The following is a 72,089-nucleotide window of genomic DNA, read 5'->3' on the forward strand; positions in this document are numbered from 1 at the left end:
TCAAGCTGTATATGAATTTGCTATTATTTGTGGTTGATTGTCTCACACCTACATGTCCTGATGATGGATGTTCCTTCATTGTGCTGGAAGTAAACATTCTACTCCTTTTTAAGTTTTATAGTCAGCAAATGAACTAAAAAAAATTATTGTAAGAGCTTTGTGATCATTGATACTTCAAGGTGAGTAGTAAGTGAGGCAGAATAAAGTGAGTAATTCACCTGCCAGAATTTCCAGTACCCTACTGTGCTATGACTTCTCTTGAAGTTTTTTTTTTTTTTTTTTTTTCAGACTTTTTCATAGAGTACTGCATGGAAATGTCTTCTGCATTACCATTAATGGTCTAAAGTGTAGTCTTCAGGTGTCTCAATGCATTGGAATGATTGGATACTTGTTTTAAAATACTGGTATTGACTACATTCACCCTGCCCCAAACTGCACAAAATCTACTGCTTCAGTATCTAATGGGAATGCCTGGAAAACTATTTCAAATTATGTCTTTTTGTTTTCTCTCTCACCCCTTCTTCCCTTAGCCTTTCAATTACATTTGTATTTTGATATATTTTCTTTCCCTCACCTCCTACCTTACCCTATTAAGAACTTCTGATCTAAAAAAACAGAGCTCTTTGTCAGAAAAATAATGTTGATTACTTTAGAGAGAATTGTCTTACACCCAATTTTGTTGAGTTAGGGTTGATGATGTAATGTGAAAAATACCTATATTTTAAAATATTTGCACACATTCTGAGGGGTGAAAAATAAAGGTATGATGAATCAAGGTATTTCTCTTAGAGGGACATCATGTACAGAATGAATTTTGAGCAGATTTTTGAGAAAGGAGTAACAGGTAATGTTGAGGCAGAGGAAGGCATCTTGTGTATTGGCAGAGGATGAAACAGACAAATCAAGGGTGAGGAATCACAAATGTTCAGGATAGAAATAATGTTGGAAAAAAGTATTTACTTGTTATTTGCCAAGTTTCCACAAAGGACAAATTATGACAAACAGCTCCTACTTTCACTCACTCTTTCCCAAGGTCAGAGAGCTGACTGCATGAAGAGACTAGGTCTAGGATCAGTCAACCTCTCTCTCTCTCCCGCCCCTCTCTTAGCCCCGTCCTGCCACAGAGCAGGTCCTTGCCTCCTCTTCCTCAGGTGCTTCCCCTACCCTGCCTGGGACTGGCAGTCAGCTCAAAAGAAAGGCAAGGATAAACCATATTCTGTCATCTAGCTTTATCAAGGATAAGGCTGATACTTTACCTTCATCCTTTTGATTTTTCTGTAACTATTTATCATCACATTTGATCTGATCAGTTAAAAGAAAGGCATTATTATGACTTTTAAATCTCAATGCATGGAGAATTGCTTGTTTAGGTCTTCTGCCCATTTTTGGGTTGGGTTGTTTGTTTTTTTCTTATTATGTCATATGAGCTGCTTATATATTCTGGAGATCAAGCCTTTGCCTGTTTCATCATTTGCAAAAATTTTCTCCCATTCCGTAGGTTGTTGTTTTGTTTTACTTATGTGCAGAAGCTTGTAAGTTTAATTAGGTCCTGTTTGTTTATTCTTGCTTTTGTTTCTATTGCTTGGGTAGACTGCCCTAGGAGAACATCTTTGAGATGTATGTCAGATAATGTTTTGCCTGTGTCTTGACATTTATTATTATATCATCTGTTATTCCTTAATTGTTGTGTGCATGCTTGGTTAATTTCTACACTGATGAAAGCAGGGCTGGTGACTCATGCCGCATAGCCCCTCCTTCCCCAGAGTGCCTAGCACAGTACCAGACATGTTATGAAAGTTTAGTATATATTTGACAATCTAAAACAAGTCCCTTTCAGTGACTACCCCAAAAGACTGAGATGTGGGGTGCTGTGAAGTTCCAGAGACTCACCTTTAAGTCTCACACATTAGGAAAAAAGCTCTTCCTGAGAAGGAACTGTGCTCTCCGTTATCACTGTCTTAATGATTAAGAACTAAGGGCCCACAGACGCAGAGCCTGGCAGTAAGCACTTGGGGAGTTCGGAAGTCCATTTTCAAACATAGTTCACATATATTTTTCAATGAAAACGTAAACAGACAACTCGGACTTGCTTTATGCTTTGATTGCTGATAATCAGGTTCATTGGTTACTTTTGCTTGAACAGAGTCATGTATGTTGAGAAAGCCCTGCTTGTTCATCCAAAAAATAGACTTTAACATTTAGTAGCATAAAATTCAAAAGTATTGCTTTTAGGTCTACTTTTTAGACGTGCTCTGCCTTAATTTAAAAAATTGTTACTGTTTTATCTTTCTCTTATCTCTACATCTACATTATAAAAATCTTTCAGAGTAGGCACCATATATTCTTTTTTCAAACAAGTAGTGTTTATGATTTTAATTTTACTCTTATAAAAATAAAATTTATAGTCAATAGAACTACATATATTTCAGGTGTGCAATTTGATGAGTTTTGATGTACGCTTACAGCAGAAAACTATGACTGTAATCAAGATACTAAACATTTCTAACACCTCCAGAATTTCTATGTGCCTTTGTATGTCATGCCTCACTTCATTCCTTATATCATGTAATCACTGATCTATTTCCATATTATAGATAAATTTACATTTTATAGACTTTCATAAAATGTAAACACACAGTACATCTCTTTTTATTGCCTAGATTGTTTCATTCAATATAATAATTCTGTGAGTCATTCCATATTGATGCGTTTAGTAGGTGGTACCTTTTGGCTGTTGAGTATCATTCCATTAGATGGTCATACCATATTTTGTTTGTGCACTGCTGATGGACATTTGGGTTATTTCCACTTTTAGAATATTACAAAGGAAGCTGCTATGAATATTTATAAACATGTTTTCATATGGAATTGGGTTATAGATGGTGTATATTTAAATTTTTAAAAATCTGCTGAACTGTCTTCCAAAGCATTTGCACCATTTTACATTCCCACCAGCAGTTTATGGGGACACATCACCGCTAACACTTCGTATTACCAGTCTTCCTAATTCTAACTATTTCCAAAGGTTTTTAGTGGTATATCATTGTTTTAAATTTTTCTCTTAGTGTTAAATGATGATGAACATTTTTTCCTATGTGCTTATTATCCAGTTGTGTATCTTCTTTTGTGAAATTTCTGTTAGATCTCTTCCCCTTAAGCTGGAAAGTTGTTAGAGTTCTTTATATATTCTAGATTTGAGTCCTTTACCTGATGTAATTTTTAAATATGTACGTTTAGCTTCTTCAGGGGGAATTTTAGATCACTGAGAGTGTGTTGTATTTTTCTGGTTCTTTGTATGTTGAGTAATTTTGGATTCCATTATGAACATTCTGAAAGTTGTGTTGTATAAACTCTGAGTTCCATTATATTCCTCTGAGAAATTTTGTTGATGTTTTCTCTTTTTAACCATTAATTAATCAGGCACGACAGAAGCTATAACTCTTTTATTGCTTTTTGTGGGTAGTAATCTAAATCTTAGTTAAATTATTTAAGCCTTTGTTATATTGCTTTGACTGTGTCCTACACATGCATGGTTAAGGTGTCATCTGAACCTTTTTTTAGTTTTTGTATGTAGAATTCGGGGATTTATTCCTCCAGCTTTCTCCTTCTAGGATTCTCTTCTCACTCTCCAGTGGTGGATATTGCTATCCAAACTTTCTCCTTGGTTCTTCCTGCAAGAAAGATGACGGGACTTCTCTTTAACTGCAGCCCAGCTTTGGGGCAAAGCCATAGGAAAACACAAAATTCAGCCCCATGCTTGTTGTTGCTCCAAATTTCTACTTCCTTCCATAGTCTGCCTGCTTTTGTTCACCCTTCAAAGTCCTCAGGTTTGTATTTTTTCCCCAGCAACTATAGTTGTTAAGAGTGGGAGGATTGGTCTGTAAGGGCCATACCTCCAAACCAGAAGTGGAAATCCACCATATCTTCTATTATCTCTTTTATTTCTTGCTCCAGTCTCTTTAGAGCCAGAGTAGGGGGTTAGCAATCAGGTCACCATTTTTCTTTCTGTTTCTTCATGAATGTACATAACTAAGACAAATGAGACACATACAGGAGACAAACAGAAGTTGGGAGGTTGGGGATGTGGTTGGGGGAGAGATCAGAAGTATCAAAGTTTTCCTAAACATCACAGAATAATTATTTTGGGTCTTAAGTGGGTTGCCAATTTATGGACTATATCCGATTTTTTTTTCTTGGTTTGTTTATAATACCTACCGTTGTTGAGTATCTACTGTGAGTCAGGTGTTGTGCTTGGTGCTTTACATATATTATTTTGATCCATTTGTCTACAACAACTGAAGATTTTTTTCAACTCTATTTCCTTATGTTAGAGAATGGGTCTCAGAAAGGTTAAATACGTTGTTCAATGTCACATACTTTAGAAGTAGTAGTGCTGAGGACACAAATCCTTTTCTTTCTGTCACCAAAGCCCTGTCCCTTCCCCCCATGACCCTACTTCTCAAGCTCGAATCTATTCTAGTGTCTTTGCCTCTCTATATCATTTTGACATGGCGTCATTTTCTTTTGTTGATTTAGGGGGCTGTTGATCCCCCCAAAGGGGTTACCATCTGTGCAACATATGTCCAGATCTAAACAAAAATTGGGGACTAAAATACAATTCTTCATTTGTATTACAAAGGGAAAGCCAGTCTCATTTCCCTTTTTAATCAACACAAGTCTTCAATAAATGCTTGTTGAAATGAATTGAGTCCTTGGGAAAGTGTTTAGGGAGATCAAGTGAATCACTGAAGTAACCATGACAGTTGAAAATCATATACAACTTAAGATCTATTAGCACGTTCACTTGTACCTTAACACATACATTGTAACAACTTGAAACTAATTAGCAGCTTGTTCTCTCTCTTGTATGATCAATGGTTCGCTTTTCACTTACAAGTTTTTTTTCTTGCTCAGCTTCCCGAAAGGAAAGAGATGAGGACTAATGGATAAACATACCAAAATCAGGGAAGTTTTATGCATTCTAAAGAATTTTCTTAACATTTCTTAACATCGTTCGGAGTTAAAAACATAGGGGTTTATGTCCATGAATTCTTTTTCAAGATCTAACCCTGATGTTGAAATATGGCCTCTGTACCCCTACTTACTGACATGAGAACAGAGTTTTGGATGAAGTAGAAAAGCCAGCTTTATTTCTTTGCCAGGCAAAGGAGGCCATAGGGAGCTAATGCCTCTAAAACTGTGAGCTTGCTGGGGAGAGAAGGCAGAGGATTTTATAGTCAAAGTTCAAGAGTTCAAAGGGCAGAGCTAGTTTCCTTAGAGATTGCATTCAGGGTAACAAATTGTTGCAGAGCTATTGTTGTTTTGCAGATGCGGCAATCCCTTTCCCTCTACTGGATATGAAGTTCACCTCCGGCTTTGGAACTCCTTTAATACTCTTGTACCTAGAACAAAGGATACATAGGAACAGGGTCTGTGGAAAAGAGCTCTAGAGAAGAATTTGTGCAGTTTAAAGTCAGGCTGATAAATCTTTTTAGCCTTTTAAGCAGGCAGAGGCCTGGGACCTCCTGTTGCAGTTTGAGACCTGCACTTTAAACAGCAGGATACAAAGAAACCACAAAGGGCCAAAAATAATTACAGACATTAACAGCTGGGACAAGTTAAAAACAACAAGATGCATGAAACACCCAACTGCTGTTTCTGAGGTGTCAATGTCAAGAGCAGGGCACTGGGGGCAAAGGTAAGGCACTGAGCAGGATCCCTGCATGCAGCCCCTCGAGGGGGTTGGGTGGACCACCCAAGCCTCCCTTCTCTGCAGCCCAATCCTGGTCAGTAAGAGCATGAGGAAAACCCTTTAAACCATTATACAATTAAGTGGTTACAAACACCATTACAGATATCAGATGGTCACCTATGACAATAGGGTCCTGGTTGGTTACACTAAACTTATCATTCTGTCGTGTCTGTGGACTTGGTTATTTCTGAAAAGGCTAGGGTTTTTTCTCCCTATGACTCATTCAGTGTTCATTTAGCAAATATTTACTGAGCACCTTATATGTTCCAGACACTGTTCTGAGCGCTGGAGCTAAGGCAGTAAAGAAAATAAACATCATTGCCCACATGAGCTTACCTTCTAGTCAGGGAGACAGACAATAAACTAATACATTAATAAAATACTGAACAAAAAAGTAAAATATATACCATGTCAATGATTGTAAGGCCTATGGAGAAAAATAAGTCAGAGAAAGGAGATAGACAATGCTATTTAATTAAGATGGTCATGAAGGCACCACATGGTAGATAATCTCTGAGTCAAGGCCTGAAGGAGATGAGGGATCAGGCTATGGGGTATCTGAATAAAAACACTCCAGAGGGCTTGGGAGTCATCCGCAGCTTGTCATCTCTCTCACATTACTAATGGTTTGAGGGCCCTGAGCAGGGAGGCACTGAGGAAGGAGCTGCCTGGCACATTCAAGGCCCAGCATGTAGGCTGGTGGGGCCAGCACACGCCAGCAAGGGGGTGGGGGCAGGTGGAGTGAGATTGCTGTATCACGTAGAGCACTTGTTCTGAGTAAGACCCAGGGGTGGAGGGTAGGTTTGAGCAGAGGAGGGAAATGATCTGACTTTTATTTTATCAGGATTTGTCTGAACAGAGTAGGACACCCAGATCAGAGGGGAGAACAAACAAACACTAGAGACAATTAAAATAATTCAGAGGTAGGATCCTGAAAGATTGGACCAGGGTAGTGACAGGGGAAAAGCTGAGAAGTGGTCACACTATGGATATGTTTTACAGGGACAGCTGAAAGATTTTGCTGAGAGGAATGAGAAAAAGAGAAGTCAGAGATGCATCCAAAATTGTGGTCTGAGCACCAGAAACAATATAATTGTCATTAAGTGAGATAGGAAAGGCCTTGAGAAGAGTATATTATGAAAGAATAAGAGTATAGTTTTTACATGTAAAGCGTAAAATGTCCATCAGATACCCAAGTAGTAGGCAGTTGAACAGAAGAATCCAGAGTTGGGCTAGAGATGGAATTGTGAGAGTTTTCAGAATGTAAATAATATTTAATACCATGAGTATGGTTAAGATTGCCATTGATTTCTGGACTGCTGTAAAATTAAGAGATCCAGGAGGTGAGGAAGGGCACTAAGAAAGTATGGCCAGTGAAGTAGGAGGCAGATGAGGAGAAGAGAGTGTCCTGAAAACCAAATTAAAGAAGTGGGCAATCAATAGGTCAAATATGGTGACAAACAACAGTATGGAGGTTGCTGAAGATCATGATCACATTAAAACGGTTCAGTTAGAGTGAAGGAACCAAAAGACCGAGTGTGAAATATTTTAGAGATAATTAGAAGAGTGCAACTGTAGCTGGTGAGTATAAAAAATGCTTTCCAGGAATTTTCCTCTTAAAGAGAGGCAGAGAAATAGCAGGTAGCTAGAGGCAGCTGGAGGGGCAAGAGAATTTTTATTTATGTAGTAAGATGGGAGAAATTACAACATATTTGTATGCTGCTGGAAATAATCCCACAAAGAGGGAGAAGTGATGGTGCAGGAGTGAGTGAGGAAAATTACTGACAAAAGGAGCAAGAAGGGATGGAGTCTGGTGCACAGGTGGAGGAGCTGGCCTTGGATAAGAGGATGGACAGTTCACCCAGAACAGAGGGGAGGGAAGTCTGTCTGAGTGTCTTGGCAGCAATACAGGTGCATGGGGAATTTTCCTTCTAATTGCCAGCACTTTCAGTTGTTAAAAGGAAGATTAAGCAATTTAAAACCATGTTGGCACATAATATAAAGGCATAGTAAATATTATTGATTTTACTGGGAGAAATCAAAGCTGAAAGGAGTTGGCTTCTCAGGTCTTTCATTTTTCAAGATGAGGAAACCATGGGCAAGAAATTAACAGCTAGTTGCTGCCAGATTTATTGCATCTCATAATCCTGTTCTTAGCTCACTACATTCTGTTAGTTGGTTATTTTAAAAGTTACCATCTCCATTGGTAAAGATACTTTAAATGGAGTATCTGTCTGTGAAAAAAAAATGTATTTCAATAAACAGTACGTATACCAAGTAAGATATAATAACAGGAAATCATAAATTGCAGTCTTCCATTATTATTTTATCCAACCATCACAACAACCATGAGTTATGCATTATTGTTAACAATTTTGCAGTTAAGAAAATTGAGATCTCAAAGTACTTAAGTAACTTGGCTAAGATTATACAGCCATTGGTGGCAGAACCAGATCTGAAATCCAGCTTTTCTGACTAAAATCCAATATATTCTCTAATATATTTTGTTATTTCTAATAATGAAATCTCTAATCATGCTCCCGAGTTATCCAAAAGCTTCAGTTATTATTTTCAATATCTTGTTTTAAGGTCAGAAAACATGTAAGTCAAATGCAGTTAAAAATGAATGTTTTAACATGTTAGGGAGTAAATTTCCATTGTCTGAAGGTATCACTCATCCAGAACTACCTTTTTCCCAATGATAGACAAGATGTCCAAACACAAAAGAGAACTGATGATTAGAAGGCAACAGATGAAAATAAAACTTTTTTGGGGTGAATTCAACTTAAAACTCAAACAAGCTAGTTTAAGAGTCACTGATCCTCTGAGGTATGGAAACATTTTTAAATATTTCTTAGACCTTGAGATCACTGGTGGAAAGAAAAGCTGGTAATTTGAGAGATGTGATTTAAGAGAAGATCCTGACTCATGGAACTTGCCACCCACCCAATAAGCCAAAAAATCCAAATATTTTAGAATCAAAATTTTTGCATTAGTTTTGTTCTTGATACTCATGAACCAACTAATGTGAGCAAAAGCTATACTGAAGCTAGTTTTCTCAGGACAGCAGAAGTAGAAAGTTGATTGGATAACATTGCCTGCTTCCTCTCAGTTAACCTTGGGACACAAGCTATTATCCTCAGGTCAGTTTATCTCAATCTGGGCGCTAGACTCTTCCTCTGAATCTCTTCATACAATTTTTGTTGTCTCCTGGGTCAATCCGTTATCTCTCTGATTGAGACTGAGGTTTTGCCATCTCATTGGTAGGAATGCGTCTCTTATCTGCTTTCTTGTCTTGGGCTTCTAGCAACTTTTCACTGTGGTGAAATTTTTTTTTCAAGAAATAATAACAATAATGACAATTTATGGAGTGTATACCAGATGGTAGTCATTGTGCAAAACACTTTAAAAAATGTTTGTACTCGTTTTACTCTGCCGATGACCTTCTATAAGTACTATTTTCATCCCATTTATTACACATATGAGTAATCTGAGGTTTAAAGACATAGAGTAATTTGCCCAGGGCCCTACAGCTAGTAAACCCTTTTTGTGTAACACTGGGCACTGTTTCATGGTAGGAGGACCTAGGGAAAGTCTTGAAACTGTCTCTGTTTTTGTGAGAGAGGCCTCAGGGAGACAGGTGGAAAGTGAGAGGTAACAAGTCGACAGTACAGTCTTTTTAGTAGATGAACGTCTCTTTCTAGCTGGAAATCTCTGTAGTCCTCAGAAGGAGAATTGTTATGGGGCCACCAACTGGTCTGAGTTTTCCTTGTATGGCCCCATCTACAAGCTGAGAATCACTGTTGTAATTGAGTGGGTACTTCAATCTGGTGTTGGTATTATAGTCAGTGCCTTCATGGAAATGAAGGCTAGATGAGAGAAGTCAAGAGCCAAAGTGATTTGGGTTCCATTATCATGTTACATAGTTTGCTTTCCTATCTCCTGAAAGTATCCAGTTAATTTGCAGGGACGTGAGCAGCAACATCCTGCTGTTTTTCTGTTTCAAATTGAAAACATTGGGTTGGTTTCCCTAACTCTGCATGTCCCTGCTCGCTCAGACTGGGATCCACTGAGCCTTGCCCTTGGTTCCCATTCAGATGTACTGTTTCTGGCCTCCTTTGTCCTTTCTTATTTCTTGGCACTGCAACCCTGTCTTACATTTGCTTACCACATCTCCGAGTTTTTTCCAAGGGATCCCTATCTTACAAGGATTTTCTGGTTGGTTTGCCTATGCGGGTGCATCTCAACCCTTAATCACTTCACTTTGGCCTGCCTTCCCATCTGTCCAGGGCCGTAGTGGGTGGGTCTGATTTCAGCATTTGTCTACTTTTTCTTCCTCGACTCTCTTGTTTTGAATACAGGGTCATGTTTCGTTTCTGCAGCCTGATCATTCATTCATTCCCTCTTCACTTATTTAAATTAACAAATGCTTGTTGACTGCTTTCAAGGTGCCGGGTCTTCTGTTACCTCCTAGGCATGTATTAGTGAATAAAAAAGGTAAGATTCTTTCTAGCATTGAGGAATTCCTTTATTGGCGTTTCTTCCTAAAAATCCCTGACTTCCATAGAATTTCAATCAGGTAGCATCTAAGTGAAAAATATATCGTGGTGCATTTCAAACTTTAATAGAGAATCTTAAGGAATCAAAATTTCCTTACAAGCTAGTTTCTATAAAAAGTCAACTAAATAGAAAAGTCAACTAAATAGGAATTAAAGGGAAAGGTTAAAGCTAGTTAAATAAATGCATTTTTAAGTCTATTATATTATTTTTTTCAGGTCTAAATATGACGAAAGTTGCAAATTTTCATAATTGCTTTGCATAGAGTACAAAACTGAGGAAACTGTTTCAATCCAACTTCTACCACCATCCAGTGGTTATTCCATGTCACATAATTTAAGATGTTTTCTTGTTTTTTTTTTTCTTATTTTTGGAGAGGGGTTATTTTTCATATGGCTGAAAACATAATCACGTCTGCCTTTTTTCATTCGCTAGGGAGATAAATTATGTATATGCTGAGGATAATTTAAAAAATTCACAGTTCTCCTTTCCCTCAATCACAGTCATTGTTGGAATACCTGCCATTGTAGGTGTATGACAGTGTCTTCCTGGACACAGCAATCAAGAGAGAGCATTAATGTGTTAGGGGCTTTTTTAGGAATTAAACATCTCTAGTTCAGACTGTGAAGTTGAAGTAAATAGACTACATGGAAATCGATAGCATATGCATGATTTTTTTTTTTTGTAAAATGTGTGATGTTTAGGATCCAGAGAATATAAGCAAAAGCCCTGTAGTTGTGCTTCTGAAAAGTGAGAAAAAGCAAATAGGAGACCATTTGGAGATAGAACACACAAACCCACCACCAAAACTAAGCAGCTGTAGCACCTTTTTTTTTTCAAGAACATATTAACGAGGAAAAAATCTTAAATACTGTGTTGTTAAAACATGCACAGACATGCATGCATGTGCACACACACACTAAAAAGTTAGTGCCGCTTGGGTAAATAATAATTTGATTTTTAAAAGACCCCTAGTCATGGCACTGTGCAATTACGATTTTAATAAGTAACTACAAACTTTAATTAACTAGCTGTAAAATGCAGACTGTCCTACATAAGCATTATTTGTTAAATACAACTTCAGAATGAAACTAGCCAACTTAATTCTAGTAATAAAGTTAATACATAAGAGATTCATTGAGTGTTGTCTTTTTCTACATTTTATTAATGGTTTGTGTAAAACTCAGCCACATAAAATGTAGAACTGCTTCAAAGTTACAGGCTATACCTCTAATTGAATCAAAAGAAAACAAATATCTACAAAAGGCACAAACTCTGGGAAACAATATGCACAATTTAAATATGGTTTCTTGGTGTGTGTTTTGGTCTTATATTTTCTTCTTTATGTTCACCCTGACTTCTGTTTATTTTAGAAGTCCAGAATTTATACTCTGGGGATAGTATTCATAGAGTGGTGAATCTGAATTTAATGACTTAATACTTAAGAAATTTTTTTTCTTTAGAATGTAATCTATGTATTAATACTTTGGCATAACTCATTATAATGCCACATTTAGTATGGTGCCAAGAATACAGTAGGTATTCAATAAATACCTGTGAAATGCAAACTGATCTTGTCACCATCCAAATGATGATTGTCCTATGTTTCCTCCCCCTTTGCACATCTATGAAATGAAGCCTATCCTTATTGTATCTACGATGCCCTATAGGATACTCAAAACTCAGTGCATCCAAAGAGAAATTCATCCTCTTTCACCCATTCATCTGTGGTTCATGTCATCAACATCTATCTAATCATGCAAGTCAGAAACCGTGAAGTTGTCCTGTTTTGCTCTTTTTCAGCAACTCCTGTCCATCCGTATCTGTCGAATCTGGCACTGCTTTTCCACATTCATGGCCATTGCCTTAGTTTAGTGCACCATATCTTTATCTGCCACAGCATGCTCCTAAATGGTCTCCTTGACTTTCTCCCCCACTCCCCGCCCATTCCCAGTCATTCTGTACCTTGTTCTAGAGTTATTTTCCTAAAATATGATTTTCATCCCTTCCCATTTGGAAATTTTCTCAAGTATCAGATGGAGCCTAAACTCTTTAGCATAACAGTTGAGAAACTCCACCATCTCCAGTATTCTGTCTGTTTCACTCCCATATGTAGCCACTTTCTCTGACACTTCCTTCAAGCTCACTGAAATTCTTGAAGTCCCAGAAACATGCTATAAACTCTATGCATCTATTCTTTTGCTTATAATATTTTCTCTGCCTGGTGAATTGCTGTATTTTTTTTCAAGCCTAGGTTTAAAAGTTACCTTCTCTGAAGATTTTTCTTCTCCACCGAAATAGGGATAAATGTTCTAGGTTATCTGCGTTTTAAATTATTACTCGAAATCCTATACTGTTATTTGTTTAGATGTCTGTATCACCTACTAGATAGTAAATGTGGCTCTAAAGAGGCTTTGCGTAATTCCCACTTCCAGGTATTTGTGCCCTGGTGGCCTCAACTTAATGCCTCACTTCTAATGAATGAAGTGCGGCACATGTAATAGGATGACCCTTCTGAGGTTTGGTGATCCAGAGCTGTGGTTTCTGTCTGGGGTGCTGAGCCTGTCTTGCTGTCTCTCTTGCTTGCTCTGAGGGAAGCCAGCTGCCATGTTGTGAGTTGCCCTACGGAGAAGCCCTTGTGACGTGGAACTGAGCATGGCCCCTGGCATTCAGTCAGTGAGGAAGTGGGTCAGTGAGGCCAATAGCCTGTGAGGAACTGGATCCTGTCAACAACCATGTGAGGGAGCTTGAAGGAAAATTCTTTACCAGTGGTAAAAAAAAACAGTGCACTCTCTTTGTTATCAAGGAATCCACTGCATCACACTGTCCTTTGAGAATGATTTTTTGAGGTCTCCTATCATGTGCTAACCAGGCACTAAGCCAGATGTAATTCAAAAAATCGAAGTCCTTTCTTCTTCTTCGTGTCTTTCTCTCCAGAGCTACTTCCTGTCTGCTTATGGGCATGCTCAGGTCTCCCCTGTCGTATATAAATAAAAATGAAAACCCCCAAAACCCTGTCCTCAATACTGATACTTTTTAAAACTGCTATCCTCTCTCTTTTCGGTGCATGATGGGTCCTTAGAACAAAAAAAAAAGCCAGTACGACTTGGACACAGTAATAAAGGGAATAGTACACGAGGAGGGGCCAGAGGAGAAGACTTAGTAAAATTCATACAGAGCATGACAAGTCACGAAACAAAACTTGGTTTTATACCAAGTGTGATGGGAAGGCCGCGTCATCAGTGGTAACTAAACAGCAGTTTTATCCATTAGGCGCTACGGCCTTAGTGTCTAGACTAGTATATAAGCTTGTCAATAGCTTTTTTAAGATCTGGGAAAAAAATTCATAAAATACTTAAAAGCCTTTCAAAAATTTTTAAAGAAGCTATATTTAACATGTCGCATGGGTATATTTTTATACGTTTGAAATGATATGGGTCTACGGCCATACCACCCTGAACGTGCCCGATCTTGTCTGAAATGATATGGGGTGGTAGGCCCTAAATGCTAGAAACTAAGAAGGTCTCACCGTAGCCATGGACCTGCTTGCAAACATCTAAAAACAGCAAAGTGTCTCAGGGGACGAGAATGAATCAAAAGATGAATAATATCTATGTATATTACTATCTGTAAATAATACCCTGTGGTTCTCTAAGATAGTAAAAATGCATGCATATATATAATATTGGATATTAAATATCAGACATTATATATATTTCAAGCAGCTGTTTTTTAATTTCTATACAAGATGTATAGAATCAAGACTTCAGCTCTACTATATACGTCACTAGTATATAATCCTGCCCCTTGAGTAAGGATCAACTTTATTTTCAATGTCATAATAAGATGTACCTGGCAGTTCTTAAAACTAGACCCAGCAAATATTTACTTGATATTTTCCTTGACAACTGTCTGAGAATTTATTTTCTAGCTGACTAGCAGACTCGGCTACTTTTCCCTTTGTTAATTTTTATACCATGTTGATTAGATACACACAAAAACACACACTCATATGCACAGACACACACAAACATACATATAAACACACAATTATAAAGATCAGGCATCTCACATCTCCACGGAAAATTAAAGTGAGATTTTTGCTTTTTCTTTATGTTCCAACATAACCTGGAACCCTGCCAGCCACACCAGAATTGGATACCATCTGTGAAATTAATTTAAATTTCACTAAGTTTAATTTTCTTGCCTCTAAATCAGCCATGGCATCCTTCCAAATTTATTTTTCTAAGTTTAGACTTTAATTTTACTCTGAGATCCTTCTCCTGAGTGTATTTTGATCCCTTTCACTAGGGAACCGTACATTTTACCATTAACCATTTATATTTCCTATCTTCCCGATATTTGAGTTAGTAGTTTGTGTCTATGACTAAGCCTTAATATAGTTAAGAAGGAATAATGTTTTTCAGCTCAGCAAAGAATCAAGGAAATAATTCCCAAGTCATTAAAAAAAATAACTTCAGTTGCTGTTTTTTACATATGTTCACCCTGATTTGGAAGTTGTACATGGCAGGGAAGATGATGAAGGGTGAGGATAAAACCCAAAGCAGCCTTTCTTAGTCTTTTTACCCTAGAAGAACCTTTTACATAATTTTTGGGTCTCAGAGAATCCCTGCATAAAATTATTATATTTACAGCTCTCAGTACATTAGTGGGATCAGTAAGTTGTACATATAGTAATCCAGTAATAACCTTCAATGCTTTTTTGAGTGTAGAAAGATATCTTTCTGTAGATCACTTTATTTGGTCAACTTCTGAGATACTCTTTTTGTATGATTCTCCCTTCTCACACTCTAATAATAGTCAGTAGTGAAGGTGCAGTAAACATCAGTTCTTTTGATTTTTAAATTCTTGCTTGATTTTTTTAAAACCTCATCCAGGTAAGCTTAAAAGTCATCACTACTTTCTACCACACAGTTGCTTAGGAGCTACTGTATATGGCAGATGACATGTCTAAGAGTTTTACTCCCTACTTAAAACTAAAATTATCTTTGTAGCCAAACTTTCTTTAAAAAATCTGGTAGTTAAGCTCATCTTACTTTTTTTTTTTTTAAATTGAAGTATAATCAGTTATGGTGTGTCAGTTTCTGGTATACAGCATAATGTCTCAGTCATACATATACATACACATACTCATTTTCATACTGTTTGTCATTAAAAGTATTAGAAGAGATTGAATATAGTTCCCTGTGCTATACAGAAGAAATTTGTTTATCTATTTTTATATATAGTAGTTCATATTTGCAAATCTCAAACTCCCAAATTTATCCCTTCCCACCCCCTTTCCCCTGTAACCATAAGATTGTTAACTGAGTCTCAGAGTCTGTTTCTGTTTTGTAGATGAGTTCATTAGTATCTTCTTTTTTCTTTTTTTAGATTCCATATATGAGTGATATTATATGGTATTTTTCTTTCTCTTTCGGGCTTATTTCACTTAGAATGACAATCTCCAGTTCCATACATGTTGCTGCAAATGGCATTATTTTATTCTTTTTAATGACTGAGTAGTATTCCATTGTATAAATATACCACAGCTTCTTTATCCAGTCATCTTTCAGTTGACATTTAGGTTGTTTCTATGTCTTAGCTATTGTATATAGTTTTACCTTTTTGAAATTATTTTTTTCTTTCATTTTAATGATTTTTTTAAAAAACACATAAGGCAGAGATAATAAATTTCAATTAAATAACTGACTTAAGCCAGAAGAAGAGTTTAATTTGTCTAAAGATAGACTTGGTAGATGTAATTTAAATAAAAAATCTAAGTAGATTTTAAAGCATGTTATTTATATATGAAAAGTATTGACAGATATTATTAATACATTGGTTTATTATACTGATAGTGAAGCCTTTTCAACTTCTGATAATTGTGTATGTCCTAGCATTTTACTCACTTGAATATTACATGCTGGCATTATTAGGTTCTTAACAATTGTATTACTTGTACTTTTCTGAGCAGGATGTACTATTACTAAATAACTTGGCTTCCTTTTCACTGGAAAAAAATTATCTGTATAAATTGATATATAGATATATGTATGTATGTATATCTATGTACCTATAACAAAAGCATTGGCATTTCATTGTAGTGCCAAACTCTGTGTGTGTGTGTGTGTGTGTGTGTGTATGTGTATGTGTTTCACTAGTGCAGTGAAATGACTCTGAAAATTTTAAATCTTCATCAGCAGATGTATTGAACTTGTTTATAAGTGTAAAATGACACTTTGGAAATGGGTAACTGACTGACTGACTGGTAATGAGGATCCTATCCCTCACAGATAGCCCCCAACCCAAAGTAGTGCCCCAATTGTTAACATGATGAGCTAGGATGTTGAGCTGGATCGAGACATGTACTGGCCAGGGCAATAGATCAGGACTGGAAGTGTACCAAGAAATAACGAAGATCAAGACAATGGAATTGGATGGTTATTACTAAGTTGCATTGAATATCTTTGATAAAGAAGACTTCATGTTACACAGAAACAGCTGAAGATTAAGCTCAAGATTTGACACAGTGGCTGACTCCAAAGATGAGTGAATATTCAAATGAGGCAGACCTACCATGTCCAAGTCAAGACAATTTGGGAAAACCTGGAACTCTGATGCATGGGATGGGGACTTTTGGCCTGAAGATTTGATTTCCCAGACTTATCTGGTATGCTGGCCTTGAAGAAGTTGCCCCCTCCCCCTCATAAGAGCTAGCACCTGCCTCCCCCAACTCCCACCAAACTGGAAGACTAGATAACAGGTTTTCCAGCTCAGAAGCTGCTCCCACTGCTTTCCAGACCCATAACCAGGGTTAAGTAGCAGCATAACCCAGGGAGGGATGAATTGCATCTGATAAGGGACAACAGAGTTACACTCCATTGGAACTATAAGATCAGCCGTCATGGACCAGCAGGGGCTAGTTGGACCCTCTCGGTTTTTTCTTGTTATTTTTAGGTTTTTTAAAAAAAATAAAACTAGGAACATTTTTTAATGAATTGCAAACTAAATTACAAATAATATTAATAACAAGAACACTGAAGGACAAAAGGTAGGAGTAGAGAGACAAAACGATAAACAGAAAAAGAAATACTTAAAAAAAATTTTGCATCACAAACCCCCAAGGTGTGCATGGCAACAAATCTACCTACTCCCACTTAGAAAACGACTGTAACCTGAACTATAAATATAGTTGTTCATCCTTCTTGTAAAGAATTTTTTTTCCCCAGTGCCCCAACTCAGTAACAGCCCTGAGTGTCTGCTGGAGGCTGAGAGTGCTTGAACAAGTCCAAACACAAGATTGGTTATTGGGAGTTTATTGACTTGGGGGCACTTGTTTGGGGTACAGGATTTAGCAACTTGACACAGGCCCCAGGGGATGGTGTAAACTTGTGGCTAGGATGGCCCCTATGGCCTGAGTAGGGCAATGGCCCATACTGAGTGAGGTTGAAATACTTAACATTGCCTAGTAAAATACACCAGAGAAAGGAATTGAAGGTCTGAGTGAGGTGGGCACGCTGGAATGGGTACATTATGTGAGGCAAGAAGAATCTCCAGAGGATTTTGTTCCATAGGAGGGTCCCTAGAGCAAACGTTCATCTAGGCCAGCAGGAATTCGCTGGTGAGAGGGACATCGGCATCAGCAGGGAGTTCAGCTGGCTCTACCCTGTGGACTGGAGCCGAAGTTAGAAGAGACTGTCACTGAAATTGGCTTTGATCATTGCTGCTATACATTATGGGGTTTTATTGCTACAGCAAATTAATAAGGACTCAGATACAGAATACAGAGCTGTTGATTTGGCAAATGTATTTTCTCTTCTCTTTAAATCAGGAAGGAGGATCAGTAACAGACCCCCGTCACATAGAACAAAAAGCGTTACTTCATAAACTATTTTTCCCCAAGATGGAACTCTCACTCTCTTGGAATGTGATAATCAAATGAGCTCTGGACCCTGTGGACATCCTGCAGAACGTCACATTTATCCTTCCATGGATGGCATCATGTTGATCAGAGAGAGCAAGGGGGCCAGTATGCTGGAGGCTTGGAAGGGTACATGCACTCCAGAGAGTGGGAGGTAAATAGTTTGGACACTGTGGGACTGGCCATTCACTGAAGGTTTTGGGGGCCCAGGGGCCAAGGGTGTCCTGGGCTATCTCCTTCTGAGTACATTCCCGCAGCTTGCATCTGTCTCGTGCCACAAAAGAAGCATAGAGCCTAGTCGGCCACCACAGGATCTGGAGGCAGCACAGCCTGCATATAGGAATACTGCTCTGACCCTTCCACTGAGTGATGGGAAACGCTGCCCATGCTGAGCGAGGCCCAGAGCAAGAGAGGATGTGTGGCAGGTCCAGGCTGCAGCCACTTTAGTCGGGGCAGAGAACACACGGGGTGAGGAAGGCAGACAAGGCAGGAGAGGCGAGTGGGTGGGCCAAAGTCAGGGCTGAGGGCCCTCAGTGCTCTTCTAAGGAATATGTTCAGTCTCTTATAGGCAATATGGAACCATTAATTTTTAGTTTTGTTTTATAAAATAATAGCTTAGCAATAGAAGTTTCTATGGAAAATTTGATAAGGTCCCACATACACAATAGACTAAAGGATGTTGGGTGCTCTCAAGAAGATAATCTAGCTTTTCACATTTTCTTGTACTTCCCCCATCTCACCTAACCATATTCATCCAGAACATTTGTCAAATCTAGGGCTTGGGACAAGAGGGTGACAATGGGACTGTATGCACGACCCATTCCACTTTGTCCCTGCTTTGATTCAGAGCTCTATTTTTTTCCTCACTGGTTAGTTTGCCACCAAGTAACTGTTTGATTCCCTGCTCTGAAACTCTGGGGAAGTCATTTCTATGCATGCCTTCGTTACTACACATATCCACTACGACCAAATTGCATGTCTTGGGTATTTCATTTCAATGAGCTTTTACCTGTATTTTGTAAGTGCTACATTGCCTGTAAAGGACTCTTGAATTCTTTGGAGAATGATGTTAGTATTTATTTTTTGCAGCTCTTTTAGAACCTCTTAAAACTGACTTCCAACTGACTGGAAATATTTTCTAACAGGAAGAGCAGTGAAACTGTTTCTAGACACAGAACAGTGAAACACTTGTAATAATCAAGATAATCAAAGCAAATGAGGTCTTTTAACATAAAATTTTGCTTCCATGATCAGGATAATGGTATTAATCCTTTAGTTCACTTGCAATTTTAAATATTTGTGGAATTAACACATTAATCATGTAATTCATCTTCGAAAACAGTAACAGTTTGCCAAATGTGTCTTAATTGAGGCTGCAAAGAGAGAGAGGAAGATTACAATTTGCTCTACAAACTCTCCTTTGTTAGTGAAACCTTGTATGGTTCTGAACTATATATAAAGATTGGCCTGGAGGTAACCTCATGGGTAGGTGCTTCTTGAATTTTTCTTAAGTGTAGGTAGACAGTCAGGAATTGCCTTGTAGGTTTCAACGTTTCTCCTGAGAGTTGGGCCAAGTTAGTACTTGCATAAGAGCTCCCTCCACTGGAGTATGAGCTGTAAAGCTTTTTTGCCTTTTATTTACCTTCCTTCAAGAAGCTCCCCTTCCTGCACCCCACCTGGTACTGGCAGCTTAAACCAACACAGCATTGAATAATGTCGCTGAGGAAAGCTGTGCATAAACCTATTTATCAATCCAAAGAGGCTTACCTGCAGAGAAAAAGAAAAACTCAGTACAGCTCTTCCTGTCATTCTCAGGTTGCGTCAGCTGCACAGAATATGTTCTTGGAAGCCTAGAGCATAAACTGACTGTAATCACATGCCTTCAAGGTCCCAGCCCAGTTTTTCATCAAATGCACCTTTTCATGAATTATTGCTTTCAAGAAAAAGTTGGAGATTTACATTCCGAAAGTTCTACCCCAGGGTCACTCTGCTTTCTTTAAGAAAGTTGACAAATTTAGAAATTTCATTTCTAAAAAATGAAAACTTTGTCTATTTAATATTATTTTAAGACATTTGGGTTAATCAAATATTCTAGTGAATCCTGAGTGCACCCCTTTTGTTCTACTTGGGTTGCATATTTTTAATGGATTGGAATAAAATAAGACCAGGTAATTAACACAGACTATATAGGCCATATTCAACCATTCTTGTGAGGTCTAGGGTTCACCATTATGAATATTCATTACTAGCTATGTAACCTTTATTGAGTTACATAAGCATTTTGAAAATATTTCTTCTAAAAACGGGACTGTTAACACTTTACCTACCTCAAAGTTTTGTAACAAACAATAAATGAAATAATGAATGTGAAAGCGCTTTATGAACCATGAAACCTATTATAGGAGATGTGGCTTTGAGATCAAGGAGTTCAGAGTGACTGGCAGAACACTGTAATAGAATTTGTGAATGAGTGTCATATGTGGAATTAATATCCCTTCTATAGACACACACTGCATGCCATATAATTGCTAACAGAGAGAGCTGGCTAACCATATAACATTTAGCTCTTTTAAACAATAGAAACACATTAATGATCTTTTCAAACAATAGAACACACTAATGATGTTTTAAACTGATCTTATTTTTCTAAACTCAGTTCTTTTCCATTTGGAAAGAAAGAGAAAAAGTGAAATTTCATCTTGGAAGGATTATTGTGGATTATATTTTTGAGTGAGCAAATGTTTCTAACCTACATAGTTTGATAGGGTCAGTGAAATTTGACTATTTTTGCATTAATTACACTGCCGAAGTCAACACACACCAATTGACGCATACAGTCCTCCAAAAAGAAATTAGATTGTGGGATCACAGTACTGCATGAATGTGTGTACGTAGTCATTTAAATTATCTACTCCCCACCAAGTTTCTCCTTTCCCCATGTCACAAATCCAACACATCAGTAGGAGCTCCATGAATCTTGATTTGAAGGTGGTCATTATTCTTACATATGATAAAAATATCAAGCTCTCTGGAAGAACGTTGAAATTAAATATTAGAATTTTTCAAACATTGAGAAAAATCAGAGGCACCTAGCATGGGGGCTACCAGAGTGTGTGTGTGTGTGTGTGTGTGTGTATGTGTGTGTGTGTGTGTGTGTATATATAAAGCGAATACTTCTTATCCACTGGAAAGCATTATATAATTTGCTCAATAAATGTTTGCTGATGAGTCCAATACTGAGTTATTTCAGAATTTATTTCATTTCCTATGATCAAAGAAGATGAGAACCAAACAATCTGTCCTTAGAGGTTCAAATTTCATTATATTTATATCTTTTTGACAGCTGTATCTCATTACTCCCATCTTTACCTTCTTACCTTGTCTTTCCTGGTAGAGTTATGGGCTTCCTTCTCAGAGTTCAAATAATTCTTTGTATATTCCACAACGCATTGAATCTTTCTTTAACTTCTTTTTCAAGGAGTCTCTGAACTCCTTGAAGGTATTTTTAAAATATTTTTAGTACCTAGCACAGTGCTGGTGTCACCACCGTAAAGATTCTCAATATACTGTTGTGTATAATGAAAGAGTAACGAAAGAAAATACTTTGATTCTCTTGCTGTCTTGTTAAGGTCCTTGAGACGTGACAAGGTAGTAAGTATCCTTGAGAAAATGTTCTTAAACATAGGGGCAACTGCTTGCTTGATTTAACAATTTGCTTATAAAGTCTACTAAAAAAATCTGAACTTCCCAGGGGATAAAAGCAAATGATAATTTTTTTATTGTTGTTGTTCAGGGCTGGAACATTTCAAATGAGCAGCTGGGGCAATCTCCTCCTTGCACTTTGTTCATACATAAGGAAAAATGAAAATTCTGAAAAGACATCTGTATTGTAAATCAAAATACATTGCTGAAATCAATGTTGAGTTGACATTCTGCTTGCAAATATTCTTTTGAGATTGGTTCTTGTAAATCTCTTTCCCATCTGGTTTTTATGTCTGCTCTGGGACTTGTATGCACAGAGTTGTCTAGGATCTGCTCAGAATGTTGAAATAAAGTACGTGGTTTTTAATAAAAGGTTAGCTGGGAGGGGAAGATACTGTCTTGGTTGTATCTAAACTGCTTATATATTTTATAGTTTGGCTTAACTTTTAGAAACTTTGGGATGTGTTTTCTTAGAATAAAAAAACTCACTTGAAGTCATGAAATAATCCTACCCTGCAACTTATATCTTTGTGAAGAACATTTGCTGGAAGGATAATTTTTATTTCTAAACACAGGAAGTACGAACAGCAGAGAAGAGTTGGTGATTGCAATTTCCTCTCTTAGCATAATTGCACTATTTCCATTAAATTAATGATGGAGAAGAACAATTGTTTATATAAAAGTTTCTATCCTTATTGAAAGTTAGTTAATTTGGGAATGTTTACTACTTCTTAAAAGACGAATTCAATGATGACAAAAACAAATCAATCTGAGATGTATCATGATTTTAAAAAGCCCAAGATTATAATTTAACATCTGGAATCGATATCCCTCCTTGAGTTTTATGAAGGACTGGCTTTGTGAATGGACTCTTCCAAGTGAGAGCAAAATCACCATCGTCCTCACATAACATTTGTTCAACTCCAGTCTCCAGTTGCAGATTGATGGTTAATCTTTATGCAGCAACCCATCTTGGATTTATTCAAGGGAAGAGACATGGTTTTACTCCTTAGAAGTATGAAGTTGTGGGTGTGGCAGGGCATCCTAGATGCAGATGGGAAGTCAAGAAAACAAGGAAGAAGCTCTGTATGACCCTGAATATCCTTTCCCTTGAGGAAGTAGCTAAACAAAGCTACTGGAGCCAGGAACTTTCTCTTTGAGAATAAAGATGAGGCTTTTGACATCAAGCTGGTCATTTTGAGGGGGTTATTCTTTTTGACTCAAGCAATACAGAGTAAGAAATTCTGGAAGGAATAAAGGGAGTTGAAACTTCTCCCCTTGTAGACCTTTGAGGACTGTTGTGTCCATTGGACATATAAGGGGACGATATTAAATCAACCTCAGCGTCTTCTTTCCAGCGGAGTCCCCTCATGCTTACGTTTACTGTCCAACCCTTCTCCACTCAAGTCTTGTAGCAACAACAAATTCACAGGTCTATTGTCATATAGTAAGGTTTTAGAATTAATTTTAAAACAAAATGGAATAAACCATTAGCAAAGCAGAATATTTAAAAATTCTCTACTGCTCCCTCATTTATTTTAGGGATTTCACAATTATCATGAAAACAGAATGGCTTTCTTGCCTTGACATCTGAATTTGGAGTTCACTTTTCTTTCTTTAGTGTAGATCAGTCATTTTCAAACTTTGATATCAATAAGAAGGAGGCTTTTCAATGGCAGCTTGTCTACACGTGCTTTTTACTTGTTGACTTAAGACTCCGACTTCTGCTTACACCGTGACTCCCCATGTGACGCTTTCCCAGGTCTCTATATCCTAGGGGCAGTTTAACAGGATACCTGCTCAGTGTCGGCCTTCAGGAGGGAGTTTGTGGCTGCTGTTCCACGTGAGACCATGTTCCTGTGTAACCTTCCAGTCCACTCTCCTTTACTTACTGTATGTGCGTGACAAATAGTTTCTGCAAAGCTCAGCAGAAAGCCCAGAATACAGTGGGCACTCTGTTCCTAAGCCTAAAAACAACAATATCACCACACATGTCATATTCCATATAATTAGGTTACAGAAATGTTAATTATACTTACTCTACAAAGCACACCTGTTAGATTATGAATACTTACAATTAAGACTCTCCACCATTATGTAATATCAAACTGAATAGACTGTGGGGCTTTCATTCTTAATTTTTAACCACTTCATCCAGATATCTTATGAAGTAAATATGTTTCCTGTGGTTATTGCTACATTCTGATTCCCCCTTATTCATTAGTCTGCCTTTAACTTTGGACTTTATCCACCTCACCTTTCTCCTATGATTCCATCCACTATTTCACATGGCACTTTTTTTTAACTTACTCTTGTCCATCACTAGAGTCACCTGCTCTTTCCGCCATAATCTCTAACTAGACATGGTGACATCGGCTATGAAATAGAATAGCTTCTTGTTATTAGTCACATCACCATTATCTGATACAGTGAGAGTGCCCGTGAATTTGTGCTGTACCAGGTGAATGTTGGAATGTTTCTGAGTATGTGTGTGCGTGTGGTGTGAGGGCACAGTAGGCTGTAGTGTGCCTCTGTTGGTTTAATTACTGATGTTCTAGAGCAGACTCTGTGCCTGTCTCAGGAGTTGTTTGGGATGGAATTTGCACAAACAAGTCATTATATAATGCCAGCTACTTTCCCTTTCTGTTACACCATGACATAGCCCTATTGCGATGGCTATAAAGACAATGAAGGTTAACTGAATATAGGTCATGTCACTTCTGAAGTGGTCCCTACCCAAGGTAACTGAAACCTCTCTGGCCCATTGGGAAGAACCGTCATGTAGTATAAATGGTGTCAGTGGCTTACCACTCTTTGGAAACTGATTTATTTAAACGCATTTTATACAATGGAAACACCCTCAAGTAAGTATCCTGCTGTAAAGACTTGTTTGTAAACTGGATCCTTTTTTGTCCCTAAATACATGAATAAGTAGATAAATATTCTGCCATGCTAAGCCTGGGCAAATGTGTAGATTGGTGAGAGGCACTAAAATGTAAGCAATAGGGTGATTCTTCTGTTCAACAGCCAGCTTCAAAAGATGGAGATTGGCGTCCAGTGAATGATCCAGCTATCACAATATTTATTTTGAGACAAACAAAATAATGGTGTGGAAAGGGGCAAAAGGGAGAATCTATGGGTGTCTCATCAGGCAAATAGACAAACACCAATAAAACCCACATAAATACAGGGCAACATTTTACACAGACTTGTTTTAGCAGATGTCCCTGCTTCTATCAAGATTCTGTGGGTGAAGATGCAAAGGACATTTTTTCCTCCTAGATTGATCTGTATATCAAGAAAAGTAGAGCCAAGACAATCTCTGTAATAACTTCTGGAGAGGCTCATTTGTCTCATGTCACAGAGTGCAGTTTCTGTGAGAGAAATAGAGGAGAGGAGAGCAGAAGGGAGGAGAAGAAATCCTGTGATATTCTCTAGCATCATGGCATCTCAAGGTGCTTAGGACTTTCTTTTTGTGAAGACTTTTAAGCTCTTAGTGAAATACATGTTAAAAGCCAAGGACAGACACTCAACATATAACAAATATGAATTCTAAGAGGTCTGCATCCAAGATGTGATGTGTGGGCACACATGTGTGCGTAAGAATGACAATATGTGTGCATATAGTTACTGCCCTATGGAATTTAAAGTTCTTAAGATTAAAGGGAAATAATTTTGATTTACCTATTTCATATACAAAGACAAATATACTTTGTAGGTTTAGTAAATTTAGTTAAGTTAGTTTTTTTTTAGGGCTTTAAGAATCGTATTAAGAATTTTGATCTTCATAAGGGACTTAGTATCTTTAAAGTGTTAAGTAGGGATTGAAATAGTCAGATATTAATTTGAATACTAAACTCTGGCTGCTGAGTAGAAAATAGATTGGCAAAGGACAGAAGTAAACGAAACAGAAGTGTTGGGAAGTTCTTTGGAGATGGTGGTTGGCTTGATCTTGGGTGATCGGATTGGAAATTTTGAGAAGTGAACAGTTGTGAGATGTAGTTAAGAAGTAGAATGGACAGGACTTAGTGATGGGTTGGATATGGGCTATGGGACAGGAAGGTGCCAGGCACATTTCTGGTATAAGCAACTGGATGAATGGTGTTGGGTAATGGAAGAAGAGCATATTTGAAAAGGGGGTGGGTGTTTAGGAAGAAAACTTCCAGCTGGGGCACGTTCAGTTTGTGATACTGGTGAGACAGTCAAGTAGACAGTCAAGTGGAGATTTAGAATGAGAAGTTGGTTGTATTTGTCGAGAAGGTCTTAGAAGAAATACAAAGTAAATTAAATGGTATTTGAAGTTCTAAGAATGGATGAGATGATAAATAAAAGTGAAGTAAGTTACAAGTCAGTGATCATGAGTGAGAGTGAAGACACAAAGAGGGCCAAGACCAAGCCTTAATGAATGTCAACATTTAAAAGGTAGATTGAGTGAGATAAGTTTCCAAAGGAGACTGAATGGAGTGGCTGGAAAGGTAGGAAGAAAATCAAGAGTGCTTATAACTGTGGAATACAGAGGAAACTATTTCTAGCAGGCAGAAACTGCTGAGATAAGGACTGGAAAAGAAAAGTCCTTTGGGTTTAGAAACATGGAGGGAGGTCATTTGTGACTTAAGCAAGAGCAGGCATAGTTGAGTGGTGGGAACAGATGCCAGAGTGGAATCACCTGACAGGAAATACAACGTGTGGACATGAAGGCTGCTTGCAGAGACATTCTTTGGATAAAAGTTATTATTAGCGGGAAAGAGAGGGTTCGGTAGCTTGAGAGGAATGTGTGATACAAGGACGTTTTTACTGTTGTTATGCTGTTTGTTGTTTGTTTTTATAATGAGAGAGGCTGTAACACATCTGAGTGCATATGACAAGTGTCCAGGAGGTAGCAAGAATTTGAGGATATCACTGAAGTGCAGAGACTGCACAGAGGCACCTGAGCAGGGACATAGATGCCAGAGGCAGAACAAAAAGCTCCAAGGCAAACTACACACCACACACACACTCACACACACACAGTTTCTAAGAAATAAGTATCTGGTAAGAGGCATTCTGTAGGACACATTGTTCATGGTAATAGATACTGAATGTGCCCAGGACCAGGATAATTTATTTATTTCATCAGCCCAGTCCCACAGCACACTGGCAGCTCTTGGAGGGCCAAGATTTTTCTACATTTTGCTCTTTGCTATGTTTCCTAGTGCCTGGATCTGTGCTTGACATGCAGTAGGCCCTGCATGAATATTTGTGGAATGGGTTAGATAGGTGTGGCTGTTGCAGCTTTGTAGGTCTTTGTAGGTGAGGAGACTGAGAAGTAGGTTAACTAACTTGCCCGATCAAGAGGCAGCAAGTAAGGACATCTGGACTTGTACCCCATCAGGGGTCTTGATTGTCATGCTAGGTTGCCTCCCCTTTTAGGTCATATTAGATGAAGCAAATTTTTTTTTTTTTTTTAGAATTCTTGTGCTCTCACATGCTACCTCTATCACGCCAAGAGATTTTCAGATACTAGAATCAAGCTTATGGGAGTTTTAAAAAATTACTGACATTAATGTCTGTCAACCATCAGTTTGATTACCTGTGAAGAGAAGGCATTACCAAGTGATCCAGGCTCTTATTTCAAAAGCAGTCAGCAAGCATAAGCCCTGCCTCTCTCCCCTTCAAGCCGCGCACCGTGCTAAGTTCACATATCCCTTTGATTGCCGCCTTCTCTCTGGTGCTCAGCTGTGGGTGTACATTCTTCTTTCTCTTCTCTCAGTCCAGGCCTTCACGGTACCTTTGCCTACCTCTGTTAACTTGTGCCTGTAATAATCATTGTCTTTCTTTTTTCTCTTCTCTCTTTCCGCCTCTGCCCCAACTATGAAATCCCAGAGCTGGATTAAGTCCCTGGGAGCTGCAGAGAACTAGAGCTTCTGTCACGTTGGGCAGTGGACTTGATGATCATTGTGCATTTACAGTAGGAGCTTTGAGAGGCAGAGCTGAAGCAGTTCTTGACAAATGCTAGTAGTCATTTCAGCAGAGGACAAAATGAGAGGAAAGCAGCTCAAAAGGCAAAGAGCAAGTTCAATGAAAAGTGAGACATCCTGATAAAAGAAGAAAAATATTTCCTTTAGACATGCTGGGCTTCTTTCCAGTGAGGAAGATTTAGAATTCTGAATATTATTTGTAGCGTATATGATTATGTTGAGATTAATTCTATAGTAAACTATATTAGTTCTCATTCTCAAAATGTGAGTTTAATTCTCAAACAGCCCTTTTTCATGGTGATAAAGGTGCGTTAGAGATTGACTCACCTATTGTACAGAGATCTTTAACAGATTTCTCTACAACTGACTCCTCGAGTCAGGACGCTTATGACTAGTCCAGTGAACCATGTAAATAGCGCTCTTAGAAAAGTTCTGCGTGACAAAGTCTTATTTCTACCTGGATGTACAATGGGCCTCTTTAGACTTTCTTAATCCTCTATCTCTGAGGTCGTGAATATGGTCTCTGTTTATTTCTCCCTGTTGGCTTAGCTCTGTGTTTTTAGAACCTCTTACTGTAACGGCCGTGCCTCCCACTCCTGGATATTGCTATTGGCATGCTCACCTAATAAAGTTTTACGTGAAAGGCCTCAGATCTTCTGGAGAGGAGAAAAAACTGCTTACTTCCTCCCACCCTAGATTTATTGAAATATAATTGACAAATAAAAATTGTGCGTTTAAGGTGAGATTTGATATACATACACGTGAAGTAATTACCACAATCAAGTTCATTAACACATCCATCACCTCACATGGTTTCTTTTTTCTCCCCAGTGGTGAGGACATTTAAGCACTGAATGCTACTCTTTTAGTATTTTAGCATAATACTGCATTATATACCTAAAGTTTTAGCATAAAATTTAAGTATATAATACAATATTCTTAATTACAATCACCATGCTATACATTAGATCCTCAGAAATTATTCAGCTTATAACTGTAAGTTTGTACCCTTTGACCAAAAAAAAAAAAAATGCTTTCTTTTAAAAGGTGCTTTAATTCTTCATAGTTGCCAGACTAGAATTTATAAATTTTACAGTTTTATGCTCCAGTGTTTCAATCTTTGATCACTGAATTATCTGAGAGAAGATTAAATTGCATTTCTAATTCAGATATTTCAAAATGGTTAAATGCCTGTGTGACTGGTGATGAGGTTCTTGTCTCGTTACAGAAAGAATTTTAAGAAAGCGAAGTGGGGGTTTGTTAAGGGATGGAGAGTACACTCTCAAGGGAAGGGCGGGTAGGCTCGGGAGCAGCTGTGCTGAGTTTCTTTGGCAAATTGGTTACATAGGGTGTAAAAATGAATGGGTGGAATATTCATTGGGGAGGGTAGAGTTTGGGGTCGTATTCCCTGATTTCCATCCCAACTCCACGTTCCTGAGGTGCGGAGGGACTTTTGTCCTTATTTAGTCTGGATCGGAAGTGTCATGGCATTGATACATGATGGGTACTTCTAATCTGCAATAATGAGCAAAAGGCTACATTTGGACGCTAGAGATTCCTGCCTTTTCCCACCTTTCTTTATTGGCTTCCAGGGCACTTGTCACCCCCAAATGTGTGATCACTTATCAGCTCAGAGGTTCCTGCCTTACCTGGTCTGCCTAGGGACCCCTGTTGTTTACATGTATGGTTACCTGTGTTTGGCCCCGTGCCCTTCTCCCTTTTTGCCCAATTCCTGCCATTTGGCCTGCATCCCCCTTTCTCTGCTCATATCTAGCTATCTGCCTGCTCTAACACCTAGAGCTGTATTAAATTCTCTAGTATGGCTTCTTCTCACTAGTTTCTGATATATAATCCAGTGGCTCTGTGTCTGTGTGTGTGTGTGTGTATTGTGAAATAGATCATCTTCTCTATGAGGAAACCCAAGGCTATTGGCTTTTATGATGTATTTACATAAGCTGTTGTAAATCTACCCTTGGATAATTTGGCTCATGAGAGAAAAAAACAACACATTTCTTCAAGTGAACAGATGTCTATACATAGATTTCTTTTTGAGGCAAGGTCATGGTAGGGCATGCTATGCATACTTCTATAGGAGATATATCTATTTCATCAGGAAAAATTGGCATCATATGAAATCCCCTAGGACATAGGACACTAGGAAGAAACAGAAAGGGACCAGGAAATCTGATGTCCAGGGCCTTGGGTAATTATTAGAGTTAGACTTCTAAAGCAGAGGGTGGATTATACAGTTTTTAGGAAAAGATAGTAATTATGTAGATTCAAACATAAAATTTGGGAGATGGGCAATGCTGATCCTATGAAATGTATGGAGATAGTTGGAGAGTGGTTTTTGCCTACCACAGAAAACTGTATCTTCATTTACAGCTAGAAGACGTCCTAAGTTCCCACCTGACTAGACCCTAGAGAGGTCAGTTCAAACATTGAAACAACACATATTTTCCTTGCTTTCGAATTTTCCCTGCATAATCGGTAGCCAGAGAAAATATTAGTTCTTTTTTAGCCAGAGACAGTAGCATAAAAAAGAGATATGGGTGTTTTTGTTTTAATGCCAATGTTTGTGCTATTGGAAAACCTTCCATTCTGCAAAATTGAACACTAAACATAACAGGGCCTATGGGGAAAATAAAACAAGGGGAGACCACTCAAAACTCCAGAATTTGAAGAGCAGAACACTAAAAAAAAAAACCCCAGTTACTATGAAAAAATATATCCATATATACTGGCATCATTAACTCACTAATGGCATTTGCACCTGGCTTCAGAGTAGGTTGGCTATTATCAGCCCCAAGTCCTGGAGCTCATATTTGTTCCTTTGAGATGTAGATTTTCCAAAATGAACAATTTTTCTCAAAACTAAAAATCTGATCTAATGTGTACTCTTTTCATCAATCCATTGTTTTAATACAGGGATTAATTTCTTTACAGCATCTTAATCTGTGTTGGTAGCTTCACCAGTGAGCTTAACACGGTTGCACATGTAGAGATGTCCTTGAAACATTTTTTCTAAATCACATCATACATGATTTAGATTTTTTCTTTAATTGTGACAAAGCTTGCTATGAATAACTAAAACATTAAGCTGCTGGGAAAGTATGTAAGAACCAACATTACTTCTGTGTTTTAAGAACATCTTTCCCTATTTACCAGTTGTACATGAGGTAATTTACATCAAGGAATTGGCTGTTTTACAGAAACAGATTTTCCTAATTCATGTGATGTGTAAGGTTCCAACATCATCTCATGACTGCTGGATTAGACTCTATAAAGTTCTGTCTCTTTGACTATATTCAGAACCTGTTTCATCATAGTCCATGCCGGAGTTTTAGAATAATCATACTGTAAACAAGACTGTGCTTGTCAACTGACAGTGTAGAGTTGCCATGCATGGAGGAGGTGGGCTTTAATGAAGGGCGAGGTGATACCTTGGGAAAGAAAAAAGGAAACAAAAACCACCCCAACAAGCCTAACAAGTAGTTTTAACTATATAGTTTCAGCTGTGATGGTAGATTTGTTTGACATCACTGATCATTGACCTCAGTGTTTCTTCTCCAGTTAGATGTTTCTTTCTTTTCTTTTCCTCTTTTCAAAACTTTTTCTTTCCTTGCTTTCTCTCCTTGGTTTTTTTTTTTTTCCTTTCACTAATGTTTTCTTTCATCTGTGTCTTTTTTTCCATTACGTACTACACATTAAATTTCTACCATGTAGCAGGAACATTGCTGCGTTCTGGAGATGAAATGGTGATGAAAACAGAGTTTAGAGTATTGTGGGAAGATTAAACACATAATCATACAAATAAATGTAAACTAACAGGTGATCAGTATTACCAAGAAGAGATGCTATAAATAGGTGTCAGAGGGGGAATATACCGTAGTCAGATACGTCACCTCGGCTTCCCTGAGGAAATGAACTCAGAAGAATGAATGAGATTAACAAGGCTAAAACGGAGGAGAAGAACATTCCTGCCAAAAGGAACTGCTTGTGCAGTGACCTTGCAGCCTAGTGAAGACAGTGCTTATGAGAAAATGAAGGAGGGGGCCAGTGTGGTTGAATGACAGAGAGCTGGGAGGGGACTTGGGGTAGAGCCAGATCATGCAGAGCCTGGCTGGCCTGGATTGGGATAAAGATCTTCATCTTTAACACCAGAAAACAGGAAATGTTTCACTGAAATGTTTCAGAAACATTGAAATGTTTCAAACCATGAAATGGATGATATGATCAGATTGCATTTCGAAAATGTGTCTCTGGTTACAATATAATAAGACCAATATATAATTTTCGTGCTTGCTGCAATTTTGCATCTTCAAAATATTCCTGTGAGGAAAGAGCTACCCTGATGTTTGTGCATCCTTAATTCCATTTTGCAGATAGAGAGACTGAGGTACAAAGAAGGAACCATACTCTGTTTAATTAGGCCTCTTTTGTTCCTTACATTTCTTCTAAGGGATGTCAGTATCAGATACGGTGTGAAACAAAGCATATAGGTATAATCATCTGAAATTTCTTTGAACAGAGATCACTGAGTCTCTCATTTTTCCTACTTTCAATCCAGAAAACAACTTCTACTCCTGCCTGAGATCTCCTGTATAAGCTACTTCGATTTCAGTTCAACTGGGGGTGTTCGTAGGTTTTCCTGCCACATTAAACATACACATCTTCAGGGATCTATCACCAAAAAAGGAAGTTTGAAAAGATAAGTAGGATTAGCCAAAGAATAAAGGAAAAAGAAATTGGAGTTTTGGCAGTAAGTTATCTACCTGAGGCCACATTGCCTCATTCCCTTGGCAACCACACTTACTATTAACAGTTTTCATAAATAATTCAAGCCTCCCATTTATGCTCTCCATAATCACTCTTAGGAGACAACAACACAGTGTGCTCCTTTACTGAGAGGTTTCTAGTCGGGCAAGTCACCCTCCCGCCCCTCCACCTTCACACAAACCATTAAGGCAAAGTATTAAGAGCCCCGGCAGTGTGCTAGGTGTTGTACAGAATCTAAAGGAAGCACTAGGTACTTCCCAGTAAATGTTACATCCAATCTGCCACCTAAGCTTCTGCTTTCGAACCTCCTGTATGACACATTCTTTCTCTTAGAAAACACTGTTGCTCTAAGAGGGCACCATCTTAACAGCTAATGGTTTCTGAACAAACAGTGATAACAGTCCACTTGGCAAGTTCCGGCCAACAGCAAAACTACTTGAGTTGAAAATTATGAGAGGTGGTTCCTGGGCCAGAAGCAAGAAACTGAAGGAGAGGGCGCTAGCTGTAAAATTTTCACTTGTCTAACAGACTGTGTTTTTAGGGTCAAGAAGCAGAGTAGCTAGTGAAGACAGATTGCATTTTTACAAAAGTGTTTGAAGGAAGAGTTCTCCTTAGTCTTTTGTCGTGATCAAATCTTCAAAACTCCCACATATCAAGTGGGCATCATGTAAACTTTCCTAGGGTTCCAGTCACTTTGAATCTGAAGCATGATCATAGATAGTCTGATGATTTAAAAACAAACACACAAAAACACAGTTTATCAGGTCAGGGCTCAGAGAGTTCTACACTGTATGCTATCTCGCATTCCTGGGAACAAACTCCAGGCATAGAAATGTTCACTAGGCAGCAAGTAATGAACTGACCTGGGTAGGGAGTGAGCCGGTTGGGGAACATTTTACAATTTTGAAAAGTTATTCCTCCCCCACTAAGGCAATCACTGACTTGGAAATAGGCACAGAGACAAAAAGAAGAACGATAGAATAGAGGAAAAGAAATTGAATGACGGGAGAATGGGAAGAGAAAGTTCAAAAAGTGAGAAATGATGAGAGAAAGGAAACATATCAAAAGGATGCTTCTTAAACCCAGTAAGAGTGTGAGAGACTGAGACCATGGGAGACTCCAGAATAATTTTGGTTGGGACCAACCCAAAGTGTTTACTAGTCTGATTATGCTATTTGTACTTATGGTGTATTGTTTGTAATCTGTTTCTAAATATGAACTAGAATGAGGTACAGTTAAAGAAAATAATTAAAAACAGATCAAAAATGACATAATGGAAAACTATACCAAAAAATAGGGCAAGTAAAACAGATTCAGGAAGTAAAGAAGTGAGTAGAGGCTTGGGTGAACTTCTGTTACATACCTACATATTTAGCTTTGGATTCCTGTATCACAAGGCAAAGGAAGAAGTGATTTAGTACTTTTGAATGAAAGCAGCAAGAGCAACCACAACAACTAAAATAAACAACCTAAAATTTTAGCAGAACTTTAATGCTTTTTTTCTAGTACTGAAAAATAATTATTTACCAGGTAAAATAAAGGGCAGTGTTTTCATTATGATTTAAAAAAAAAAAAAAAAAAAAAGAAAAGAAAAGAAACCTTATAAAAATATTTTATATTTATACAGTGGCTTATAACTTATCACATGCTTTAGTTATTTCACTTGATCTTCATAAATAACCCTGTGACTTGTATAAAGCATGTACAATGATCATTTTATAGATAAATATAAAACATAAATAGAGCAGTCTTGGTAAAATTGATGGGAAGTATACTAAAACTCAGGTCTTCTGACTCAACTCAATTCTGTCTGCTTCTTTGAAAGAGCTTTGGTTTGAAGATAAACCATTGTATCAGTGATTCTGCTTGTTGGATTGCCTCAGAATTAACTGTGAAATTTTTGAAAAGTACAGCATGATAGGACCTACCCTAGACTTCCTGATACAGATTTCTGCCATTGAGGTCCAGGCATGTTCATTTATAGAAAGCTATGGGGATGATTTTCATGCAAATCAAAGGTTGAGATCTTCCAGAATTAAATCTTAGATCAGCAAAGACTTTGTTCATGGAACTTATACCTTTCAGATGAGTTCTTTGTGATTGGATTTAATACAGATGTAGAACTTGAAGGTCCAATAGAAATGTCCCTAAATCTCTTTCTCCCTAGTGTCAGATGTCTTTGGCAAAAATCAGAAGTAGAAGTCAGTTCACAGTTGTGTGCCTGAAATGCTGATAGTGCTAAATTGAGACTTCCAAATTAATATATCTGAAGTTCCTCATTTGATGTGGCTGAACAAGCTTCTATTAAAATGATCCTTCTGCAGATAATTATAACCTCTGGATAAAATACCAAAAAAAAAAAAACAAAAAAAAAACCCAACCTGAAAACTCTAAAGAATGAATAGATGCAGACCGATTCTGAAGGGAAGTCGATGCTTGCTTGCAAGAAGGGATCAGTATGATGCATTTTTCTATTCGAATGTGTTTTTTCTGTTTTAAGCCTGTGGGAAGCCTGAATAGAGTGGTAAAACTCTAATAGAAAATTTACAGTTTCCCTGTTTTGAAGAACCAGAGGACAGAGTTTAAGGCAATCATGACTATTAGACAGAAAGACAAAAATCTCAAAAAGAGAAAACTTGGGCAGTGGGCTATGGGAGGGGCAGCTCAAATTCTCTATATAAACTATTTAAAAATCTCTGGCTACCTGTGAACCATGTGTATGGAGGAGAAGACCACAGTCAGCCAGCTAAGAATAAAAGAACAAAACTGAGATTTGAATTGTTGCTCAAAAGGCAGATTTGGCAGTCTGAGTCTAATCAAGTTAGTTGCCTGCTAAAATAAAAATATCAACACTATTTGGAGGAGAATGATGGACTCCAGAGACTTCTCAACATAATACTCATAATGTCCAGGATACAACTAAACATTCTGTGGTGTGATTGTTTTTCTTAAGAGAAAAAACAATCAGTGGATGACCAAGATATTGAAGTTAGCAGACAAATACTCTAAAGCATCTTTTGTAACTATGCTTATACTGAATGGAAAGATTACAACTCTCAGGAGAAAAATTAAAACTATAAAACAAACCAAATTCAAATGACAAAAATGAAAAATACATTATCTCACATAAAAAAATCACTGGATGACATAACTACAGAATTAAGATGACACAGAAAATAGTCAGTAAACAAAGAGGTATAGCTAGAAGGCCAGTAAGTAAATTAAAATGAAATTCTGAAAAATATTCAAATAAGCCAAAATGGGCAGGTAAAGAAAAATGAAGAAAAAAAGTGGGGGGACGAAGAAAAAACAAGTAATAAAATGGTAGACAAAAAGTACAATAGCATCAATAATTACATTAACTATTAATAAACTAACACTCCATGTAAAAAGACAGAGATAATTAGAATAGATTAAAAAAGCAAGACCCAATGATATGCTTTCTAAAAGAGACACTTTAATTAAACAAAGACACAAATAATTTTAAGTAGAAGGAGATCAGAGTACTTTACTAATACTATATAAATTATACTTTAAGACCAGAGATAGAAATTTACCAGAGATAAAAAAAGACATCTAATTATGAGTCAGTTCATTAGGAAGACATAAAAATTGTAAACAGAACTTCAAAATACATTAAGCAAAATTATCAGAATTAGAGGGGGAAATATAAAGTTCCCCAAATCAGACTAGGAGATTATATCACTCTTCTCTGAACAATTGGTAGAAGTAAACAACAAAGTAAAGTTATAGGTGACCTGAATAACACTATTACGCACATTGACCTAATTGATGTTTATAGAATACCACCTCAGAATTGAAGAATATGCATTCTTTTCAAGTGTGCATGCTACGTTTAAAGATATCTATTTGGGAGTCATAAAATATATTTCAAAATTTTTAAAATATTGAAATCATATACAGTATGCTCTCTGAACATAATGGAATTAAGCCAGAAATTAACACCAATAAGATATATATGAAAATCACACATATCTGGGAATTAAACAACATGCTCTTAAGCAATTTATGAAAAATGTTTTAAACTGATAATGAAAATATCACATATGAAAATTTATAGGATGTAGCTAAATTAAAGTAGAATTTATAGATTTTTAGTTTTATATATATATATATATATAATTTCTTTTCAGATTATTTTCCATTATAGGTAATTGCAAGATACGGAATATACTTCCCTGTGCCATAGAGTAACTCTTTGTTGCTTATCTATTTTATGAATAGTAATTTGTTCCTGTTAATCCCATACCCCTAATTTATTCCTCTCCTTGACTTCCTTTCCCCTTTGGTAACCATACATTTTTTTTTTCTTCATCTGTGAGTCTGTTTCTGTTTTGTATGTAGTTCATTTGTATTATTTTTTATATTCCACATGTAAGTGATATCATATGATATTTGTCTTTCTCTGTCTGACTTTTTTCACTTAGTGTGACATTCTCTAGGTCCATCCATATTGCTGCAAATGATAATATTTTATTTTTTTATGGCTGAGTAATATTATATTTTATATATATACATATATATGTATATATATACACACACACATACACACACACACACACACACACACACACACATGCAGACACACCACATCCTCTTAAACCAGTCATCTGTTGATGGACACTTGGGTTGTATCCATGACTTGGCTATTGTAAACAGTGCTGCTATCAATGTTGGGATGTATGTATCTTTTCAAATTAGTGTTTTCATTTTTTCCTGATATATACCGAGGAGTGGAATTGCTAGATCATATGGTAGCTCTCTTTTTAGTTTTTTAAAGAACCTCCCTACTGTTTTCCATAGTGGCTGCAGCAATTTATATTCCCACCAATCGTGTACAAGGGTTTTCTTTTCTCCACATTCTTTCCAGTATTTATTATTTGCAGACTTCTTGATGATAGACATCGAATTTATAGTTTTTAATATTTGTATCTAAAATTAGTTATCAAAATTTCCACAGTAAAAAGCTAGATTAAAAAAAGAGCTGAGTTAACCAAAGTAAGAATTTGAGGGCAGAGTAACCATAAAGCTACAGTAATCAGATATGTAGTACAGGCATTAAGATCTACAAATAATCAGTAGAACAGAATAGACAGCTTAGGAATGGACCCCTACTTATATGGTTATATGATTTTTATGTGTTTTTTCTTTATTGTGACAATAACACTTAACATGAGATTATCGTCTTAACAAATTTAAAGTGTTCAGTACAGTATTGTTATCTATATACACAATGTTATTTGAATTTTGAGAAAGTTGCCAGTACTATCCAGTGGAGAAAGAAAAGTCATTTCAACAAATGGTGCTAGAATAAAAGCTATATGGGAAGAAAATGAAATATACTCCTTGCTGAACATCATATATAAAAAATAAACTAGAAATAGCCCTAAATGTAAAAGCTAAAACCATAAAGATATTAGGGGAAAAAAGTAGAAGAATATCTTAATAATTTAGGCATAGGTAGAGTCTTATTCATTCACACAGAAAACAGTCATAAAAGAAATATCAATAAATTGAACTTCATCAAAATCAAAAGGTTCTACCCGTTAAAAGACAGTAGTAATAATATGAATAGGTAAATGACAGACTTGGAAAAAATAATGACAGAATATCTGTTTGATCATATAACTCAACGTCAAAAAACAACCCAATTAAAAATGGGCAGACGATCTGAATAGATATTTTTCCAAAGAAGGCATACAGATGGCCAACAGGCATATGAAAAGATGCTCAACATAGTTAATCAGCAGAGAAATGAAAATTAAAACCACAATGAGATATCACTTCACACTTGTCAGAATGGCTATCATCAAAAAGAATATAAAAAACATGTTGGTGAGGATGTGGAGAAAAGGGAGCCCTTGTATACTGTTGGTGGAAATGTAAATTGATGCAGACACTGTGGAAAACAGTATGGAGGTTTCTCAGAAAACCAAAAATAGAACATATGACCCAGCAATTTCACTTCTGGGTATATATCCAGAAAAACCAAAAACACTAATTTGAAAAGATGCATGCATCCCCAAAGCATATGTGTCTCTCTGTGTGTATATATATCTGTATATATTCTATATATGTTCCTTTTTGTGTATACATACATACATGCATACAATGGAATACTACTCAGCCATTTAAAAGAACGAAACTTTGCCGTTGCAAAAACATGGATGGACTTGGAGGGTATTATGCTAAGTGAAATAAGTCAGACAGAAGAAGATAAATACTGTGTGGTATCACTTGTATATGAAATCTAAAAAAATAAAACAAACTGGTGAATATAACAAAAAAGAAACAGACTCACAGATATGGAGAACAAAGTAGTGGTTACCAATGGGGAGTGGGGGAGGGTCACGATAGGGGTAGAGGATTAAGAGATACAAGCAATTATGTATAAAATAAATAAGCAGAAAAGATATATTGTACAACACAGGGAATATAGCCACTATTTTAAAATAACTGTAAATGAAGTATAAACTTTGAAATTGTAAATCATTGTGTTGTACACCCATAACTTAATATAATTTTGTACATCAACTATATGTCAACAAAAATATATATTTGACCAAGGGCTGGAATTCAAGATACATGTAGAACTCATAAAACTCAGTGATGAAATAGACAACTCACCCAGTGTAAAACGGATGAAAGATTTGGAGACATTTCGTAAAAGAAAATATATAAATGGCCTATAATGAAAATATGTTCAGCATCATTCACCACATAATGCAAATTAAAATTATAAAAAAGTCTGCTGCACACCCACCAGAAGGGCTAAAATTAGAAAGACTGTAAACACCAAATGTTGGTGAGGATGTGGAACAAATGGAACTCTTATACCTTGTTGGTGTGGTTCTAAAATTTTACCATCACTTTAGAAAATGGCCTAGCAATTTCTTATGAAACTAATCGCACACGTATTCTGGGACTCAGCATTTCCACTCCTAGGTATTTATCCAACAGACATAAAAATATGTTAACAACAACAAGAAAAACTTGTATGAGCATGTTCACAATAGCTTTATTCATATTAGCTTCAGACTGTCCCCAAATATCCACCTATATGAGAATGGATAAACAAACTGTGGAACATTTATATAATGTGTTCAGTATCACTCAGTGTGAAAAAGGAATGAATCATTGGTACATGAGAAAACATGAATATATGTTAAAAAATTATACTGAGTGAAAGGAGCTTTACACTCTATACAATACACTGCATAATATATATCTACTGCATGATGTAATACTTATTAAAGCTGAGAAAATCTAATTTATGGTAGAATGCATGTGATGTGCATACTATTCAGATGGTAGAATGTTCATAATACAGTGAAAAAAACCAACCTACCTAGGCTGTTATTTGATATGCAAGAAGGAGTGTTGATATCCTAACACGGACCTTTGCCTGAGTGGAAAGAATTTCTGATGCTGTATGGGGATGGACTCCAGGGGTGGTTTGAAACTGCACAAACCCTTGGGTTAAGACACAACCTAGACTTCATGGCTACATTTGAGAATAGATGCTATCAGTCGTTCACCTCAACTGTAGGACATGAGCCTCCTATGTTGAATTGTGATTTTGAATGGCACATTTGGATTGGCCTCTTACCAGGATGAATTTGCCATGAAATAGGTTCAAGCATTTGAATATTTCAAATTGGTACATGCGATATATCGGTTTTGTTTACTTAGATACAGGTGTTTATCTGCTGAAGACAATGATTTTCATTTTAAGTATATTTGGTTTATCAATATCATACCTGTGTCCTTAGTAAATGTTTTTCTTCCTCTAGGTCTGTTTCCAAACATATCCATAGGTTTGTATAAAAACAAACTTATGATTATCAGAGGGGAAAAGAGGTGGGAAGGGATAAATTAGGAGTACGAGATTTGCAGATACTACTATATGTAAAATAGATAAACAACAAGTTTATACTATATAGCAAAGGGAACTATAGTATCTTATAGTAACCTATAATGAAAAAGAATATGAAAAGGAATATGTATTTGTATGTATATGACTGAAACATTATGCCAGAAATTGACACAACATTGTAAACAGACTATACTTTAATAAAAATAAGTCTATGCCAATGTAAAAACATAGAGTTCACATAACTCTTTGATCCCTTTTAATGCTTACCTAGCTTTTTTTTTGTTTTTTTTTTTGCTTTTTTCAGTTAACTCCTCTATGAACCAAGGCCTGTGATCTTTCCTAGATACTTATAGTCCTGTGAGTTGGGACCTTGTCTGAATTGTATATTTCTATTTCCTTAGTGCTTAGAACAGGTCATGGCACATAGTAGATTTTCAATAAATGCTTGTTGAATAAGTTAATAATAAAAGATGTATTTAAAAATATTAATTAGATGTTGTTAATATTCCGTACCCTCTCCTTCTAGAGAAGAGCATTTAAAAACTGTGCAACATTTTTAGATTACAAGTTTGACAAATGTCTCTGGATTTTGTATATATATATTGCATTGCTGAAAGGCCAAAAGTTAGTTCATAAACAGTGTCCTTGAACTCTTGACTATAGATGGCATATATTATGTAAAACTTCCTGGGCAATAGAACAAATGTTACCAGTTAATAGTCCAGAAAAATAGATGCTCTCTAAAAATAGTCTTTTATACCAATCAGAGATATAAAGAACAATATCTGACTTAACCAGGAGTCAGATTTCCAGCGATCTCAAAACTGTCATAAATACCTAAAGGTAATGAAGGAGCCTGTGAATAGAGAGAAGAAGAGAAGACATTAATCCAATGCATTTTATTCTAAGTAAGAAGCATATAGCACCTAATTGACTTAGAAGGATGAAAAAGTTTGGGTTACTCATATAACAAGTCTGTGTATCTGTTTTCTTACGAGAATTTTTTGTCTGATCTAGGCTAAAACACAAAAGTGGGGAAACTAAAACAGTAATACCAACAACTATAACTGAGGGTGAAACAGAAGGTAGAGAATTACTGTAAAACCCACATCCTGGAGGCACTTAGTAGGGCAAACGCCCGTAGGTGAAGATGTCCCCAGTGAGCATCAGGGCACCGTATAGTAGCTGAAGTCAGTGATGAGGACCTCAAGTTACTGAGGAGTGACTGAGGTTGCAGGCTGATTTTCACATGTGTTTCCTTTTCTTCCTGGGCTTCCAGCTATGCTTTCCCAGCTTTCCTATGCCCATAAGATTGAGTTCTTTCTAGTCAATAAAATATTAACAGAAGGGATGTGTGTTTCCTATAGCTCTGACCCATAAAATCTTTTACAAATGACCCTCCATGTTCCTCCCCAGTCTACTGTCTGAGTATTGATACTTAAGTGTGATTTGGAGAGCCACCTTTGAAGATGGCAGAGATTCTACCAGCCTGGATTTTTGAATGACTGTGATAATCAAACTTCCATTGCCTCTTTTTAAAAAAATATATTAATTTATTTATTTTGGTGGGGAGGAAGAGGAGGTAATTGGGCTTTTATGTATTTTTGATGGAGGTACTAGGGATTGAACCCAGGGCTTTATGCATGCTAGGCATGCACTCTACCACTGAGCTATTCCCCACCTTCCATTGCCTCTTATCTGATACTCCTGTTTTGAATTTTACTTGAGTGAAAGACAAACGTCGGTTCTGTTAAGCCACTGAAAGTGCTGTGAAGTCCACTAGCCACTAGCTACATGTGTCTTACAGTACTTCAGATTTAGCTCGTGCGCCAAGGTGAATTTTTAATTTTAGTACATTGAAATTTAAATAGCCCTGTGTGGTTTATGACTACCCTATTAGCACAGTTCTAGAGGGCTGGGCTACATTTATTTTTTTTCCGTTTGGAGAAGGCTTGGACTAAGTAATGGCAGTTTTTACCAGTAAAACAAGAGCCTATATCTTATATATGGCATAGAATATCCATGGATAGAATATCTTATCCATGACATAGAAGTCCTCTGTGAACTTCCCCAGCATCCCTTTAACCATGCTTCACCTCACACACAATGCCGTTCACTCCCAAATTAATAACACTGTTTTCCTAAGCCACGTCCTTCTCTGCCTCTTCTACCTGACATGCTTTTCTCCTTCATGACCATTGGAAATCTCATCTTTCAAAATTTAGAGCTCATGTCACTATAAACATGTTTTTGACACATTCCAGGGTGAATTGCTCATTTTCTGCTTTGTGTCACACTGAAACATCCTAGTTTTCTATTATATCACCTATACCACTTCACTGCATTTGTTACTGCATTTCTCTCTTTTCTTACTGGACTGTAAACTTTTGAGAATGGACTATGTCTGTCTAATATTTGTCTCTGTACCACTTAGGACAACAACTAAAATATAATTCATCAATAAAAGATACTTGAATAGGAAGATTGTGAAATAGAATTTTATAATAATCCTCAACTATTTTTCTTCTTTGATTTACATTGTCTCCCAAGAAGTTAGGAACTGAATACACCTGGACCAGTGTCTTCTGCCCTGTATTTATATTCAGAAGGATCTACTTCTGCTACTTTGCCCTCAGTGAGCACACAAATCAGTGCTTATGGTTTACAGAATGAAACTAGAATTGCACATTGCATTTCTTTCTCTGTTCATCTCAGACTACATGTCACAAATGTCCAAGTCTCTGATGTAACTAAAATGCATACTGAAAATCAGCAGACCAGATTCTGACATCTAAGGCATATGATCAATATGTTGTATGGGTCAATTTCATTGATATATTCTATCTTGTTGCTAAGAAATGGTCATAATGAAAATACATCTTAAAGTTTACAGAAAGCCATGAGTTAAAACATCTGGATATAGTCAATATTTCCCATGTTTTGGTATGATGGCAGATCTTTGAAAAATGGAGCCCTTCATTGAATGCTTCTGTATTTGATAAACATGAAGAATAGGTCAAATCTTCACCATTTCCTGTTATTTCCATTTATTCCTTTAAGTCTGTGCTTCCATCTGAGATAATTTCTTGTATGTGAGTCTGTTGGCAATAAATGCTTTTAGGTTTTGTCCTCTGACTCTATTTTAGCTTTTCTTCATTTTCACCTTTTTAGTATTTGCCTCTATTTTAAAGGGTGTTTAATGGTTGGAAGCTTTTTCTTTCGGCTCTCTAGAGAAACTTTCATAGTTTCTAGTCACAAAGTCTACTATCACTTTGATTTTTGTTCCTTTGAAGGCAGCGTTCCCTTTTTTTTTCCTGCTTGTTTTAATATTTGCAAATATTAAATATTAAATATTGGCAAACTAAAGTAATTTTACTCTATTGTGTCTGTCTGTTTGTTTGTTGATTTTTTAAAAAGTCCTGCATGGGGTTTGCTGAATATCTTGAACTTTGTATTGTTGTCTTTTATCAGATTTGGAAAAATTTCAGCCAGCTTTTATTTGAACAGATGACATCTTCTTTCCTTCTGGAACTCCAGTTACACTGTGTTAGACATTTTGAATATGTCTCGCATGTGTCTTATTCATTCTTCTGGTTCAGTTCTTCAGTTTGAATATTTTTCTATTGAACAGGTTTCCAATTCACCAATCTTATGTTCCACTATGTTCAGTCTTCTCTTTAATTTTCCAATGAGTTTTTAATTTCAGATATTATATTTTTTAGATCTTAAATGTCAATGAGTCATATTTTCCTAATTCATCATTGAAATGTTTTAACTTTTCACCCATTTTCCCCATCTTTTGTATCAGTTAATATATTAATCATAGTTATTTTGAAGACTTTGTCTGCCAAGTCTAATATCTGTAATATCCCTGAGGTCTTTCACTGATTGTTTTCTCTCTTGATTTGCTGTTTTTTCCACTTTCACTTATCTGGTAAATTTTTATTTTATATTCTGGACATCAGGGATGATAAATTATAGTTGCTTTAGGTTATGTTATTAACCTCTAAAGAGAGTTATATTTTGTTTTGATAAAAATTTATATTAGAGGATTATCTTGATTCTGCTGAGACCTGCTTTCAGGCTTTTTTAGGATGGAACTATTGAACTTTTATTTTTACTCTTAGAGAGCAGAACTTACTCCTTTTTTAAAAACTTTGTTGAGATACAGTTGACATATAACATTCTGTAAGATTAAGGTGTACAACCTATTAATGGGATACACTTATATATTACAAAATAATTACCACCATAGCATTAGCTGACACCTATATCAAGTCACATAGTTACTATTTCTTTTTTGTGGTGAGAACATTCAAAATTTACTCTCTTAACTTTCAAATGTATGATACAGTATTGTTAACTATAATCACAATGCTGTAAATTAGATACGCAGAACTTATTCATCTTATATGTGGAAGTTTGTAGACTTTGATCAAAATATCCCCATTTCCCCTACCCCACCCCCACACTACCCCCCACCCCTGTAACCACCATTCTGCTCTCTGTTTCTATGAGTTCAGCATTTTTAGATTCCACATATAAATGATATCATACAACATTTGTCTTTCTGTGTCTAACTTATTTCCCTTAGCTTAATGCCCTCAGGGTCCATTAATGTTGTTGGAAATGGCAGGATGTCCTTCTTTATCATGGCTGAATAATATTCCATTGTGTATGTATGTATGTATGTATGTATGTATATGTATATACTACACACACACCCCCCCCACATTTTCCTTATCAGTTCATTTGTTGATGAACACTTAGGTTGTTTGCATATCTTGGCTATTTTGAATAATGCAGTGAATGTGGGAGAACAGATACCTCTTTCAGATCCTGTTTTCATTTCTTTTGAATATATACACAGAAGTGAAATAGCTGGATCATATGGTATTTGTACTTCTAACTTTCTGAGGAACCCCAATAATGTTTTCCATAGTCTGCACAAATTTACATTCCCAACACAGTGCACAAGGATTCCCTTTTCGCCACATGCTCACCAGCACTTGCTATCACTTGTCTTTTTGATGGTAGCCATTCTAATAAGTGTAAGGTGATATCTCATTGTATTTCCCTGATGATCAGTGATGTTCAGCACCTTTTCATCTGCCTATTCGCTATTTGTATGTTTTCTTTGGAAAAGCCTCTATTTGGTTCCTCTGACCATTTTTAAACCAGACTAGTTTGTTTGTTTGCTATTGAGTTGTATAAGTTCCTTATATATTTTGGATATTAACCCCTTATTAGATATATGATTTATAAGTATTTCCTCTCATTCCATAGGTTGCCTTTTCATTTTGTTGATTGTTTCTTTTGCTTTGGAGACGCTTTTGAGTTTGATGTAGTCCCACTTATTAATTTTTGCTTTTGTTGGTTGCACTTTTAGTGTCATATCCAAAAAATTTTTGCCAAGATTAGTGTCAGGGAGCTTTTTATCTATGTCTCTTTCTAGAAGTACCATGGTTTCATATCTTATGTTTAAATCTTTAGTTCATTTTGAGTTAATTTCTGTGACTGGCATAAGATAGGGGTCCAATTTCATTCTTATTCATGTGGTTAACCAGTTTTCCCAACACCATTTTTTGAAGAGATTGTCTTCTCCCCATTGAGTATTCTTGGCCTCTTTGTGAAATACTAGTTGATCATACATACATGGGTTTATTTTGGGGTCTCAGTTCTGTTCCTGTGGTCTCAGTGACTGTTTTTATGCCAGCACCATGCTGTTTTGATTACTATAATTAGTATAGTTTGAAATCAGGAAGTGTGATGCCTCTAGCTTTCTTCTTCTTTCTCAGGATTGCTTTGGCTATTTGGAGTCTTTTGTGGTTCCATAAATCTCTTAGGATTATTTTTTTCTATTTCTGTGGAAAGCACCATTGGAATATCTGAAAAAGAAATGAAGAATACAACCTCATGCACAATAGTATCAAAAACAATAAAAATTGGGGGCTAAATTTATCGAAGGAAGTGAAAGATCTGTACACTGAAAACTATACGACTGTGATGAAAGAAATTGAAGAAGTCACAGGTCAATGAAAACATATATCCATGTTCATGAATTAGAAGAATTAATATTGCTAAAACGTCCATACTACCCAAAGTCATCTATAGATTCAGTGCAACTCCTAATCGAATTTCTAATGGTATTTTTTACAGATATTACTCCTAGTGCATGGTCATTTGTCCTACAGTGTTCTTCTTCCATGATCCCACCTGAAAGCCTGAGATGTTTGCCAAAGTCTCTTTGCTCTGGTTGGGCCTGAAATCTAACATCTTCTCAACACTCTGCAGCCTCTGAAATCTCTGCCGAGCTCTCCAGCCTCCCAGTGGATTTTCTCTGCTAGGTCTTTTGGAATTTTACCTTGTAAATATGCAATTTAGGGATTAGCCAAGAGTCCTAGGAAGAATGTTTAAATAGACTTTGATGCTCCTTACCTTTGGACCCTTCCTGTGTAATAACCTGTCTTCAGATCCCGGTGTCTTGGAAGTGCCAAACTTGAATCTCTGTTTACACAATCCAGCAAGAATACCATTCCTTTTGGGTTTTATTTCTCTGTGCCATAGTTTAAGCAGTCTTCTCAGGGAGAAAGCCAGGACAAATGTGGCACACTCATCTTCATGCTTCCCTTCTTTCAGTGACCAGAGCCCTGTGTTGATTGCTAAATACAGTCTGCAAGCAATTATTTTATATGCTTTGTCCAGTTGCTTATGGTGGGAGGTAGGGTTGATACCAGATATTCTGCCATAACCAAAACCTAAAGACCCTACCAGTATCTCTTATTTCCGTGGCAGTTCCTTGTCTCTGCCAAGGTCTCATATTTTTTCTTGTTTCTTAACATTTTCCTCATTCTTCATAAAATTTAATGGCTTTCTCTCAAGAACAGAAGCATTCTACCTAATTTTTGTATGAATAGGTGATCTTAGGCAAGTTACTTAACCCTCTGTTACTTTATTCATCTGAAACAATGGGCAGTGTTTACCACAGTGTGTTCCATGTACCACCTACATCATAATTATCTAGGGAGGATTGTTAAAAATACAGATCCCTGGGATCCTTCAAGATTTTCTGAAACAGAGTCATGGCCAGATGGATCATGGAGATTTGTCTTTTTACCAAGCTATATGGATCATCCTTATGTTGACTTTAGTTTGAGAACACTGTAATAAGGCCCTTGTGAAGATTAAATAAGTTACATTTTATGAAGCACCTGAAACATAAGAGCTTAATAAGTGCTGGGTTTCATTTCACTATCTTCCACCCTGTATATTTTAGAAAAATATTTTAAATAGATCTCCCAATATATGAAATATTTGGATGCTACTCAGAGAATAGATTATATACATTCAGATTATTGCTGCTATTAACTAAAATACTCCATGATGCAGCCTTTGTTTTTTTTTTTTTTTTTTTTTTGGTTATCTATTGGACCACTCAATAAAAGAGAAGTTCAGATTTAAATTTGATGTAAAATATAGAACTGAAAAGTCAATAGTCAGAATCCATCAAAATATTTCAACCTTGTGAAATATGTTGAAGGGTTACTATTTCTTCTCTTCTCCAGAAAATCTGAAAGGAAAATTAAGATTCAATGGGAACATATACAATGTATGAAAATAGGAAGCCAAATACACTACTTTTCTGACTTGTGTTTTTATCAAAGTGAATTCTAGTAAAGGAAGAAAATAACAAAAACTGAAAAAGTGCAGTGATGTTCAACTTCACAGTTCCACACAAATCTAATTGTCTTAATTGTTGCAAGTGATTTAGAGGTTCTTAACATTCATTAAAGTAAAATAAAAATGAATAACCCCCTAAGTAATATCCTCCTTGGCTTAATGACATAGAGAATCAATTGTGTGCAACATTTAACATGCATTTTTAGAAAATTGGCTTCCTTTTTAGAAATGGCATCCAAGATATAGCTGCAAGGCAATTACCATCAATTACCTGATTATTTCTGTTTTAGTTATAGCATGATTCTCACTGGAAATAGATTACATTGTTGGGGTTTTAAGGGAGTTGGTTAATCACGCATCTCCTGCCTCCAGTACAAGTTTGGAATCAACTGAGAGTATTTGCTAAGAATAAGATGGACAGGGATTAAAAATTCTAGCCTTGTTTTTAGTAAACATAGACTGGGAGAAGTTTATTGGGTCCACAGCCACACTTGGGCTTTCTACTACCTTTATGCCAAGTGGACCAACATAGCTGAAGAATTTAGATCTACCAGGTAGATTCACTTCCCCAGAATTGTTGCTTCATATCTGTTGAGCACTATTAGTGGTGACTGAGAGAGGCAGGCCTGTAGACTTGAATCTAGAAGAAATTTCTTGGTCCTGACCTATATGTGTGCTTATCTCAAGGATGCAGGCACAGAGCCCAATTTTTCCTCATAGGCAGGGATATGAATAAATGGAATGAGGGAGCACTCCAGTCAAATATGTTGGTTTCCTTTACTAAATATTATGCCATACATTTTTACTTTGGGGTCCAAGTAGGAAGTTGAGGTGTAAGTATAATAATTTATAATACTTAGGATTAAATATGGAGGTTTTTTTTAAAAGACAGAGTCCTATACTTCCTTGTCCACCTCCCTACTTCCCATAGGTCTGTCCACTCTACTGCCTAGTAAAATTCAAAACAACTAAGAAAACTTAGAAGAAATTGATAAAAACCAAATAGTGTCATAAAACACACAAATACTCATGCCTGTACCGCATTCATATTTGGGTAGATTTAAATGATATATATGTATGTGCCTACCGTAGTACTAGAGACCTCATATGTGTACTACTATTATATGTGTAACCCATATGTGAACCTAGCTTTGCGTTTCGAATGAAGATGGCTCAACCCCCATCCAGTGAACAGTGGCAGAGACCCTTCATGTGTGTATGGATAAGTGGGCAGTGATGTTGGGGGAGTGATGTCTGCATCATCCTGGTTATCTTTGGTGCTTAGATTCTTCCTTCTGATCAAACAATTCAGTGTCTGGATTATTCTGTTCTACAAGTCCCATTCCATGATTTGTACATTGAATGCCACCTCTTCCTGCCATTTCCACCAAAACTGAAAATGAAAACATTCTCATGAGATATTTAGTGGATTCAGTTTCAAATTCAGTGCTTTACTGGAAGTTTGTGAAGATGGAGATAGTTTATATAGTTATCAAAATAAACTAAAATGGAATATTTGCTCTTCTCTTATTACAAAACCTTTTATTTTATTGGATATAGTTGGTGTACAATGTGTTAGTTTCTGGTGTACAGAATAGTGACTTAGTTATACATACATATTCTTTTTCACTATAGGCTATTATAAGATACTGAATATAGTTCCCTGTGCTATACAGCAGGAACTTGTTGTTTATCTATTTTATATCTGCAAATCCCGAGCTCCCAATTTATCCCCCACCACCCTCTTTGCCCCCTGGTTTCCATAGGTTTTTGTGAATCTGTACAAAACATTTTACTATCAATACTATTTTACTTTCCATTCTCCTCTACTCCTTTCCTTTTTCTCTCTTCCCAGTGTCCTTGCCCTGAGGAATAAACTCTACCCCTCTCCAAATTATTTTCATTTTATTCTTGCAGTTTTCTTGAGCTCCCATTCTGAAACTCATGCCCAGACCATCAAAGTCAAGGTTATGGACCACCTCCTTACGGTGTTACTTCTCTGAGCTATAGAGATATGGGAGCAAATGGACCACATGAAGACTCATTTCCCCAGTGATATGAACTATACCATAATTATGTAGAAGCAGATTCCACCTGTTTTGGTTTAAATATTAATCTTTTTCTACTTTACTGTATATAAATTAGATATCTATAGCTCTGTCTATTACTAAAAGGTTGTTTATTTCCACTTGTATAAAATTAACAATAGCTCTATACTTTGATACGTGCAATCACAAGCTCCGAAAGTCTCCATGGGAATATGATTGCTTGTGTAGTTGTAGCTGTATTCCAAGCATGCATTGTATGATTTCAGCGGGTATCAGGCTGCCTCACCACTACAGGACAAAACAAGAAAATTTCCATAGCCTGATCTATGATTCTCAATATTTCTTCAACCACAAACTAGAGTTGTTTCTTTTTACATGGAAGTGGTTTTCAGACAGACATCTCTGAGGTAAATAAATTATATGATCTTTTTCTAAGAATAGGTTTTGGTCAGGAAATAGGTGAGCAGACTACAAGAACTCTGAATTCTTGAAAGGAAAGGATATCATTGAGTAAGAAGTGAGTTAAGGAAGCAGTTAGGAGTGATATGCCAAATTTCTCCTACCATACAATTTGTCTGAAGGCTACCTTCATCCAACTTGATAGCATTTTGGGGTAGGTTTAACTCTAGTGCCTTTAGTTCTGTTAATAGAAAGCTTTCAGACGTAAATCTGGGTTATATTTTCACTCAGTAACTTTTGACAAACATGTTCTTTCATCTTTGCGTTTTCTGTTTGATCCAAAATCATTAATTTGGATGCAGACATAGCAAACCACCTAACTGAGAGGGTCCCTAAGGAGATTGGTAGAGTAATTTCCTCAAGTACCTAGCAACTGCCGGGAAACACTTTCTGTGTCTGAGAATGCTGATGTGAGGGGTTCTTTTCTAATCCTATCCTAAAAAGAACGTTTCCTCTTAATTGGAGAAAAAGGTCAATAGATATGCAACATTCTTGGGGCAACTTTTAGCTTCCCAGTTGGTTAGTTGCATCCCTTTGTTTTTAGCATATGTAGAGATTAGATGAAAAAACAAGCAAACAAAGAAACAGCTTTGGTAACTTTTAATTATCAGTGGGATTCTAGAAGGATAACTATTTTTCTTTCAACTGTGAGAAGTAGTTAAAAAGCCCCAAACTAGCAGCTAAGAAATAAGTAGCACAAATGTTTAAAATTCAACACCAGTTTTAAGGGTTTTTCTAAAGCTCTGTTCTCCAAATAGACATGATGCTAAGAATCATCTGGGTTTATTAAATATACAGATTTGTGGGTTTGACCCCAGACCTCCTGAACCTGACCCTCCATGAAAGAGCCTAGGAATCTGTGTGTTTAACAAGATCCCAGATGATTTTTATAAGGTAGATTTTTAATACACTTTAAGGGTGAGGGGTGCATAAGAATCTCTTGGGTGTGTCCCCCCGGCTAGATTACTCCTCGAACCAAGATACTGAAAACATACCCCCATATCTAAGCAAACCACCAACATTAATTGGATATGTCGTTAACCTCAGGTATTTTGCTGGATAAATCTAGGATGTCAGCTGCTATTGAATAAGATTAGTATTAGAAAGAGCTTAAAAAACCACTAGAGGCTAGGAAGGAAAATTACCTTCCATGTTTTTATTTTACATAATGTTTATCTGAAGTATCACTATTAAATTTAGCATCCCTTATTTGCTTCCTCTGTTACTTTCTAAACTCTTTAAAGTAGAGAGAGTTCCCTAGTCACCTTTGAATCCCCAGCCCTAACTCAAGATTTGGCACATTTGTTATTGAATAAGTGAATGATTTGGTAACTACTAAAATTGCTATTTTAAACAGTTTTACTGAAAAAAACTTTGGTGCATAAGGATGGGATATTCTTGGCATACATTCATAAATAGCAACTACATACCAAGTGAAGGCATTTCAAAATTGAGGCTCAAACTGCAAAAAGGAAAGCCACAAGGTGACAGTTTCATGACAGTGGCTACACACATTTGATTCCATTGCTTAGACAAGTGAAAATTTCCCCAGCTGGGTCTTTACTTCAAATTAACCTTAGTCTCCAGCAGCAGAAGCAATTTTTGGCCCTGCATTTAGAGACAGGAAAAGGAAAGAGATTCTTCTTTCATGCCTCATTAGGCTACAGAATAAGTAACACAATACAAATGTCCCTGAAAGGATTAATGATACAGCTCAAGATAGCTACTATTTGTTCTAATTGGAAATACGATCATTATTTCCTCTGATCTTCAGATCTGGGGATGAGCAGGGATCATAGCTGAACAGTAAGTAAAGAGGCAACTGGAGAGAGGTGAAATCATCCTGAAGTCGGCTGTTACCAGTTCGTCCAGCACTGCTTCCCAAATTTACACTTTCCTGGAAGCAGTAGCCACGGGGCTGCTGGTGCAGTTCCAATGTTGGGCAGTAAGCTATTGTCCTAAAGACTGAGGTGCTTTGGGCATGTTAATAGGATCTTGCAAGGGGCCATTTGGTAATGATGAGAACCTCAGCAGTTGTGAAGATTTTGGCTGAAATTTTTCTTGGCTGATGTGCTCCAATTCCTACTAAATTCTCCCTATTTAGCCAAAGAATTAAAGGGAAGAACTTGCTATATGAGACAATCCATTATATTTCTGATATGTGTAGGAAGACCCTGAACATGGTATTATTACTAATGAAGAATGTAATGTTGAGAAGCAATTCTAGTTATATTGATTAGCTATCCCGTTACTTTCTATCACATCAACCTGTTACGGAGTAGCACTTAAGAGTGCCTCCAAGAGCTGGATTGCCTAGGCTTGAAGCTTAGCTCCTCCACTACTGGTGGTATCACTCAGGGCAAGTAACTTAACGTCTCTATAATGCAGCGTTCTTGTCTCAAAAGTGAGGATAGTGGGATTCCCTGCTTCACAGAATTGTTATGAGAGTCAAATGAGTTCATTTACACAAAGCCAATACTCTCCCCTAATCCATGCTCCTTATGCAAAGGAGCAGATCAAATGGAGCCTGAGAGTGAATCTATTTCCCCTTGGTTTGTAGCAATTTGAGTCATCTGGTCCATAGAAGACACTTTCTACATGTTATTAATTCTCTGCCTTGCATGTGACACAGTAAGGCATTTGTCCTGTTTGTTTAAATTATTTGCTTAATTGTTGTCAATATGATGTACTCTGCTAGAATGTAGCAGGAGAGCAGGGACTTTGCTTTGATTACCATTGATCACCAATATATCCCCAGAACTAGGCTAATGTCTAATGGCAGAAGATTGTCAATAAGGACTTTTTGAATGAATATGTTAGGAAGAACCATATGAAATGTGGGTGTTCAAACATTATTGAACTACAAAGTAGTGGCTTTGTGTGGTTCAAACATATAGAATGAATGACCTGGACTTGGGGACAGTCAGTTTAGGCCTTCAATATAGCTAAGCCACTTAATAACTATGTAACCTTAAGCAGGTTTCTTTATTTTTTCTAATTTATAGTTTGGAGATGGTATATAGTTACTTTGAAGGGTCATTATGGAAATAAGATAAATGATGTATTTGGAAGTAACTTGCATACAATAAAATTTTTTTTCAGAAACAAAGTAAATTCTAACATTAATATAGTACTTTAGACTTCCCGAAATGCATTTGCAAGTTTTATCTCATTTATTCCCTCTAACAATAGGAAGTGGTATAGATGAAAGACTGCTTTGTTATGCAGGGATTATTATTCACTACAAGAGAATCCACTTGAAGCTGCAGCAAAAATTTCACAGTGTATAAGGAGAAAAGCTTTCAACTGAGACTTTATCTTGAAAAAATGGAGTTAAAGTAGTGAACATAATGTTTTTTATAAATAAATAACTAAATTAAATAAATTTGGTTATAATGACCACTAGAGGTAATTATTGAAAAGAGTGGAGTTTTCCTTTTTTAAAAACCATGATTCTGGCAAAACTGTCCGAGAGCACAATGCAGCATTCTTTCATGTTTAATTAACTTTCAAAGCATGATCAAAAAGAAGGTCACCTTTGAGAAATGTTTGTGGATTTATCAGTTTTTCTCAAGGACCTTTATGTTTATGTTGATATTCCAATCTTTCTCCTGCAAAATGCCTGCCTTGTCATTTTGCTCTCTTCTACAATTTTGAGCTGCCTGAGGCCAGATCCTTTTGTGTCCGTGGCTTTGTGTGCACTGTTCTGCAGCACCACTCCCGTTCATCACTTGAAATTCTGGAACTTTTCTGAGATGTATAGTTGTGCTTGGCAAAGGATGTGCATTGTATTTATAGACTAACGATCAAAGACATTGATTTAATGGTTAGAGGTAGATATGATTCTTCAGAGAGAAGGGATGTGGAGAACAGACTCATTTTATAAACGATCAACTCTTTCAACCATGAGAGAAAAATTTCACATTATGATGGCTTTTGCTTTCCTTTGCCACTTCATTATTGTGCGGACTCAGATAATAAAACTGAGATAATGAGAACTTCTGTATTATCACTGTCTTCACTTTATAGATAATTAAGATATAGCTCAGAGTAGTTTAGTGACATAAGGCAACACAGTAAGCCAATACGCTCACCTAATCCATGCTCCTTATGCGAAGGAGCAGATCAAGTGGGGGCTAAGAGTGAATCTATTTCTCCTTGGTTTGTAGCAATTTGGATTCAGGCTTTACTGTAATAAGAAAGTCTCTTCATAGGACCCAACACTCTGTACAGATGTTAAGGTTTCTGAGTAGTCTAAGGTTCCAGACTCATGTCTTTTCTTCTGCAGTTGATTCTGGCCTCCATAGAAAGTAAATGCAGGTCCCATGTCTGAGAATTCCTTCTTGAGAAAACTGGAATAATGGAAAGAGCTTTGAACTGAGAATCAAGATGCGTAGGGTCTATGGTTACCTCTGATGCTGACAGATTGTCAGAAATCAAGTATTACCTTGGGCAAGGAGTTTTCTTATTCCTAGTCTTGGTTTCCTAAACTCTCAGACACAGATCCTGAACTCATATATCACTAAAGCCCTTCCGATGTCAGGATTCCACATGTCTGCCTGTCACCTGCAGTCCACCACAGGCCAGTCAGGCCACCTTATGCTGCTCTGAATTTGAACTCTAAGGTCTGACATAAGTGGAGTGTAAATGCAGCTCTCTAACGTCCTCCTCCCTCTAATTCTCATTATCCCTTCCTTTAAACCTCAAGTTTTCCAGCAGCCAGTTTATGGATAAGAACATGGCCGCAAGAGTCAGGCATACCTCAGATCAAATCCCAGCCCTGTGATATTAGAAAAGTCTCTGAGGTTCACTTCTTATCTTAAAATTGGAATATTAGACAAATGGTGGCTACTAGTAAGTATTAAATTTGTTAATAGATGCAGAATATTTGGTACATAGGAGAAATCCAGTAAACACCAGTTCCTTTTGTCTATCTCCACTTTCTCTACACACAAAAGATGTCAAACACATTCGCTCTACGGCCACCACACTCCCTTCGCTGGGAGAACTTAGAGATGCAAATGGTTAAGACAGAAAAATAGTAAATTGTTAATTGAAATGAACTTAGATACCTACTTTAAGCAATGTGTATTTAAAAGGGCAAATCCTGAGACTGTCTTCAGCTGTGTATGCATCCACTTGGAAGTCCCTGAACAAAGCACTAATGTGATTATTTCTAACTCAGCATCTTTGTAGTGACCTTGGAATTCAGGCCATTGCTTGGCTCTCTTGCTGGTCTCAGAAAGTTTAGTGTTTATATTGTATTACAAAGAAAATCTAAGGGATCAGGTCTGCTTTTTAAAAGATATTATTATTCTACTCTCTCACTTTCATGAGCCATGCTGAGGATTCACTCGCTGTTGGTCCTCTTGGCTGATGTTCATGGCATCTTCCAGACTTCCTTTAACAGCGCAGTTCCTATTATTGTTGTGTATGCATCTGCCTACCCACCTACCTACCTACCTATCTATGCCTATACCTAACACTGATGCCAAATATTATTTTCTTGGTTTGGACCTGTGTAGAAAGCTCACCAGTAGGTTTTCAGAGTGAAAAGTAAGCCAACTACCTTAGCCATTTTGTTCTGTTATCTTTCAGAGTATCTTAATTAAATTCGACTTAATGAAATGAATTCCTACCATGTGCTCTTGCATATGATTTCTTTTGAAGAGATCCAAACACAGTGGTTCCTATTCTCAGAGCTCACATTTCAATACTCAGAAAATGTAAAGCTGTCCAACAGAGGGAATCCAAAGCCAGGTCAGTCTGCGAGTGTGTCCTCTGCCACTTCCCTCCCTGTATCGCTGCCATTCTGTGCTTCTGGCAGCTGCATAGCAGGGTTCTTTAGGCTGGATTTAAGTCAGAAGGCAGGAGTTATGCCTCTGGTCTGGCAAGTGAGTGGTTTAGGAATCTGCTTGTCTTCAAGGTTTGGGACAGTGACCAATTATAAGTGACGAGAAATCCAAAAGTAATCAAGAGTTTAAGGGTGCATTAAGGATTGGAGAAGCAGACAGGTCTCAGAAGAGGTCCAACTGTAGTACAAAGTGAGTTTTAGATACACTAATATCCAGACACCCGGAGTACAGAGTCTGAAACTAGCATACCTCGGAAGCTGTTTTAATCTAGGTACATCTAACGAGCATCCTTGCCATTATTGCCTTTGTTGTTTATGTGATTAGGGAATTTAAACCTATTCCATCCACATGGAACAGAAGGATAGATAGTAGCTCCTGACAGTGGCTGTTTTTTTGGTTTGTTTTCTACAGCACATGTCAAGTATTGCCTGTGATATTTTAAATGGTCATCCAAATATAGAGCCCATTTTCCTGTTTCCAATAAACACATCTTTGACACATCCATGGACTTTAGCATACATCATCATTTGCCTACAGTGAGTGAGAGAGTCCAGGGACCGAGATGGTGTTTCTTTCTCCTTTCAGTGCTGTGGTCCCTGGCATAGACCCATAGGCCCCGGCTCGTGACAGAGCCTCCATACAATTTTTTTTTTTTTGAATTGGTACGATTAGGCTGAGATTGTTAAGGAAAATCAGATCAAGCCATTTCTGTTAGGAACCAATGTTGTTTGCCTTAAGCCATCACTTCCCATGAGTTGGAAACTTTACTTGATCAATAATGACTTTTCTGAAAGCCATTAGTCCAGAACCCTGTAGAGCCACTTTCGGGGCTGTTGGGCCCTGCACATCTGTCACTCTTCTTTGACAATCTGCAAGGTGTAACTGCAGCATGTGGAGAGAGTGGATTAATATCTCTGTCCTGTTCTGTGTGAGAATTCCCAAGATAGAACGGGAGGCTCAACACAGAGTCTGTACTTGTTTAGCATGCTGGCTGGAATTAAACACCTCATTTGGAAAGCAGGACACACGAGGAAGGAAGTGGAACAAATCCCTTGCTTTCAATTGCATTGCAAATGGGACTGAGTGAGGCTTAAGTGCAGAATTCTGCCTGGATTGTTCTGAATCTAAATGGTTCATCTCATGCAAAAGAGTGGTTGAGTTATTTTGATGTTTGAGACTAGGTAGAAATACCAAGTGTATCAGCTCCTTTATTATTACATTCAACCGCTCATTTGCCAAATACCTATTTGATGCCTGTTATGTGCTACAGATGAAGCAGAGAATAAGACAGACAAATTTCCTATCCTCATGGAACTTATATTCTGGTGGAAATGAACAAATAAATATATCACAGTGTTAGCAATGAATAATAATAATAACTCAGTAAAGCTAATACGGTGATAATATAATGTCTGGCACCAGATATTATGATGACAGTGGCAGATAATGATGACTTTTTGAGGGAGTCCTTTTAGACAGAGACATGAATGAAATGAGGGAGGGGACCATGCACATATATAGGGAAGAGGTTCTGGCGCCGATAGTTGCAACCGGCATTCCAGGTTCTTGTCCCGTCCCAGAAAGAATTCAGAGACAAGACTTAGATGTTAAAAAGGTAAAGTGAGGATTTATTAAAGGATGAATAGTACACTCTCAGGGGAGAGCGGGCAGGCTCAGGTGAGCAGCTGCCCTGAGTTTCTTTGGCAAGTTAGTTACATAGGGTGTAAAAATGAATGGGCGGAATATTCACTAGGGAGGGAAGGGTTTGGGATCGTATTCCCTGATTATCATCCCAACTCCACCTTCCCAAAGGGAGGAGGGATTTTTGTCCTTACTTAGTCTGGATCGGAAGTGTCATGGCGTCGGTGCATGATGGGTACTTCTGATCTGCAAGGCTAATTTTATTGAAATGAGGGCATAATAAGTAAAAGGTTATATTCGGACACTGGAAATTCCTGCCTTTTCTGACCTTTCTTTGTTGATCTCCAGGCCAAACGGTGTGGCCCCTTATCAGCCCAAAGATTCCAGCTTTTCTTTCTCTGCCCAGGGATCCCTACTGCTCACATGATGTGTGGTTTCCTGCATTTGGCCTGTGCCCCTCCTTTCTGCCCAAGTCCTGCCATTTGGTCTGTGTCCCCCTTTCTCTGCTCATATCTAGCTATCTGCCTGCTCTAACAGTTCCTAGCAGAAAGAAGGAGAACATTCAAAGGCCCTGAAGTGAGAATAAGCTTGGCATTCTGGGGACAGCAAGAAGATGGGGGAGACTGTGTAAAATTTAGTGGGAGGGGGTTATAGGGGTAGAAAAAGAGAGTAGAAATGCGCAGTTCACAAAAAGCATGTTTGCTGGGGTAAGCATTTTGGATTTTGCCCTAAATGTGAATAGGACAAAGAAGGGGGAAATGAAATCTGATTTACATGCTTAAAGATCACACTGTGTGGTAGGCAGAATAATGGCCCTCCAGAGGTGTCCAAGCCCTGATCCCTGGAACCTGTGAGTGTGTTACTTTACATGATAAAGGGAAATTAAAGTTGCAAATGGAATTAAAGTTGCTAATCAGCAGATCTTAAAATAGGGAGATTATCTCTGTTTATCTGGGTGGTCCCAATGTGATCACAAGGGTCCTTAAAAGTGGAAGAAGGTCGGAGAGGTCAAAGTGATCTGATGTGAGAACAACTCCATTTACCCTTCCTGACTTTGAAGCTGGAGGCCTGGGGTCACAAGCCCCAGAGTCTGAGCAGCCAGCTGAAATTGGAAAGTAGGTGGGAAATGGATTCTCCACCAGAGCCTCCAAAAGGGAATGCAGCCCAACAACATCTTGATTTTAGCCCAGTGAGACTCATGTTAGACTTCTGACTTACAGAAAAGTAACATGATAAATTTCTATTTTTTAAATCACTGAGTTGGTGGTAATTTGTCATAGCAATGATAGAATATTAGTATGCTCTGACTTCTGTAAGGGGGGATGAACTGTACAATCTAAGTGTGGAAGTAGGGAGTCCAGTTAGTTTGCTATTGTGATTTTATAATCTAGAGAAAATGATGGCATAGACTGGAGTGACAACCGTGGAGCTAGTGGGAAGTGATCTGATGTGGAATATATTTCCAAACTGACAGACAGTCTTGAATTATTCCTGGGATTTTGGTCTGAGTCATTGAGCCTGAACAACTGGATGAGTGGTGGTGCCATTTACTGAGCTGGGGAAGGCTAGGGGAGATGTGGTTTAGGGGGAGAAAAGCAAGAGTTCTGTTTTAGAAATTTAAGTTTGAGATCCCTTTCAGATATCCAAGTGGAGATGTCGAGTACGCAACTGGATAAATTAGTCTGAAGCTCAGGAGATAGGTCAGGGCTAGAAATAGAAATTTGGAATGACAAAGCTGCAAAATAGAAAAGACTTCTGTCTTAGATATTTTGGTGCCACTGTATCAACCCCAACTGCTTACACTTGAAATGTTATGTGAGAAGAAAGGACAGTTCTTTTTGTTGAGACCATTATTATTTGGAATCCTGTAGTAATTGAACCGATACCCTGACTTATCTCCCAGACTGTTCAGTCATTTCATATCATTTGAACTGCTCAAATTAAGTCCAGAGAACAGTGGAATCTAGCTTATTTTGTCATAGGTTTGGAGTTCTAGTCATAAGTCTTTCCTGATCCTATGTTCTTATCTATATTTCCTGGGGAAAACTGAAAGACCAAGGCACCTGCGGTTTCAGTGGGGTGGCAGGTGTAGCCTTTATCTGCACAATTGCGAATGGCTCATCACAATGTTGATATTTGGAGCAGCCTGATGAAGAAATAGACAGGAGGATGCACCATTTCCTTTTTAGGGCATAATCTTCAGTTGAACACGTCTCTCCACTCATATACCATTGCTCAGAGTTAAGTATATGGTCCCATTTACCTGTCAGGAGATTTCCAGTCTGGATGGCCCTGTGCACAGCTGAGACCTGGGGGTTCTGTTCCTAAAGGATGAAGGAGAAAGTTGATGTTGGGCGACAACAGTGATTCTGATCCCAATCTGTTTCTCTGGCCACTCTGCTATGTTTATGCATCCTTCTTTCTGCTCCTAGAACACACACCGTCCTCCCCCTGCAGGTAACATCAGCTCAAAGCCCAGTATCTGCAGGTGATGCATAGTCTTTTCCCACCATGACTCGGTGAGGCTGCTCGTGGCCCAGAGAACTATAACCTAAAAGATGACTTATTTTACCCCAATGTAAAACAGCAAATTAGGGGTTGTATAGTTGCAGTTAAGCCAAACAAATAACCTCCCCCCACAAACCTCCCATTTAGAAAAAGGAAGAATCAGAACAATACAGCGCTCTATAACAATTATCAAGTATTGTTGGGAAGGGACACCAAAGATTTCTGTATTGATTTGCCAGAGTTGTCATAGCAAAATGCCATAGCCTGGGTGCCTTTAACAACAGACATTTATTTCTCACAGTTCTGGAGAGTGGAAGTCAGAGATCAAGGTGTCAGTAGGTTTGGTTTGTTTTGAGGCCTCTGCTTGGCTTGAGGATGGCTGCCTTCTCGCTGTGTCTTCACGTAGCCTTTCCTCTGTTTATGTGCCTCCCTGATGTCACTTGTATGTGTCCAAATTTCCTCTTCTTATAAGGATACCAGTCAGATTGGATTAGAGTCCACCTTAAGGGCCTCATTTTTAATGAGGCTTATAATCATCTCTTTAAAAGCCACGTCTGAAAATACAATCACATTCTGAGGTGTTAGGTGTTAGGACTTAAGCATATGAATTTTGCAGGGACACAATTCAGCCTATAATTCCTTTCCCCGTCAGTGGAGTACATTCCCTCTTTAGTTCAGCCGGCATCCCTGGTTCTGCTGTCTGGGCAGAACTTTCTGGATTAATCTCTGAATCTCCCTCCAGGGCCCAGATTAGAGTGAGGCGAGGAAGGAAAGGCAGGCATTTGCCTCAGACATGAAATTTAAGGGGGCACAAAAAATTTCAATAATCAAGATAAAAATATTTTAACAAAAAATTTAACAAATAAAAGGAATGCAAAAGATCCATGATAAACAAAATATCCATTTTAAATAAAGACAGGACCACTGTTGCTGATTTTTCCTTTGGCCTCAGGCTCCAATATGGCTTCCTACGGCACTGGTACTATCTTGTCTTCATTAAGAACACCCATATTTTATTCATCAAGGATTTTTTGCACTAATTTTGATAGTTCAAAACATTGTATTGAAATATTATTTATCTTGATTGCTGACTTTTTGGAGCCCCTTAAATTTTGCTCCTGAGGCCAAATTCCGCACTGGCCTCATCCTCCTCTTGCTCCCCCCTCCTCCAAACCCTGCTTTTCATCCTGGGAAATTTTCCTTGTCCATTTGCTTCTTTCACTACATTCAAAGCAGACACTAGAAAAGTTATGTTTCTTGGTGGCCAAACCACCTTCTGCTGATGCAGGTTCAAAGAGCTATAGGTATTTTAGTGTATGACAGCCTCAAACTTTGGCCAGCCAGGTTTCCATTTATTGGGTAACTTAATTACCTCAAGAATCTAGTCAATGTCTGGTCTAGTTGCTTCCAGGCAATCCTGTAGAACAGTAACAACAGCCAGTGGTCTCAGACTTAACAAACTTCTTAAGCATGAACATTTCAGTCTTTTACTTTCTGTCCTCTGTGCTCTGCTCACCTCCACTGGTCTTTTTCTGCAAGGTGCCTGAGGCCACTGAAAAATAGACCTGTGTAAGAAGGAAATACCCTTAGCCCAATTTGTGCGACTGTGTCCCCTCCAACCATCTGGCAGAGAGCACTTCCTGGGAAGTGCTTGAGAAGAGCGTGGGCCACGGGCTTATCTCCTGCTGAGTTTGCTTCTTCAGAATCACCAGAGTAGAGAAGCTATTACCTTTTCAACCTTGTGAAGCTCCAAATATCTGGACCCTGCCTGAGGCCAATAAGAAAGAAAGAAGTTTTTTAAAATGTCCTCTTAAACAGAGCTGAATTTCCTTCCATCTCTGCTTTCACGCTGGCTGACTTTTCCTAGAGGTCAGCTTATTCTTACAGATCTTTGTTGAAAATGGCAGAAAGTAGACAACATACACTAATATTCTGAAAAAATTTTAACACTTTCTTATAGTAGGCTCTGCACGGGTTTTGATTTCCAAGTTATTGCAGGAGACATTATGGTAGGCAGATTAAGGCCCCTCAAACATGTCCGTGTCCTAATTCCCAGAACCTGTGAATATGTTACCTCGCATGGCAAAGGGGAATTAAGGTAGCAGATGAAATGAAGGTTAATAATTAATTGACCCTAAGAGAGAAAATAATCCTGGGTTACCTGGGTGGGCCCACAGCAGCTCTTAACTGTAGATGAGAGAGGCAAAGGAGGAGGTTCACAGAGATTTGATGCAAGGACTTGACCTGCTATTCCTGGCTTTGAAAATTGAGGAGGGGGCTATGAGCCAAGAAATGTAGACAGCCTCTAGAACCTGGAAAATGCAAGGAAACGAGTCTCTCCCAGAGCCTATAGAACAGAATACAACCATGCCCACACTTTAATTTCAGCCCAGTAAATCCCATTTAAGATTTCTGACCTCCAAGACTGTATGATGATAAATTTGTGTTGGTTTAAGCCATTAAATATATGATAATTTGTTACAGCAACCACAGGAAACAATGAAGCATTTTTACCAAAGGTTTTTACTATTAGGTTTCTAGCCTTAAATTTTTATATCCTTGCTACCCACTGCCTAATCATGAAGCTGATGTAACATATGTTCAGTTGTGTTCCATCATTATCCTGCTCCTCGGTACCAAATTTAGTATTCGTCAGTGCATTGCTCCATAGCTCTGACAAGACCCAAATAACTGTGGCTTAAGCAAGACAGAACTTGATGTCTGTTTGACCTAAGTCTGAAGAGAATCATCCTAGGGTTGATATTGCTGTTCCATGGACTAGTAATGCCTGTTCCTCTGCCATACTGAGGTATTGCTTCCATTCTCACGGATAAAGGAGATCCAGCATCATATTTTAGTTAGTAGGGTGAAGAAAAGGGAAGTGAAAGGCACACACTTTCTCTTTAGAGCCACAACTTGGAAGTTGCAGCCATCACTAACATTCAAATACTGTTGGTCTGAAATTAGTCACATGCCACGTATAGCCTCAAGGGACGACAGCAGAAGCCATCTTTATTTTGGTCACCATGTGCCTAGCTAACATTTGAGGATTCTGTTACTAGGAGAAGAGGACAATGAAGATTATTTACTGCTACACACAGGAAGTGGCGTCACGTTGTGCAAAGGAGGGACTGATTTCAAGGCGAATGACAAGTAGGAAAAAAAACCCAGAAAGACTGGCCTTAAAACTTTTCCCGTGGACACTGGAGTAGCACAGATTCATCACAGAATCAGCATTACTGCAAAGATGCTATCATACTATCAGGATAGCAGGTTCAAATAAGAGACCAAATGCATCAAAGGTGCATGGGCAAACAAGTGTTCAGATCAAGCAAAACTGCCATGTAAAGACAAGGCTCAGTGAAAAACTTCTACACCAAGAAGTGGACATCCCAGAGCAGACCTTGTGATAGGAGAACAACGTAGAATGCAGAAAGGAGGCTCCAGATAAGACCAGCCTAGAGGCTCTTGCCTTAGTCAGTGTGGTGAAGAGTTATTATGAACCCTCTGGTGAGGAGAAACCAGAGGCTGATGCCAGGATCCACTGTGTATCCTTATAGATTAAACTGTGGGTGGTTTTCATTTCTGAGAATAAATTTAGTCATTCTCAGCAAATCCTTTTTGTGAAAGTTCTATGGATGTTACCATTCATAGATACTTTGAGTGATTAGGCTGCACGTGTTAGAGACCAGATTCAGTTGTCCGGAGAGGAAAGACCCAGGGAGGCAGCTCGCCGCTAGCATTCTGATCAAATGTGTTACCAGGGAGCTTAACCTTTCCACATCACTAAGCAGGAGAGAAGTGTTCTGGCAGCTTAGGTCACTGTATTAAACCATGGAAATTCTGACATTTGTGCTGAATATCATTGGTTATTTGCCCACTGTTCTATGGAATACTAACAATTCAAAAACATCCCAGTGTCTTAGAACTTAGAACTTTCATGATCCTTTTGGCTGACGCCCTTGTGCTGTAGCTGAGGGAGGAAACTGGCGCCCAGAGAGAATAAGTGAGTTTTCCATGCTAAGTGGTTAGTTATGCAGAGAGTCATGCTTAGAGTTTGTCTCCTGATTCTTACTCCACTGTTGTATTTTTCATGTTATGCTTGCTTTTCTAGTTGATTTTTCTCCCTTTCTGAATTTTTAATTACTCAGATAACACATGTGTTTATTATATTTTTAAACATTACATTATAGATAAAGTCCATGCATTATTAATTTTACCCTTTACCCTTGTGCTCAGAAATGATCACTCTTACGAGTTGAGTATCCATGCCCTTTAATACGTATAAACCCATGTTTGTGTGTACTTTTCATGGAACACATATTACTTGTAGGTTTTGCTTTATTATGTAAATTAGATCATAATACACCTATTGTTCTACAGTTTGCTTTTATTCACGCAACAGTGTATTTTTATGACTTATCGGTATTAATACCCAGATCCAATTCTTTGCTTTTATGTTATGTATGGTATCCTATCATCCAAATAGATCACATTTAATTTATCTTATTTATCTATTTTCTTTTTGGCACATAGTTTATTTGTTTGCAATGTTCACTACTAAAGCTAATTAAATTTATGTATTCAATATTCAAGATTTTTTTAATCAGTCAAAAAAGAGCCCCTAAAAGGGGATTGCTATTGTCTGAATGTTTATAACTGTGCACCACCTGCCTCAATTCATATGTTGAAATCCTGATCCCTCAAAGGTGATGATATTAGGAGGTGGGACCTTTGGGAGGTGGTTAGTTATAAGGGTGGTACCCTCATGAATGGGATTAAGTGCCTTTATACAAGAGGCTCACATAGTTTCATAGCCCTTCCAACAAGTCAGGACACAGGGAGAAATTGCTGGCTATGAATCAGGACCACAACAATGCTGGCCTGTTGATCTTGAACTTCCCAGTCTCTGGACTGTGAAAAATAAGTTTCTGTTGTTTATAAGGTAGCTCATTCATCTCACTCTTCTCCAAGATGCTCTAAAGATAAAGGCCATAAAGGCCATGACTTTCATTTTCTCTGTCTTCCACATACCATCCACTATAATACTGAAAAGCTTTAATAGAATCCAGTGACTTGTTGCATGAGCGAATGATAATTGGATTGAGAAGGCATTAAGTGTAAAGTCTTCCGTATGGAAAAGTATGCAAAGGACAGATGTTAATCTGTCAAAAATTAGTACCATGCCCTGGCAAATGACTTTGGCATTTTGAAAAATGCACTACCTACTTTAAATAATTTCCTTTCCTTATAATAAAAGTAATGTATGTTCACTGTAGACTTTTTGGAAAGTACACAGGGAAAAATAAAAATAATTTTAAATTCCATCACCTGGAGATAACTTCTAAGGGTATTCAGTTCTGTTTTTTTCCCCAAGTTTATGCATCTGTATATATATTTGCTTATCTTTAAGAAAATTCAGAACATTCAGCAAATACAGTTTTGTAGTTACTTTTTTGCAATTAATATTACAATTGACCCTTGAACAACATGGGTTTGAACTGCGTTGGTCCACTTATACACACTTTTTTTTTCAATAGATATGTACTACCGTACTATACTAACCATGATTGGTTGAATCCCCAGACATGGAATCACGGATACAGAGGGCAAACTAAGAAGTTGTACATGAATTTCTTATTGACAGAGGGTTAGCATCCCTAATTTCAGTGTTGTTCAAGGTTCTACTGTTTATCATCATTATGTTATCCATTTAATAATCAATAAAAAAGGCTTTATGGCTACATAATATTCCATTACATGAAATGTTTCACAATCTCTTCAGTCACCTGTTGTGGATCATCTAGGTATTTCTTTTTTTTTTTTTTTACATTTTTTATTGATTTATAATTTGACAATGTGTCAAATTCCAGTGTACAGCACAATTTTTCAGTTATACATGAACATATATATATATTCATTGTCACATTTTTTTCTCTGTGAGCTACCATAAGATCTTGTATATATTTCCCTGTGCTATACAGTATAATTTTGTTTATCTATTCTACAATTTTGAAATCCCAGTCTATCTCTTCCCACCCCCCGCCCCCTTGGCAACCACAAGTTTGTATTCTATGTCTGTGAGTCTGATTCTGTTTTGTATTTATGCTTTTTTTTTTTTTTTTTTTTTTTTTTAGATTCCACATATGAGCAATCTCATATGGTATTTTTCTTTCTCTTTCTGGCTTACTTCACTTAGAATGACATTCTCCAGGAGCATCCATGTTGCTGCAAATGGCATTATGTTGTCAGTTTTTATGGCTGAGTAGTATTCCATTGTATAAATATACCACCTCTTCTTTATCCAGTCATCTGTTGATGGACATTTAGGCTGTTTCCATGTCTTGGCTTCCATGTAAATAGTGCTGCTATGAACACTGGGGTGCAGGTGTCATCCTGAAGTAGGGTTCCTTCTGGATATATGCCCAGGAGTGGGATTCCTGGGTTATACGTTAAGTCTATTCCTAGTCTTTTGAGGAATCTCCATACTGTTTTCCACAGTGGCTGCACCAAACTGCATTCCCACCAGCAGTGAAGGAGGGTTCCCTTTTCTCCACAGCCTCTCCGATCATCTAGGTATTTCTGTTTTTCACTGCTACAAATTAAAGACCTAAGTATTATTGAGCACTCACTATGGACCAGGTACCCTGTTGAGTCTTTTATATCCAGTGACACTTTAAAGATCCACAGCAGACTCTTGTGGAAGGTATTTTTCAGTGTACCCATTTTTTTTAATGAACAAACTGATGACTATAGAGGTTGGGTTCCTCATCCAAGATCACGGGGCTGGCAAATGATAAAGCCAGAATTTTAACCCAGGTTAGAATGGCTCAAGAACCCATGCTAACTGTTATGAATATAATCATGATAAATTCTCCTAATACAGAATTATTTGTCCACATCTTTAATAAAGTCTAATAAAAAACTGACAGCAGTGGAATTACTGAATCAAAGGGTATGAAGAAACTTCCTATTATCAAATTGGTCTTCAAAAAATTATACTGATTTGTGCTAAATGTCTGTAGTCTAGGATCCCGAACCCCTTTCCCTAAGAGAGACATGGAATTCTTAGAACTACATGTCCACTTTTAAATCTTTTATACTAAGTACGCTACAGCATCTATCATCTGTCTATCTATGTATTTATTTAGATTTCAGTCTGTCTTGCTATCTGTGATATCTTTGGGAGCAAGACAGTCTCACTTGTCTTTTAATTCACAGTACCTACCGTTGTGCCATATACATGCTAAATTCTCAGTATGGCTTTTGTCAAAAAGACGTGCACGATGACTTGCAGTTTCAAGTGCCAGTTTGCTAAGCACAGGCAGCCAGAAACCTTCATATTTAAGATGGTAGGAAAGACATTTCTCTTTTAGGCAAGTAGGGTTCTCATTCAATCTGCAAATCAAAAAGATTACTCTTACCTTGCTTTACAAAAAATTACTCTTTAATTAGTGGAAAAAATTCAAATGCAAACCTTACCTAATGCTTATTGCCCTTCCTTGCAGGTGTAAGCTTCCTTAATACAGAGCTTCAGCTCTAGAAATCCCTATCCTCTCACTGATGTGCCCTCCCTTCTCTTTCTTTCCTGCAATCTAATTCCCAACTTTCTAAATCCATCTCAAATATCACCTCTTCCATAAAGCTTTTGCTCTTACCATCTTCCCCTCCAGTGCTGGACTCTCCCCTTCTACTTTCCCCTGAAGGATTTTCTGTTTATAATATGTATTATGGCAGTAGGTTTGATTGAATTTAGCAATTCATCATGTTATTCTTTCAATGAATCTTTAATACTTTTAATGTCACTTATTCCTCATGCTTCTTTCTTTTTCCCTGCCCACCTTAAGCACATTTTAAGACCCTGGGTACTTGTAACCATTCTCCAAGCTTTATGAGGTGTCCACTAGAAGCACCCTCAGGCGTTCAGGTATAGGCCTATCCTGTTTCCAGCCTTCTCTCTAGATAGGTTTGTATGTCTTCTGCCACCAGGATATTGTGGAAGAAAGTTCAGGAGTCATCGATTTTTCCCATATCTTCCCATGAAAATGTTTTAGTCACCGTTCCAACTAGAGGCTGCTAGAATCCTATTAGATGAATTCGGAACATTTGGCAATGAGAGTGGTTTGGGGAGATTTTAATTAACTGGTTTCTTTGGCAATCTACTGGAATTACTAGCATCTTTGAACAACATAAAATTAGAGTTTTCTGTGGCTGAAAAAGTACTGTCAGGTAATGAAAGTTTGCTCCAGTTTCGTGCTCCGTGTCCCCAGTGAGGCCAGTGTATTTAATTCCCCATCAACTTCATTGCATTTCATGTGAATGTTATTTTTGCATAGTCTGCATTTCACAGATCACCATATGTTTTTTCCTCTTGGTATCAACACAGCTTTTAAAGTTAAAAATTTTTTGGCATTTTAATATGCCCTAATAAATCAAGTACATATGTCTTTAAACCACAAACACAAATACTCCATTTGCCATTAAATTTGTTCATACATCTGATCTGATAGTATTTTTCTGTTTTACTGTCACTAGAACTTGCCAGCTTGCCTTTTGAAATCTGCACTTACAGAAAATTAATCTTTAATGTGGAAATTGTAGAGCCTGGAGGTTGGTGGGAATGAAGAGGCAGAAGGGGGCTTGAGGATTTTAAAAGAAAAACGGGGAGGAAAGGAAAATCTGAAGCGAAGGTACCTTTGGGTTTTTGGCGGTCTTAACATAGTGGAAATGAAAGCAGTAAAGACACCACAGGAAGTAAGGGGCTGAGGATAAGAGAAACCAAAAATGGAAAAGAAGCTGTAGAAGCGATAGAAAGTTTCAAAAGAGCTGATGGAAAGAAGGGATGATGGTGAAACATTTGGCAAAGATGAAGGTCACCACCAGAATGAAAAATCATTAACAGAGAAGAATAAAAATTCAGAATTTAAAAAAGAGGTTGCACACTTCTCCAGCCTCTAAGTTCCACCTCTACTTGCAGTAGCTCTTAGGAATTTAACAATAGCTTTCACAGCCAGAAAACTTTATTAGACAGAGGGGAAGTGAGTCAGGAATGAAACTGTTCACTGACAATTTCAGTAGAGATGCATTTAGATAAATGCTACGATTCCAACAGCTACTGTGACTCCTTTAATGAAAAGATTGATTCCAGATTTTGGCGGAAAATAGTCTGGCAAAAGCAATAACAGTTCTTTGGGCTTGGCGTGAAACCCCACCACTTTCGCGGCTCCCTCTGTCTGTGTTATATTTTGCCAGGCCAATTCCGTGCTCAGAAAGAGAGGCAAGAAACTACTGCTTACACAGGCGGGAATGTTCATGTTGGACACAGAGAGGGGGAAATCTAAGAGTCATGATTTGAGCACTTCTTTTTATTTGTTATTTAATTCAGTCATGCAACAAATAGTTATTGACTACCTTATAAATGTTAAGGACTGTGCTAGATTTTAAGAATGAAGAACTCATTGATATTTAAGGAATCAAAGTGAATTAACTCAAGGGTCAGCAAACTGTGGCCTTTAGATCAAATCTACCCACTGCCATTTTTTTGTTTTTGTTTTTGGGGTTTTTTGGGGGAGAGGGGGGTCAGTAATTAGATTTACTTATTTATTTGCTTTGTGGAGGAGATAACTAGGGATTGAACCCAGGACCTCGTGCATGCTAAGCATGCACTCTACCACTTGAGCTCTACCCTCCCCCCACTGCAGGTTTTTGTAAAGTGTATTGGCCCATTTATTTATGTATTGTCCATGGCACCTTTTGTGTGACGATGGCAATGTTGAGTAATCACAACAGGGAATGTATAGCCTGAAATGGTAAAGCATGTTTATTATCTTGCTCTTTATATAAGTTTCTGACTGCTGGATACATATAATTGCTGTAATGGAGTTATATTGGAGTTCAACAAATTATAGGAGAAGGAGCCAAGGAGGTTAGCGAAAGCTTCAAAGAAGAGTTGATGTGTGACATTTGATTTCCATTTTAAAAGACATAAAGGAGTTTCTGAGCATGAAGAAATAAGAGTGGTGTTTTGGGAACAGCAGTGACAAAGATAGCCCTGTGAAATAATTTGTGAATTTTAGGAATCTGCCTGCTGTTTCTTCTGACTGAAGCATAGGTCAGGGTGGGTGACTTAACAATGAGATTTGAAGCTAAATGGGGCAGGAGAATCTAGATCATATATGGAAAGGCCTCGAATTGAGAACTTCAGATATAAGCACTCAGCATGGTAACCCACCCAATGTTAATATTATCTCTGCCCTCATGGAACTCAGTCTCCAGTAGGATGTATAAGACTGACTAAATGAATCACATGACAGAATGAGATTACATACTATAGAGAAGTCCAAACAAAATAAAATAATAGGGACTTTTTTTTTAATAAGGAGAAATCACACCTGATTGGAGAGATCAGAAAATTAATTTGTATTAATGTTAAAAGTGTGTCTTGAAGGATGGTTATAGTTTTTTTCTAGGGGTGGGGTGAGGGGTAGGTGAGCACAGGCAGAGAAAACAGCCTAAAGAGATATAAGCAAAAAGGAATGTTCAGAAGTTTGAATGTGCCTTAGTCCAGAGTCCCTAAAAAACAGAATCTGAGGCCAAAGCTTTGTGCTAATTCTTCACTGGGTAGTGCAGTCCCAGGGAAGCAGAAGGCAGGGATACAGGGAGTGAGGCAGAGATAGAGGGAGAGCAGGTATGAGGGGAGTGTCTCCCAGGCTGGCCACAGCTGCCTGACAAGCACAGCTGGATTCCTGCTAGTTGTAGAGCAGCTTCCTAGAGGCTAGATGGATTTCCAAGTCTTTAAACAGTCCACATGATATGGTAGAGGGAAGAAGGGAAGAATTTATCCATTATCTCCCTTTCTTGTACGTTGACCAGTTAGCTCTTTGGGGTATTAAATTCCCTGCACTGCTGGGTTGTGCCAGCAGCCCTCCTACACAGCTGCTGGGGAGGTAAGAGCCCCAACCGCCCAGTCTAGCCAGGGCACCTGCGTGCCTATCTCTCCTTGCTGGTCAGTGCCCTGGATGGAGCTCCTTTGTAGTGGTGGCTGTAGCGGCGGCAGCAGCAGTGACCTGGCTTCACGACCCTGGGGACAATGCAGAACTTTCTTAGGGCCGTTCCAACCAGAGAGCGAGTGGGCAGATTTGGGGTGGCATGTAAACTGAGTCTGATACAGAGAGAATGAAATGACTTCTCTGGAATGCAGGGTGGTGAATGAATGGGAGTGAAGGCCAGGAGAGTTAGAAAGCTTTATGGAAGGCACTGGTTGTTGGATGGGGACCATGTGATTAATTTATTGGCAAATGGGAAGCAATGGAAGGCTTTCCAGAGGAGAT

Source organism: Camelus dromedarius, chromosome 20, assembly GCF_036321535.1.
Source record: "Camelus dromedarius isolate mCamDro1 chromosome 20, mCamDro1.pat, whole genome shotgun sequence".
Taxonomy (NCBI): domain Eukaryota; kingdom Metazoa; phylum Chordata; class Mammalia; order Artiodactyla; family Camelidae; genus Camelus; species Camelus dromedarius.